The sequence below is a fragment of the Carettochelys insculpta genome, chromosome 1 (assembly GCF_033958435.1).
Source record: "Carettochelys insculpta isolate YL-2023 chromosome 1, ASM3395843v1, whole genome shotgun sequence".
Classification (NCBI taxonomy): Eukaryota; Metazoa; Chordata; order Testudines; family Carettochelyidae; genus Carettochelys; species Carettochelys insculpta.
Window position 1 is genome coordinate 37,935,944 of NC_134137.1, and position 72,089 is coordinate 38,008,032.

The window sequence follows — 72,089 nt, forward strand, 5'->3', positions numbered from 1 at the left end:
TGAGCACCCGGCAAGTACGAGGCTTTCAACGTTATGTTGTTGGCGATGCACCGATTCCACAATCGGAGCGCTTCCGCACATAGGGCACGGGATCGTGCTCCTCATCGATTGATGTAGAACATAGTGGAGGTATTGTCGGTATTGAATCCTGACTACTTTGCCATGTAGGTAATCTCGAAAATGTTTGCAGGCGTTGAACACTGCTCTGAGCTCCAGCATGGATATGTGCAGTGTCTGTTCCGCAGGGGACCATAGCCCTTGCGCTACCTTGTCGCCGATGTGCGCTCCCCATCCTACGTGGGAGGCATCGGTAGTAAGAAAAGTAGAAATTTGTGGTTGGTGAAAAGGCACCCCCACAAGCAGATTCTCGGGGTTTTCCCGCCACGCCAGGGATCTGCGCACCTCTGTTGTGGGCGACACCACCCTGTGGACAGTGCGGGATGGCGGTTTGTAAATGCTCGCCAGCCAATGCTACGGGCTTGACATGTGCAACCTGGCATTCTGTACCACAAACGTCGCTGCTGCCATATGGCCCAGCAGCTGTAGGCATGGTAAGATCGGCACCGTGGGGCTGTATGTAATGACTTGCACCAGCGAACTGATTGCGCGGAAGTGGGCGTCGGGCAGGTACACCCTTGCTGTGATAGAGTTTATGCGTGCCCCTATGAACTCTATATGTTGTGTGGGTTCGGACTTTGACTTTGCGAGGTTGATGACTAGGCCCAGCGAAGAAACGTGTCCGCTGTGACGCGTATCATGCATGAGACCTCTGCCTTCGAGGTCCGTTTTAGCAGGCAGTCGCCCAGATATGGGAGAAATAAACACCCCCTGTCTGTGCAGGTGGGCTGACACCACTGCCAGGGTTTTGGTAAAGACTCTGGGGGCCGAGGAGAGGCCAAAACGGAAGAACCCTGTGCTGGAAGCGCTCCTGGCCGACCGTGAAGTGGAGGAAGCATCTGTGTGCCGGGTGGATTGTTATATGAAAGTAAGCATCTCGTAAGTCGAGTGCTGCAACCCAGTCTCCATCGTCCAGTGCCGTGAGTATCAAGGCAACTGTGATCATCCGAAAACGTTGCTTGCGCAAGTAACGGTTGAGGCCCCACAGATCTAAGATGGGCCTCCAGTCTCCTGTTTGCTTCTCCGATCGGAAGTAGCATGAATAAAAACCTTCCCCTGGAATTATTCAGGCACTCTTTCCACCGCCCTTGTGAACATAAGGTGAGTCACCTTCCGCTTGAGCCTCACCTCGTAGTAGCGCCCCTGAGGTGAGGCCTGGTGGGAGGCTTCGTCGGTGGAAGCGACTGGGAGGGGATTGTGTAACCGTGGCTATGATCTCCAGCACCCATGTGTCTGTGGTGATCTTTTGCCATTGGGAGTGGAACGGTCTGAGGCGATGATGGAACATGAGATGAGAGTGGCATTGAGCGAGGGTATAGATAGTGCAGCCCCCGACATACCCATCAAACTTGTTGCCTTTGGCCGCATCTACACGTGCATGCTACTTCGAAATAGCGGCGCCAACTTTGAAATAGCGCCCGTCACGGCTACACGTGTTGGGCGCTACTTCGAAGTTGAAATCGACATTAGGCGGCGAGACGTCGAAGTCGCTAACCCCATGAGGGGATGGGAATAGCGCCCGACTTCAAAGTTGAACGTCGAAGTAGGCCACATGTAGACGATCCGCCTCCCGCAACATTGAAATAGCGGGGTCCGCCATGGCGGCCATCAGCTGAGAGACGCTCTCTCTCTAGCCCCTGCGGGGCTCTATGGTCACCGTGTGCAGCAGCCCTTAGCCCAGGGCTTCTGGCTGTTGCTGCTGCAGCTGGGGATCCGTGCTGCATGCACAGGGTCTGCAACCAGTTGTCGGCTCTGTGGATCTTGTGTTGTTTAGTGCAACTGTGTCTGGGAGGGGCCCTTTAAGGGAGCGGCTTGCTGTTGAGTCCGCCCTGTGACCCTGTCTGCAGCTGTTCCTGGCACCCTTATTTCGATGTGTGCTACTTTGGCGTGTAGACGTTCCCTCACAGCGCCTATTTCGATGTGGTGCTGCCCAACGTCGAAGTTGAACGTCGACGTTGCCAGCCCTGGAGGACGTGTAGACGTTATTCATCGAAATAGACTATTTCGATGTAGCGTGCACGTGCAGACGTAGCCTTTGAGGCCTGACCTCAGGGCGTACGGCTTTGTTGAGAACGTCGCCTAGGGTTCTGTACTGTTGCCACTATTGATAGCGCCCGTGGCCGTAGCCCCGTTGATATTGAGCACGCTGTGGTTGTAAACGCAGCGTCTTTGCTGAGGATAAAATTTTTCCCTCCTGTATGGGGGAGTATAAATGCCCGAGGTTCTAAGTGTAGCTCTCGAGTCCTTACTGGAGTGAGAGACCGAGTCGGTTGAGTCTGCAAAACAGCTTTCGTGTATCAAAGGGAACGTCCACGATCTTCGCCTGTCGGTCCCTCAATATACCCGACGTCTAGGGCCAGGATTCTCTATGCATGACCACTGCTGTAGCCGTTGAACGTGCCGCCGTGTCCGCCACGTCCAGGGCAATCTGGACTCCTGTCTGCGATGCTGCGTAGCCCTCTTGAACAATCGCCTTTAACACCGGCTTTTTGTCTTCCGGGAGTGAATCCATGAGGGGAGTAAGCCCGGAGTAATTGTCAAAATTATGGTTTGCTAGGTGTGCCCATAATTTGCCATTCTCAATAGAGAGGCCCATAGGAGAGGAATATACCTTTCTGCCAAACAGCTCTAGCTTCTTAGCATCTGTGTCCGATCCCCCGATTTGTACTGAGAAGCCTTTGACCTCTGATGGGACGACCCGACCACCAAAGAATTTGGTTGTGGGTGACTGAAGAGGAACTCCATGCCCTTTGCCAGGACGAAGTATTTGTTATCCGCTCTCTTGTTCGTAGACAGAACAGAGGCCGGAGTCTGCCATATAGTAGTGGCTGACTCCAGAATGGCCTCGTCCAGTGGAATAGCAATTTTGGATGAAGCCGGGGGTCTCAAATTTTTCAGGAGTTTGTGATGTTTCTCCTGCCCCTCTGCCATTTGAATGTCTTGCATGAAAGCCACCCTTTTAAACAGCTCCTGAAACTGTTTAAGGGCATCGGGGGGAGAGACATCCCCGGGGGCCATGGCCTCATCTGGGGAGGATGAGTAGGAACCACTAAGGTAAACCTCCCTCGAACCCTCGGGTTCCTGCGGTCGATGATACACTTGCTCGCTGGAGGATTGTGAAGGAAAGTCTTGGGGTTCTCAAATTAACTCCCCTTGAGACAACTGTGTTTCCGTCCCCGATCGGGAGTGCCCGCAGGGGTATTGAGCGGCCGGGGGGGACGACCTGCCCCTGGGTGTAGGCCTGTGGTTTGTCTGTGTCCAGCATGATAAGGACGACCATGGCAGCATGGGCAAAGGTCCGGGGATGGAGACCTGGACCACGCACGGGGTATGTACCCCCGATGTCTGGGAGAGCGAGACCTCCGCGATGACACAGATAGAGGTGAAACTGGCTTGTGATAGTACTCCAGGGGATCCAATCCCAGAAATGGTGAGGGTGGCCCAAGCCATGGTGACATTGGTTGGAGGAACAGAGAAGGAGGTTTTTTTTGTTTTTTTTTTTTGGATGGGCCAGTGGAGACACAGGCCTTCGGTGCGGCGTGTGAATCTTGTGGGGGAGGGCTTGGTGCTAACAGCAGCGCAGCCCTGTCCAGAGATGGACTGCGGTGCCGGGTTTTTGATGTTGCCTTGCCCCTCTGCTGCGGGGCCGGCACCGCCCCCTCCTGTGCCGGGGATCTCGGCCCCGCTGTCAGCGCCGCACTCGGCACCATCAGCTGTGGTGCCCCGTGGGTATCCCCCTCCAGTGCCTGCAGGCTCCGTGCCTGGCAGCCCTGCACCGCTGGTGCCGCGGGGGTCTGTGCCGCCGGTTCCGGCGCTTGCTTGGCTCACGGTCTAGGCGCTGCGCATGCCGGCTGTTGTTTTACCGGAGGCTCAGCCTCTGCCATGTGCGCTGCCGCTTGCCCGAGTATGCGGCTGGTGGCTGTGTGCTCACTGGTCCTGCTCGCTGCAAACGCATGGCAAGGATCGAGCCAGGGAGAGTTTCCTCCGTTTGTGCCCTGAGGGGGTCAGAGAGCATTTTATGCCTCATCGCTCTGTCCTTCCTGGCCCTGGCTGTGAGCCTAGCACAGTGAGAACACTTCTGGGTAAGCTGTAATTCCCCCAGGCGTTGGATGCCTTCACTATGCCCCACGGAGGCCAGCATAGCTTCACAGCATGACTCACGCTTTTTAAAACCTGAAGAGGCCATTGCGATGAGTCCTTAATTGTTAATAGGGTACTTAGCACTTAATCCGTGCCTTTCCACCCCAAATAGTGATCACCGGCCTGCGGCAGTGGGCGCCCTAAATAGCCTTCACGTCCGCTCTTCTCTTCTCCGCTCCTCTCTTTTTCCCTTTTTTTTTTTTTTTTTGGCTGATATTCTCTTTGTCTTCTCTCTCTTTTTTTTTTTAAAATAACCAAAAACAACAAATTGCACGTGGAACAAAACCACTAAGTAATCTGACTCTGGCCTTAGCCTGAGTGGATTCCGTCTGCAGCCGATGGCAGTTGAGAAGGAACTGGCGGGGACCGGATCGTGCACGCAGCTGGGGGTGAGCGCCGGCACATGCGCGATCCAGGAGAAACTGCTGGAAGATTTCCGATCTGCGGCGCTGGGCGAGCCCGACACCTATTGTGGAGCACCCCCGGGGACCACTCGAAGAAGAAAGGAAATTGTAAAAGGTTTCTTAAAAATACCAAACCCACATAATTCAAGTGGGAAGGGACAGAATTTTGTTTTGAGGAAAGATACACACTGAAATCTGCATAATGTATTTCATCTGAGCTCCTATTCTCCTGCTTGGTATGGAAGATGGGAATGCTGTGCACATAGGGGACAGCAGAATTTTCAGGCCGTCATTTGCCCACTGGCTCTCACAAACAAACAATGAACGTAGTCTAAGCGAATCGCAAACACTTTACAAAAGAAAAAAAAATGCAAAAATACCAGGGTATTTTTTTTTAAAAAACCTGAACAACTCAGGTGCTCCAGCCCTGCCTGCTGTTGTTGCTGGATTTGTAAATTCTGTAAACTCAGAACATCCATAGCTACTCATAATGATCAGATTCCTTTTGTGGTCCAGTTTTGCACTTTTGGTTTCAATCCAAATTTTTCTTTTTTAAAATAGAAGTTTGAGCAAAACCAGATTGCTCTTTTATCAGTTCCCAGGGTAGGAAAACCCCCAAGTTTTGTGTTTTCACATACATTTTAATTAGAAGCTTTGCATACAGGTAACTTGAATACTTGCTGATGGTAGACCAAATGCTCATTTTTACAATCAATCACATCAGGACTGAAGAAAGTCATTTGAATTATTATGAGAATTTAAAATCTCAACTCATGCCTGCACTGTAGTTCTCTTAAAAAAAAAAAGAGCAACAAAACAAAACCCCATACGCTGGATATGGGTGCTAGGTAGCATTTAATTTTCAAGGCAAACTTGTTCCAAGGAACCACAGTGTACAAGTATTATATAACAGATTCCAAAAAGCAAGATTATCTGATGAGAGATAGCTCAGTAGTGTGAGCATTGGTCCTGTAAACCCTTCAATGTGAGCTCAATCTTTGAGGCGGCCCTTTAGTGAATGGGGCAAATATATTTAAAAAAAAAAAAAAAAAATCTGTCAGGGATGGTGCTTGGTTCTAGCAAAAGGGCAGGGGACTGGACTTGACCTCTCGAGGTCCCGTCCAGATCTAGGAGGTATGCATAACTCCATAAAAGAAATTTTACAACTTACTCATTTTTCAGGGAAAGGAAGTGCCAAAATAGTTGTACAGTTGAGATTGAGCCACTTTGTTCTTGTTTTATTAGCTACTGATTGAATAATGCATGTGAAGATGCATGCAAGTACCACTAACGTTAATGAACGTGAAGCATGTGCTTAAGTGTTTTGTTGGATCGAAGCTTTAACATTTTGTATTTCATTATAAGGCAATCAACGTTATAAAAGTCTAAACACTGCCTACATATTCTCTGTAGTATTTCTGGAGTGGATACACAGATTTTTGGAACTCTCTACTGTATGTTCGCTCAATGCATCTGTTCTGGACATGTTATAGCTGAGTTCAAACAGCTTTACAACTAGGCAACACAGCCTCAAATGGGCTGAGACCCTGTATGCAATCCCCATTTGGTCACAGATCAGATGTTCACAGGTTAAGCAGAGAGGGTTGGCAATGTTCAGGCAATCAAGTTAAGATAAACAGCTGTGCATTTTAAGGGCCCAATTCTTCAAGCTACTTCATACGGGCAGATTTTTGTAGCTACATGGAGTCTCAGTGAACTCAAGTTCACCTGCACCTGTGTACAGGTGACCATAAAAGACCTGAGTACTTTAAGTTGCTCCAGGTATGTGTCTTTGCACACATTATGGTACAGCAAAGAATTCTGTCATTTTTAAGTGGTATTTTAATAGTCAACTGTCCATAAGACTGAAATCCATCTCCCTTTCATTAGAATGTAAATTCTGAACCTTATATGTGAGTAGTACTTCGTAATTTTCACTTCTTACAGTGTACAGGTTTAACTTTCTTTGCATCACATACTGCTACCTACATCTTAACTGCAGACATGAATACTATTTTCCACACACCAACTCCAAATAATGAATTAAAATGTACTTTAAACTGCAGAAGTTCTGGCAAAAAATTAAGCTCTTTTGTGTTCTACCATCTAAAAAAGATTATTCAACACCTGCATAGTGACATTTTCATCCAAATTTTTTCAGAATGATGCTGAAGGAATTACACCACCATTTAATAAAATAAACATACTGGACCTGGTATTCTGCTAGTAAAGGCAAAAATTTCATTTTATTAGTCATCTGTACAACAGAAGTAAGAGGATCTCAGTAACTCTGAGTAACACTTAATACAGCAAAACTCTGTGAAACTAAAGAAAAAAAGTTGTAATTCTGCAGAACAACAATTTGCAAACTGGTAAAAGTGTAGCACTCTCTTCCTCTCTCTCTCTGTAAGAAAAATACAAGTTTTTTTCCCCAAACTGAAATTAACAATACCTTAGAATACTTTTAATTAAAAAAAAAAGTTTTAATGACATAGCTCTTCCTCAGGGAATATTTAAACAAGTAACTATTGATTGCAAAGTGAATGAAAGAGTAAGGACTGCTCACAAAAGTAAGGGTTTGCAGTCTTGGGTTTTGTCTTACATACAGAAAGAATTATATCTTTAAGATAATTTTTTTTCAAATAAAACCTATGAAAGTGCAAGACTTGAAAGAGCAAAATATTTCTAAATTAAACAGTAACGGATACAAGACTTGCTTTCACCAAACTGCTGGATCACACATTACTGGCCATCTTGCATCATTTGTCGCAGCCACCAAAGCAGCTGGCCATTAGAGGCACTCTTCCACACACGGCCAATGCAAAGAGAAACTGACATTAGCTCACTGCTGCAGTAACCTGAAAGAACTCCAATCGTGCACTCTTAAGCCTCCCATGGGTGGTCTTATATTAATAAAAATCAGGACTACACCCATTGAGGTTGATACAGTGACCAGTGTAAATGGGAAGGGAATGAGAAATCAGTGTCAGCATATGACTCCCAATGAAATGAGGATCTGATTCAAATTCCATTAGTATCACCCATTGGGAGTCTTTTCACTGATGTCTCTGGACTTTGGACTAGTCCCTAATGCATAAGCACAACTGCATCAGGTCCTGCAAACAGTTTTAGAACTGCAGGACAGTGGTGAGCAACCTGTGGCCCATCAGGGTTCTATGCGTTACCCATGAGATGTTTTGTTTACCGTTGCTTACACACAGGTTTGCCAGATTCTGCTGCTTTCTGTCTGCTGTTTTTCCCTCTATGGTATTGCTGAAGTGAGACATGTAAAGCAATAGCATGTGAAGTGAGGTGTGTGCTGACTACACAAAACACTAACTGTGCTCCCTTCTTCATCCAATCAAAATGCTGCTATGGTGCAAGTGGCACGCCGTGCAAATTCTAGGTATGCAACAGTTAGCCAACCTACCCTATCCCAGGAGACTGTCTTGGTTCCGACAATGTTGCAGCCCACTGTGATGCAGGAGGGCCGCTCATGCAGCTCGCTCCCTTGTTTAGGTTGCTCTTTACTGCAGTAGGTGTACATAGACATTTAAACGCTATCCTTTATATTATATTTTTACCTCTGGCATTTGGAGTTACTTCCAACTCTTCCTAAAATCCTAGTAGGAACTCCATATAAAGCTTCCTCATAAAACAAAACAGAGCTAGAACAATTCAAGCTAGAATAATTTTCAGGGGTGATCTTCATACTCACAGTGGGAGACAAGCCTTATTTTTTTTAAAAAATAAAATTTTTTCTCAATTGTAACATTGTGACTCGCTGCATATCAACTGCTAATTCAATGCAAAATAAAACCTGTATATTACAATGACTGTGTAAGCCCATTTGAACTTTTACATCACTTCATAAGAGAGAAGTCCTCTCATGAACTGTCTGTCCTCCTCATCCCAATTCCCCACAGCTTGAGTCTCACTATATTCCATTCTGTAGATCCAGAGGCAATAGGTCGGAAGGGCAAAAAGGGTCACCTGCCACAACAGATTTCATCCAGGGTTTATATGCCCTGCACTGAACTCCACTGCATGCCACCAGAACGTTTAACCCCCGCCTCCCCCCGATTATCAATGGTTATGTGTCATCTATTGGCAGACCCATCAAGGAAGGTGTCATCTGTAGACCACCTTTTAACTACATGTTTTCTATCATCCTGTTCTGTACAGTTTACAACATTATAAATTATATTTTGATGAACTGGAATAATAGATCACATTTCCATGCTAGCATCAACACCAAACTGAAATATTTTTGTTAAAAACAAAGTTTGAGATTCCCAAATCATTAACAGAAGTTCATTTCAAGTTCTAAGTTACAAATAAATACATTACAAAATAGTAGCAAAGTCATTTCCTCTTGAATTTTACCTGCCAACCCTACTGGATGTTTTTTTAAATGTGACTATTTGTTCAGCCCACTGTACTCAACACAGAACTGTCTGCATTTATGGAGCATGTAGGCAATAATCAAATGTATACACCATTTTCATGTCACATGGCACATTATGATAATGATTTGGCATCTCAAAGTTTGTACGCATTTATTTTAAAAAGCATTTCAATTCATCTTTATGTAATGAACTTCGAAGAATTTTTAAATTGTGTCAATAACGGGATGTTTCGGCAAAGTGCTAATTTTCTCCATCTCCCACAGAAATAAATGAAAGCTCAGGGTGCTTGGGAGGATCTTGACAATGTGCAGGATCACGTCTACGGATGCAACAGAGAATGGGACCATATTTATGAAAGGAAAAACCATTTTGAAATGTGTTTGGAAAGCAGTGATAGGGTGGGTTTTCACCACTGCCTTCTCTGAAGGATCTTTAAATGATGGCATCGTGTTCATCACTGTAACAGAAACACAGTAATTAATATTTTGCAAAAGCATTAATGATCTACAACACAACATCACAAGTTTCAGAATGTCATGACCCTCTTTTTTGTTAGGAAGGATTATTTGCTAATTAAAAGCACACATCCTGGTAAGTGCTGAGCATCCACAAAGGGATTTTCTGGTACTCCGTGCTTCTTGGTACCAGCCCTGATGTTAACAAATGTATCTTTCACAACATGCCTTAAGATTTGCCCAACTTATCAGACAATGCAGTGTTTTCTTATTTCTTTTATCTCTAACAAACTATCATTATGCACTATCAAAAGTTCATAATGGGAAGTTTTTAAATCGGTCTTCCCTTGCCTATATTAGTGATTGAAGCTGTTCACCCTATTTCTCTCTCATCCATTTTACTCTCAAAAATGAAATCTGGCACGCATCCCTCATGAATTAATTGCACTGGGATTGTATTTTTTTACATAAGGGTTTCTTAAAACTCCAATCAAATATAGATACACTTTTTAGGACATGTAAAAATTTTGAAACAAATGGCTAACAGCATGCTAGTTGGAAAAACAAAACACTTAGGCTATGGCCACATGCAGCCACGCTGCTGGCAGTGAGATGCAAAGGAGGGATCTTGAAAATGCGAATGGCCACTCAAAAAATCAGGGATATGGGGCTGCCAACAAAGTTGGCTTTCACCGACAGAACCATGTCTACATGGCATGTTTTCTGACAACAGCAGCCTCTGCCGGCAGAGTGATCCTGCAGGCGTATGCAAATTAGCAATGTAACTATGCAAATGAGCAGCCATTTGCATTTTCAAGAGCCCTCCTTTGCATCACACTGCTGGCAGCATGGCTCTGTGTAGACATAGCCTTATATTCTGTGTGTCTTGTTCACCCAACATACCTGTAGATTTATTTTGCTATTACACACTAAATGTTTTCCTTGGTCTTTTATTTACTATCCATAGACATAACTCAGCAGCTGCACAAACTAAGAAAAACAACAACTATGTCACCAGAACACAAAGAGAACATCTTTTCTTGCTGCACACAGGCCCAAGCTGACACTATTTGGATATATTTATGTTTCCTTTTAAAGTACATTGGGTTTAGAAAAAGAATAGCCCAATTGATCCATAGCTTGTAACTCTTCAGGGCAGGGATCATCTCTTTGTCACTTTCGCGTTGTGCCTAGAACAACTGGGATGGGACTTACTGATCTTATCACAATATAAATAATAAATACCAGGATTTTAATATAGTGAATTCTGGTAACACATTCCTTGATGTGTAATGATTGCCTCGTTAGTTCTTTTGCTCATGATGGAGAACTTGCAATCAAAATAAGATACCTGATGTGTAATAATGCTTGAAAGCAATGAGAATTTTGGTGGCAGATCATTTCCTCGATCAATAACTACTTCTCTTTAACCAATACTTTTGAAATTTTATTCAAAAACAAATAAGTCTGTTTAATCTGATTTGTCTCTGTAAAGCAATCCTGCTTGCAGCTGTGTTATTCTTTTCAGCCTTGACTTTCAGAAGTGCTGAGCACCTGAAATGCCAACTGAAGTCCAGCAAGAAGCTACTCACGCTCCGTTGCTCTGCAAATAAGGTTCTTGATCTCTATTCTTCATATCTTCTCCAATTTCTTCTAGATTTTCTTTGCATTTGTACTTAAAAGATGCCAAATGGCAAATGCCAGGACATTACTTCGGAGAAACACTTTTTTTCCCCTCCCACTTATCTAGTACTTCACTGGTTATCCACACCTCTTTTAAAATAGGTTTTACTCATTTGATAGTTTCGTTAACTAGCCCTTAATTTCCAGTGTGCATTTCACTCAGATTCACTAACTGGTGTATGCGAGTTCCAATCTATCAAGTACCTCATTTCACTCACTTTTTATCAACAGCTATGAGATTAAAAAAAAGAACACAGAGGCAAGTGATCCTAATTAGTGACTATATCAAGGAAGCTAGCCCAAGATGTGACAGGAGCAGCTAACAGGGATGATCGTAAATGTTGGCTATAGACCATTAGAATGGTTATGTGATGAGTGGTGCCTGATTTAGACAGTCTCTGCTTAAACAGATGGGGAACTAAATCCCTGCTGCATTCAAAACTGGCTTGTTAGGCAGGCTGTAAATTATGGAAGACTATAAGCAGGGAAGAGGGATTGTCATTTAATTCCAAGTGTCTGGAACGTGCCTCCAACACTGCCAGGATAAAGTGGAGTTGTTCTACTACAGAAAATGAAGAATTAGAACAAATACCATCAAGAGAGACTAGATGCAGATGGATGGGAATGAGAAAGCAGGAAGAAATAGAAGTGTTGACAAATGATTATTTATTGGCAATAGAACTGGTGGGAATGTCAGTACAGATGGGTACAATAAATACAGAAGGGATAGAGAAAGGGATAGAGAACAGTAGCTATATGCAGAACTCCAAGAAATAACAGGACTGGTGTTGCGTGTATGTACAAAATAGAGGTATGGGTGTGGATGAGAGAATATTCTTCAGGCATCAGAGTTTGTGAAAGAAATATTTACTACCGTTTCTTCACTGCTAAATATTAACATGCAAAAATTCTGGAAGAGTGCTGGAGGTTTCTAAAAGGCAGCAGAATTACAGCACAACAGTATTCTCTGTATTATTGTAGTACCTAGCATAATGGTCCATTGTGCTAGGCACCGTATAAACCTGGCGCTTAAGATCTAAGTAAGAAAACTGCCCATAAAAGTAGGCCCCATGAATAAAGAGGGATCAGTTGAGGAGGTGAAACTGATGAATGCTCTACATGACTAAAACACTGATCATCTTTTTAAAAATATCTGCATACAGAGCATTTTCTTCCCTTTCTTTCCACAGAGGAAGCAAACAAACAAACTTGGGAATACTTACATGGTTCTGTACTGAACACCTCTTCTTGAGTGATATGTTTTACACCCAATGTAGAGAAAGGCTAGCAGTCCAAGTGTCAGCACAATGCCACCAACAAAACTGCCCACATCAAATCTGGAAGTTTTGGCTAGCACACCTTCAGATTTTGGTGTGGCTAAGAAGAAAACAAAAAGATGGGTTTTGTCATGTTTGTAAATTTTGCTGTAAGGTACCATTCAAATGGTTCCACCTAGATTCTTGTATACCCTCTTTCAATCATACTATCATCTGAGGACCTAAGGTGATGACTTTCTTCAGTGCTGCTGGTAAAATATCAACCTGGAGTACGCTCTTAAGTGCCAAATGCTGGCTCGCTCCAGCACATATGATGAATAAGGAGGATGGCAGTAGGAGCAGCTCTGTTCCCTTACACACTTGCACAGAGGCTGACAAGTGTCCAGTTTGCTGGCAACTCCCTCTGCCCCAACACCTCTTTCTGCCTCAGTCAGTGGAGCTGGCTAAGCATGGAGTGGAGCACATGACAGACTCTCTTTATCAAGTGTTACCAACTCACTGGTGCATTCTGTCCCTCTCCACTGGTGCCTGGCCATATAAAGAAGTTCATGAGTGGGCTACAGTCTTGGCTTAACGGAGCTGTGTCTTAACTAGAAAGCAGAGGCTTGTGTGTTTAGATCTAGCAGTCTCGAATTCAATCCCTGCAACCAATGAGCCATCCAAGAACCTGGTATTAAATAAGCTCCTTAAAGCCTATACCTCTTAAATGGAGCAGGAGGTATACTATGGTAAAACAAATTATTTAGAACAGTAGTTGCCTAGAGAGGTGATGGAATCTCCATCCCTTGAGGTTTTTAAATCCTGGCTTGACCAGGTCCTGGCTGGGATGAATTAGTTGGGGTTAATCCTGCTGAATGCAGAGGGCTGGACTCGATAACCTCGAGGTCCCTTCTAGCCTATGATTCTATGATTCAATGAACTGTAAGTTCAGATTTGGTGCTTGTAATGAAATTCTCTCCCTGACTCAATTATTGCCTTCAGAGAAAACACAACTGAAGGAATGACAGAAACACCAAAGCTACAAAATTTCTGATATCATCTACAAGAAGCTGTTACCCAACATGGCTCTCTTTCAGGAAAGAAAACGGCTGATCTTTTTACAAACAAGTAGTATCTTTCCTGGCTTCACTGCCAGCACATTAACTGTTGACAGATAATAAGATAGTGTTGTTGCTACAATTTTCTTCTTCTATTGCTGGCACAGATAACTCTTGCAAATTCTTCTCCAGCATCTGAAGGCAGTAAGTCATCAGCTAACTGAACTCAGCAAGTATTACTAGAAACTGTACGGAAGAGAGATGTATAAGGTTATCTAATGCAGGGGTGGGCAAATACTGGCCCACGGTCTGGAACCGTTTCCCCAAAGTTAGTCTCTGGTGGGCCGCCACCACTGTATTTACTTGTGCCGCCACAGGTATAGGCGATTGCAGCTCCCACTGACCACGGATCGCTATTTCTGGCCAATGGGAGCTGTGGGAAGCAGTGGGGACCAGGACGCTGCTTCCTGCAACTCCCAGTGGCTGGGAATGATGATCCACAGCCAATAAGAATGATAATCGTTCATACCCATGGAGGCACAGGTAAATATAGTAGCAACCGCCTGTCAGGGGTTAATGCTGGCAAACCACAGCCATTTGATTCCCCACCCTTGATCTAATGCGTGTCACCTTTCCACTGCACAGTTGTTACTTATTGTGTTTGTTCTGATGTTTTTGTTGATTTCTGTTTCAATGTTCACTGTGGTAGGGAGAAGGCAGATTTTGGTCCTATGGAGGTATGATGAAAAATTGCTAAAAAAGTACCTTTCTGATAGGTCAGTATGAACAATCTAATCCAGTGCCTGTGGGTGGTACTGTGGCTAGAATCTCAGCCAAAGGAAGTGGCAGAGGGTGGTGTCCACAGAGAGCACTTCTCTGCAGCATACACAGCTGCACAAAGACAGACCCCAATCCCCTGTCCCTTCCTGCTCTGACCTTGCATCCCCACCCTGCTCGTGCACCTTACCTTCTGCTCAAACCCTGCACCCTCACCCCCAGCATGTTCTTACACCCCATCTCTCACCCACAGCCCACATGCCCACCCACAGCCTACTCCTGCATCCTACCTCCCGCCCAGACTCTGCAACTCTGCCCTCAATGTGCTCTCCAGCAGCCCCCTCCCACATACTGAACCCCTTATTTTTGGCCCCACCCCAAAGTGTGGAGGACCCCCACAACACCTACTCACCTCAGGGCTTATCCTCAGGTCTCCAGAAGAATTAAATTTGGCCCTATGGGTAAGCCCTGAGCCTTGGTGCCCTCTACACCACCAAGGGGCTGGAATTTGAGGGGAGTGAGGCGAGTGTATTTTCTTCCCCCTTCTTCTCAGTTGGGGGACACATCTGTGAGGTGTTTTTTCTTTTTGCTTCTCACCAGTGTGTGTGTCTCATATCGGATCAGTGTTCTTGTAAAACACAAGTGTCTCTGAACTCAAAATACCGGGTCACCACTCTCAGCATATGAGACAGAATTCTATCTCCCAATATCTCCACAAAACACACTCAAATCTTACACTAATTTTTACGTACATTGTCCTCATATTAGCTAGGTGAAGGACTGGATCTTCAAAAGGTCTTAAAGAAGCAGGAAACCCTTTTCAAAGTCCCACGGAACATTTTTCAAAACTGACTTGAGGTTCTAGTTTCTTATATTGTCTTAACAAAACTTCCTTATGTAAATGTTGACAGGTCAGAATCTGACCTCAATCATACCTAAGGAAATCTTTGTGTGGAGTCATTTAAGATTTACACTACAGGTTGAACGTCTTTAGTGTAGGACCCTTGGATCTGACCAGTGCCAAACGAGAGAATTTGCTGGACCACGGGATGGCAATATTGTCTAGCAGCATCACCAACACATCCACTGCTTACCAGACTCTTAGAAGGTATTTAGTAGTAAGTTACTGCTAAAGAGCAGCACAGAACACTGGAGAGCACGGAATGGTGGCTGTAAATCAACTTTAAGGGCCCACGGTAAACTTGGCCACACCCATGATAAGTGGTCATCCGTCTAACTAAAATCATACCAAATTACAGATGTTGCCGGACAAGAGCATGCCAGACGAGAGAGGTTCAACCTGTAATAACTCAGTAGTCTGCTTTCCTGTAAGGAAATTCTGACTGCTACTTCATAAACAATGGACAAATGTCTAAAATGACCAATCAGGTAAAACTACAATTAACTAAGTCTGACACGTTCACTTCCTCAATGTGAATTTACCAATATATGCCATTTAAAAAATCTCAAATGTACATTGGGTCAAATGGCCTGTTTCTAACGTTCAAGTAACTGGAGATACTTAGAACTAGCGTTCATCATAGCCTGCTGAGAAACACGCACAACAGACACATATTATGTTAGCACACTGTGGGTAAAGGCAGCAGTCTATTGTACATACCTGCTGCAGAGGTGGAAGGAGACGTGGTCTTGGAAATGGTCACTGTGACACTGGCTGTAGATTGTGTGTTTGTTGTGGGCTCTGAGGTGGTGACTGATGTCGTTTGGTTGGTGGTCGTGGTGGCAGCAGTAGTAGTCTGGGTAGTGGTGGCGGGTGTTTTGGTAGAACCTATAAACACAGCATATAATAATGATCTCAAAGGGCAAATTATATTTAAAAGGATGATGCTAACTAAAATCAAATTGCAGTTTTTGATTAACACAATTTGGAAAGATTCCATGTCAAAAAATATCTACTTTTGATCTTTTGCAAAATGCCAAACGATCCCTTCAGACAGAAAGGATTATGTTAATCACTTTGGGTGTTCTGCTCCTGCAAGCCTCAATGCTACCAACACACTGAATACTGTTTTCGGGTCTCAGAGACCATCTGCCCTCATGCACTTCCTAACTTCTTGTCCCCAGTGCTCAACTCCAGAAGTGGGTGACAGGACCCTCTGCTGGGTAAGTAATTTGCTCTGTCCTATGCCAAGCTATAGTCCATACTTCAGAGTTTATTATGCTTGATGTATTTCTTCATCCTGCCTCCCCCCCTTTTTTTTTTAAACTTGGGCTCAGAGCCATAAGAGTTGTTTGGAGGTACACTGAAATCTCTATTTTCTGGCACTCCCCTGAGAACTGGGGGTACTGGATAATCAAAATGTGCTGGATGGTGGAATGGGACTGTAGGCCCCACTCCACTGGCCCTGGTTGGTCAGCCAGACGCAGCATAATAACCAGCTCCGTGGCCACTGGCCAGTTAACACAATGTGCCAGTTATCCGGGTGCCAGATAACAGAGCATTAATTACAGTAGGAACACAACTGGGTTTGACTTCTGCAAATTGTTATCAAAAGTTGTTCAGTTTCATGTGTCCCTTTAACATCTGAATTCCAATGCACCTGTGAATGCAATTCTGCTTAAGTCCATTAAGTGAAAATATTGTAAATAGAGATACTATGGTTGTAAACAGAAAGAAAAAAAAGCACACAAGGAAAAATTCTGTTCAGTTTCACAAGTGTTGAAGTCTTTAGTGATTCTGGTGAATTCAACAGAATTAATTTGGATTTACACTGATCTAAATGTGATAGGAATCCAGCCTTGAAAAATAATTTTACTTCAAAATACCAATATTTGTACATTGCTCCAATTAAAGTCTATGGAAAATCTCTAACACGCTTCAGTGGTTATTCTTAAATTCATAATTTACTCTTGAAGATGATATTAATGCCTTATACATTGCATGTGCATAAAAGCTGTGTATATTAAAAGAGATTTCTGTGCTCAATCCTGCTCCTAATTCTGAGCTCAATTTGGGAAAACAACCCCATTCAGGAAAACACTTAAGCACATGATTTATTGTGGCAGTTACACAGGTGCTTACATGGCCTTCCTGAGTCAGGGGTTTGCACGAGTGACTGCAGGACTAAGATCTTACAGTTTTGAAAACGACAAACCTTTATTAAACAAAGCACTGGAAGGGCCCCTGGGAAGTCATCCACTCCAGCCCCTGCACTCATGGCAGGACTAAGTATTATCTATCGCAGTTGGTTTCACCCTATTTACCACTGTGGGCCCCGTATGCAGTGGTATGTGTGTTACAAAAGCCACATCCACACAACACATGTACTACCTGCTCAGCTACCCACCTCCCCATCAAAATACAGGTTTAGTATTTGTTATAATGATAGCAGTTATGATTCAAATCAATATAGCATCTTGCATTTCAACACTGGCAAATGTTCACCAAGAGCGTTTTAAAATAGCAAAATAAGTCAAAACATTAATCTTTAAAAACTAATTTACTGTAAGGGTGGCATTGCATGGTATAGTACCACCTTCCCTGCCGAGGGGCTGCTGGCAGCACAGCAGGGCTGAGGCCCAGAGAACACAGCTGCAGAGCCTGCTTGTAAAGATATGGAACCCTGCCCAGTGCCCTCCAGCCACAGACTGTCCTCACTGTACTGAGCCCCACCACCCTGGGGCTACCCCCCACCCAGCATCCAGACCACCACCACCTTAACACCTGGCAGGCACACCTAGCTGCCCTGCTTAGCCAGGGTGCCTCAGCCAGGGCCTTGGAGTGGCAGAGAGCTGTGCCAGGCAAGTGCTTCCCTATCCAGTTTTCCAGCCAGTTATGCACCCAGTTTATAGCAGCGGCATCCCTCTAATTTATGAAAAGACTGTGCAATACAGTATCTTACTAAAATCAAGAGATACCATATCTATCACTTCCCCATATCCATGAGGCTTTTTTGTATCAGTTCAGAATACACAGCACAAAAGAATACCTATTAGATTTATAAGGTCTTTCCTGTTATGATAAAAATTAAAGTAATAGGCCGTGTCTACACTAGCCAAAAACTTCAAAATGGCCATGCAAATGGCCATTTCGAAGTTTCCTAATGAAGTGCTGAAATACGTATTCAGCGCCTCATTAGCATGCGGGTGGCTGCGGCACTTTGAAATTGATGCGGCTCGCCGCCACGCGGATCGTCCAGATGGGGCTCCTTTTCGAAAGGACCCCGCCTACTTCGAAGTCCCCTTATTCCCATCTGCTCATAGGAATAAGGGGACTTCGAAGTGGGCAGGGTCCTTTCGAAAAGGAGCCCCGTCTGGACGAGCCGCGTCAATTTCGAAGTGCCGTGGCCGCCCGCATGCTAATGAGGCACTGAATATGTATTTCAGCGCTTCATTAGTAAACTTCAAAATGGCCATTTTGAAGTTTTTGGCTAGTGTAGACGTAGCCATACTGAATAAGGAACAGCTATTTATTTATATGGTCTCTTTAGAGAGCGACAATCTTGCCAAACTTCAAACATAGAATGGAATGGTGTTTCACAAGTTCTGACTGATGTAATTTTTTTTTCAACTTTGATTCCACTTTTATCAAACACTCTCACTCCTAAGAGAGGGACAATTAAATACCAGAGGGAGAGGATACTAAAAAGGAGGAGATTAATACGCTATGTCTGATGTAATGAAATCCCGAATACAGAAGTAAGAGTGAAAAAAATCTGTACAAAGGGTAATTCCTAAGAGAAAGTACCAACAAAAAACATAACTAAAATTTCCCCAAACAGACAATATAGGTCAAAAGATTTCTACCTTTTTCTCTAAAATTACTACATGGAAAGCTCTACTCATAGCTGGCTACTTTTGTATTATTTATACAACTACGTAGTATCTAAGGTTCATCCAGATAAGATGAAGTATCTGTATTTATCTGGATTCATATTTTTGATCATTCAAATTTATACTAGTACTTCTACTTTCTTGGATGGACTAAAAATAAAAACTAACTAGGAAAAAATGATCTAATTTTAGTTACACAACTTCTTCTCTTTCTTGTTTAGCACCACAGAGCCTCTTGCTTTTCAGAATGAGATTCTCCCAGAGATTGAGTAGCACTGCTTCAAATACAGTGGAGAAGAAAAAGAAACAAGAGGCTGCAGTACCAATTCCCCACACTGAAATGAATTTTATAAGGGAATTGGTAGAAAACTTACCCCTTGAGACAATGAAACTTGGATTGGTCAAATATTAGAAAACAGATTGTAGAGAGCACTACACCATCTCCATAATACATCATATTTATCACTTTCCTTTTATACTATGGGATGGCACATAATATCCTTCATGTGCAGTTCAAAGGCAACATTCATTCAAATTAAATATGTGGTGCTGTTTCATTCATATGCTTACCTTGTAGCAATTAGGAAATTCAGCTCCTCTCTGAAGCATGTGTAAAATACATTAAGTAAAATACAGAACACATTTTAAAAACGGTATGCAAACCCTCCAAATTGCATAATCATCTGTAAGTATCAAAAGAGCCCTTAGTATAGGGCATGAACCGGTGGGGGGGATGAGAGTTGACAAAAAGTAATGATGAGCTACCAGAAGGGCTGCTGAGCACAGAGCTTTGTTCCCTATAGTCCAGTACTGTGAAGTAAATTGGGATGAGACTCATATTGGTAGGTGGCTTGTCAGGATCACTGTTGCTAGTGTATGTTATATGAGACAGACATCTCTGAGAGCCTGAGACTTTTTGGTCACCAGTTGGCTCTGCTGATATTGTCTTTAAAGAGAAAGTCAAACACATCCACAGCTACTGGGTGGTAGCATGATTAATACAACTGGTGACAACACATGCGTATGCATTAATTGGACTGTACCATCACTTGTGCCCTGTACATACCCTTATTCCTTGCCATTCTAACCCAGGGCTCTGACAAGTGAGTTTGGTGCCTTCTATTTGGCACGTCTATCTAAACAACAGCCGACTCTTATAAAGTGCTTGAGATTTGATGGGGCTGCTCTAGAGGGACTCTGTAAAAGTATATAAAAGTTCTGTATCATTATCCCCTTTTTCAGATGTGGAACTGAGGCACATAGAGGAGAAGTGACTTGCTTGAGGTTACCCAGCCAGACAGTGGCAGAGCCACGAACAGACCCAGGTCTCCAGAATCCTAGACCAGTGCTTTCTCCACTTCATAACACCACCTCCAGGTGCTTACATGGCCCCATCACCACAGTATCTGGATGATACTGTGAATTTATTCTTGTAATGCACCTATATGGTACAGAAGTTGCACTGTCCCAGTGTTACACATGCAAAACCAAGACACTGGCTGGAAGCTGGCTTGCTTGTGGCAACACAGACCATCTGCCACAAACCCAGGGATTTATCACAGATTGTGTCAAAATCCAGAGACAAATAAAAGCCCTTCTTCACCAGCAACAGACAGACAATCTGCAGAACATATTATCCCCTTGTACCAACTACACCTCCCTTCATACCATCAGTCTAAACAATGCATAGATGCCCCTGAGGTTGGGAACTCTGGGCATGAGCCTGTTGTGCTTACAACACAACAGCCTGCATTAAATGAAGTCAGGCACTGATGTCACTGAAGAGAGATATGAGGTAATGGCCTTCAATAATTTTCAATATCGCCACCTAAATTTTGTTTAAGTTTCCCTAGAAGGTATAAATGGCTACATGACCTAGAGTTCTCAAGCAGCAATATATAGTGATTATGTCTCACTTCAGAGGTGTCTGAATTTCAGTGATAGGTGAAGTGATTCTTGTGTTTGAAAAGTGTTTTGAAGTCATTTAGAATAAAAAAACCGCAACAATATGAAGGGCTGATTTCTTGTACTAATGCACGTCAATCAATGAAAAACAAGAAGTAGTCCTGTGGCACCTTACTGACTCTCAGCTGTTTTGGAGCATAAGCTTTCATGGGCAAAGACTCGTTTCGTCAGATGCATCTGACGAAGAAGTGGTCTGAAGAAGTGCGTCTGTCCCACTAAAGCTCACCACCTAATAAATTATTCTGTTAGTCGTTAAAGTGCTACTGGACTGCTTTTTTGTTTTGATAGTATATAGACTAGCATGGCTATCTCTCTCTTATGTCTCTGATACTTGTCAGCCAATGAAGTTCACTGCACTTTTCACCACAGAGGAAACAGAAAACTAATGACACAGGTTGAACCTTTCTAATCCAGCATGATTTTACAGCAAACTCTGTAATTCAGCATGATTTTAGTGAGCTGGACAATCACTTATCATGGGTGTGGCCAAGTTTTGAGCAGTGCCATAAAGTTTGTTTACAGCCACCAATCCTGGCTGTTAGTGTTCTGTGCTGTTATTTGGCTGTAATTTACCCCTAAATGTCTTCTAAGGGCCCAGTAAACAGTGGAAATGTAGGTAATGTGCTAGAAAATATTGACCTCCTGGTGTCCAGCAAATTCGCTTGTCTGGCACTGGTCAGGTCCTGACGGTCCTGGATGAGACAGGTTCAACCTGTAGATATTCAGTCATTGCGGGGGGACGGCAGCGGGGGGACAAACCCAGCATCCTATGCAACCATCTTGGGTTTGCGATACACCAATCCGACTGTTAAATCAAAACACTCAAATATCATGAAATGCAATGGTAATGTTGAAACTTAAACCTGAACTCTGTTCCCTTATGCGTATATCCATATTCCTTAAAATACTGTCTCTCTTTACATTATTATTTATCTGTCAAATACTTCCTTGTATATAAACTAGAATGCTGCATTCAGATTAGAATAAAGCGAATTTGAATGCATTCAGCAAATGCTATTAAAATGCATGAAATCTCTAGTTTTGAATTTCAAAACTATTCAATCATTTTCTTGAAACTTGGGTCATTCCTTAGATTTCAGTGAGATATAAAAGAGAGCAATCCTGAACTCTGTATCTCTAATAATTTAAATAATCACTATACATAACATTTAAGCAAAACATAAATGTGCAGGGGAAGTATGTAAGGTTTTTCCCTATGGCGAGGGATCCCTCCCCAACCCCCCCACCAGTCTTTGCTGTCAGCAGCCCTCTCCCTTCAGGGGTCATGGTAGATGCTATTTTCTGGGGCAGGAGCCCAGTTATCACTTCCCTCAGGTATCCCCCACTCACAGTGGCTAGTGCTGTTCATGTTGGTATCTCTGCCTCTCCTCTCACCGCGCCCAGCCACCCTTTAACTGGGGCAGCTTTTAACAGTCCTGTGAGTGGAGCCAGCGGGTTCTCATCTACCTGGGTCAGTTCCCTGCCAGCTGCTCTTGACTGTCCTGCAGCAAATCCACCTCTCCTTAACAAGGGAGTTGGCCCTTCTCTCCCCTTTTGGGCTGCTTTCCCCCTACTGCAGCAGCCCCCTGGCCTGACCCTCTTATGCCTCCATTAAAAATTCAAAACCAGCTCACCCACCCACAAGAAATTTGAGGAAATCATGAGCAACTGATGGAGGCACATATAGACACTGGAGACCAAATCTAGACCATGGCATGTTCAACTTCCAGCCATTTTAGTACTACCATATGTTCTTTCACCCCCAAGAGAATGAATCCAGTCACGGAACCAGGGTCATATGCAATACACTGTATTTCAGAAACTAATCCAACACAGGAAGTGATTAAAAGCCAAATGTTCTAGAAACACCAGAATCATAGCACTATTTAGATGTAACTTAAAGGGTACAATATATGACCACAAAGCAGACTGCACCATTTAAAAAAGCTCAAAGAATAATTAAAATGCATTAGCACACAAATTAAGTTTTACTCACCCAATGCAGTTGTGATAGTGCCATTACTATCTAAAAGGAAGAAGAAGAAAATCAATAGATCCAAGTATATGAATGCTAAGACATAAGAATCAAGTATTTCTGGCATTACAATGCATTACAAAACCACAGCCACCTATTGCTTATATCTTGTTTTGACTTGCAGATGGCAGAGTGCCCGGCTGTAGCTCCTTCTGCCACAAATTAATTTATGGTGAGACACTGATTTATAATTTGCACTGGATATATTTGTGCAAGTTCCACTGGCAGAAACTGGAACTATGGGCGTGTCCTAACGTCCCATTCCAACGCTCACAGGCAGGACTCCCACTGACTTTGATGGGCTCTAGAGCAGTTTCTAAAAGAAGCAAATTCCTCACAGAATCTGATTTTCCTTCAATACCCACAAATAAACCTCTTCCCAACATGTGCCACCTCAATAAGTCCACTCTGGCTATCCCTCCTAAATGATATGCAGGCTGCCCTCTTGAAGCCCAACTCTGGGAACAGCAAACACAATGCTGGCTGGCAATGCAAAGTGGCTTTCTGTGAAGGAGCCACTCAGCCCCTTTTCAAAAGAATGACATCTTCCTTGCTGATTTCTGGGGCTGAAGCAAAGCAGTGTCTCCTAAGTGACCCCTTGCTACATCAAAGTTTCAGCAATCCTCCTAGAAAGATCTTCAGTCATGTAAAGTTATATTGTACATCATTGCTACCTGCTATTGTATGCAAAAAGAACAAAACAGGAATCTATTCAAAAGCAAGCAACACAATGAAAAGGGTTTCAGTGTCAAAGGGTTTTATTTTTTAAATTCCTAACCTCCAAACATGCCAAACCCACTGTGTAGTATTCTATAGACCTAAGTGGTTCAGAGGGTGTATGTCTCTCTTGCTATATATAACTAAAATTACAGAGATATGGTTCCTAGGCCATGAGCAGACACCCTGAACCACGATACACAAATCTTGAGTCAGCACAAAAAAAAAAAAAAAACATCTGTGCTTATTTAAAGGGATTTTGGCAACATTCCTCAGCATGTGCGCACTCTCAATCCCATTACTGAACTACCTTGATCATCTTGTTGTACCAAGGCTATTGTGCTGAGTGATGCAGGGGTGCATAAAGAAGTTTATTTTCTGTAAATGGGCCTCTCGCAGTTTATCTAATTTCAATAATTTCCAAACATGAAGGATGAGCTTTTCACAGTCAGAAAGAGGCATTAGAGAAAGTCAGTGTGAGCTGGACAACCAGCTTCTCTTCAGAGTCTTTGAACAAAGTCTTACCCTTAATATTTTACCAGCCAATCAAAGAAAGAACATCTGATACAAACAGATGCTGTCTTGCAAGTTTGCTTGTTAATTTTCTCCTGAAAGACCAGCTGTACTCTGATATGCATAATGCTAAATGTGAAAGAATTTACTGTAATGCAATCTAGGTACATCTTGCAATGCCAGCATAGGCAGGTTGCTAGATATTCAAATATTCTGCATAAAAGAGTGGTATACCTAGCAATGCATAATACCTAATCTTGTTTTTCTTTAGTGTTAAGAAACAAACAAAAATGTATGCAGAGTACTTTACCAACAGCAGCAGTATTGTGCACTGTAATCTTACTGTATTTGTTGTATTTATTTGTATTTACTTTCAGTATACTATACTTTTGGAAAACATAACTAAAATTTACTTATGGTTAAAATGCCAGTTATTTGAGCATTCCAGATGACAGACTGCTGGGTAAGAGAGTTTACTGTAGGTCATATTTATTTCTTAAAAAGGGAAAACAACTAATGATGCAATCAAATATTGTGTTCTTTTTGCTTTTAAAAGATTAATCTGTTTTCATACAGGCATGAGCAGGATAAGTTACTTGTGTTTAAAGATAAACTGGAAACTTTCAATCAAATATTCAGGGTGTATAAAGAAGACAATCAGTTTCAAATACTAATGTTAAGCGCATATTCCAACTTACCACAAATGCAAAAAGACCTAGTGACACATCCAAATACATTTACAATTTTTAAGCATCATAGTATGACATGTTCAGTAGCTATCATTGTAATTTTCTCTTAAAAGAAAACCTATTTTCTCTGAAGGAAACGGGATTCTTCTACTCATGTTAACAAGGAGAGGAATTTTTCACCAACACTGTAAAGACCTTATTCTACTGAAAAACTAAATGACAATATTTGGAGCTGAATCGCCAAGTCAGGGAAGTTCTGTGGCCTATGTGATGAAGGAGGTCAGCCTAGAAGGTTACAGTGGTCCCCTGTGACCTTAAAATCTACTGGTTTGTTTTCAGTTTGGGGGAGGAAACAGTTTACATCAATTGTATGCTGTTTAGGTTAAAAAAAAGTCTTTTTGCTAGGTTTGTACAGTGCCTAGCACAATGGGGCTTTGACCTTTACTTGATACCAATAATAAAGCTAGTACCTCTACAGGATACCCAGATTTAAGGACCATTTTCGATCCCAGCTACAAATATATTTGACAAGGATTCCAAATGTGATGTCAGCATCTATTGCAGACAGGGTAACTGTAAAATGCTAATCTCTCTGTTCCCGTTTTTATTCATGCCTGTGTTTGCATGCCTGAGCAGAATTTCTACAATGAAATTACCATATGCAACATTTCCACGGTTACCCAAGACTACCAAGCTTTGGTAAGATTTTATTCTGTTCTTTTTTTAACTTCCCAAATCAAAATGCCAATGGCTGTGGAAAATGCAGATGGAATCTGTATGAATCACCTCATTCTGCAGCATAGTACTCAAGATCCAACAAGAACTTCTAGGACTGAGTCAAGTGAGAATGTCACAGATTACTGTTCACTTCCCTCATCGTGGCAAGTCTCAGGGCTAGTTGGTAACCACCACGACCCACAGAAATAGGAGTACTGGGGACTTAGTAACTGATGTAGAAGCAGCTCTTAGGAAAAATATAACCCCTTAATTTACAGAGCTTTGAGGCCCAGGCTGCTTTTTTGTTCCATATTTGTACAGAATCCAACTTGCAAAGGGGTTCCAGTCCATGACTAGAACCCAACATGTGACCACAATGCAAAGAAATAAATATTCTACTTGTGATATTAAAGCAAATAAGTGACAAAAATAGACATACAAAGAAGAAATATGACTTCTTCTTTCCCCTTCCCGCTTTCAAATGGGAAATTTCAGATGAACACAACAACAGATTATTTTCTAATGCTTGTTCAACACACAGTGGAAAGCAGTATGATGTACTAGCTCTCATTCAACCCTTCACTGATATGTGAAACATGCCTGTGCCAAGCTCCCACAGAAAATTGCCTTGGGGTTTCTCAATTCCACTGCCTTGATTTGTTCTCTTTTAATGTTGTCATGTTGCAACAACTCCAGGCTGGAATGTTGCAAATGAAATGAGATGGACAGTTTGTTCTAGCAGCAGATTAAAAATTGCACAGAAGATTCTTAACTTCAGTCCCACTCAGGATGGTGCAGATGTCTAAAGTAGAAGGGTATAGTTTTACAGAGTTCTTCATTTAAACCTCCCCCACTTAATTACATACACTGGCTACGTCTAGAGGGTTTTGTCAACAAAATAGATGGAGCATCTAAAAATGCATTCTGCCGACAACTCAGCACTTTTGCTGACAGCTTTCTACCTCTCCCCCATGACGCAGAAGCCCTGTGGATGCTCCAGGGGCCCCCTCTGTTGACAGGGTTCTGGGTTACTGGGCAGCCCTGTCTGCTGTGCTTCCAGTTGGTTGTTCTGTCGAGAAAAGGCTGGGCAGTCTAGCTGCTCTCTGTCTACAGAGTGGACCGTTTTTTCAATCCACTTGTGTGCGTGGACGCACTCTGTTGACAGAAGTTTTGTCAGAAGATCTCTTCCAGCAGTGACTTCTGTTGACAGACTGCTGTTGTGTAGACATAGCCATTGACTTATTTTACCATAAGACACCTGGCAACATAAACTCTCTTGCTACTTCTAATTACAAGCTGTTCAGTCTTCAGTACTCTGTACTATAAATAAGGAACTGGAGACCTACCCACACTAAGGCTCTTTCCCCACCTTTGCTAGAGTGACCCGCTCTTACAGCCAACATGTTGCTTAAACTGCAGTGTTTTGTGATACAGGCTCCAGGGAGACAAACCGTTCTTCCATGACACAGTTACTTAGGAGCCGCATCCAAACAGAAATTTATTTTTCTTTCCCTCCCCCATGACATGTAGATTCTCACCCGTTGGTTACATTCTCAGGCTACTGTAGAGTAGGAAAATTCAAACAAATATACAATGCTCACACAGCAGCCTATTCACTGTTCTGCTGCACTAAAATGCAATGGGTTTGCTGAAGTTCAGAAAGACTAACAAGAAAATTAATCAAGGAGCTTTAGATTTTGCTTTCTTGACTCTTTTCTTCCAAATACACTGGGATGCTCATGGCCAGCAAGCTATCTGGAATAATGTCACCTTTATTTTTGCCAATAAAATAAAAATCTACCTTGGGGGATCTCTTAATGGGGCCATCTCACAGCAGAAAAATGGAAATACCCCAACAAAATGAACTGCTTCAATCATGGTCTATGGTGCGATCACCGGTTTTACTGAGTGGTTATTTTTGGTGCTTGCCTATATCGCCTTAGCAGGGAAAAGGTTATCAGACTTACCATGTGCTGAAATATGTGAAGCAGTTTGTGTGACTGCAGTTGGACTGGATGTATTTGTGGACCCTTCAAGGAAAACAGAAAATAATGAAAGAATTAACAATCTTAATTAAAATCAAAGACATATTTGCTCAACCGTAATGTACTGCAATTAAAGGAGCAATTCCCAAGGGCATGCACACCTTTTCTTCAGAACATCCAACTGCAGGCCATGACTGGGGTACAACGCACGGTCACACAAAGGGTGGGTCTTGTTCTACTGCAGGAAATGACAATTTTGCCACCGATTTCCCTTTCATCAGAACAGGGCTGCATTCCTTAAGTTCAATGACCCCTGTCCTTCCAGGGTTGGAGCCCTGCTCATCTGCCTTTCTACTCCAGTAGGGTCTCAATATTTGCGAGGGTTCTGTGTTGGGAACCCTTGCAAATGTTGAATTTTGTGAATATGGCAGCACCCGGCTACCGGTGCTCCTGCCCGGGGCCCCGGGAGAAGCGGCGGCTGTCAGCTCTCCATGACTTGGAGCCCCGGGGAAGTGGCTGTATTGAAACTCTATTGTAATTGCCCTCCTCCTTCACTTCATGCTGCTTTGTCACAGCTGCTGCATTTGGCCATGCTCTGACTACCTGCATCTGGACTTGTGCATTTTGGATTCCCCACCTCCTAGTTTTACTTTTCTTTTCCTTTATTCCCCAATCGCATTCTCTCCTTCCCTGCTCCTGTATTTGTTTTAGGCAACGTCTATAGTAAAAATAGTTAGGCCACTTAGAGGTGTGTTTTTCAATTAAGTTTTCAGACTGACAAAAGCCTTCATGTAAACAGTTTTACATGAGTAAAAGTAAGAGTATTTGGGTGGATACATTTAAATTAAAAACAGATTTAAAAAATGAATTTAAAATTAATTTTCAAGTTAGCTTATTATAACCTACAGTAAATTCTGCCTCAACCGGCATTCTATCATCCAGAACTCTCAGATACCTGGCACTTTAACCACAAATAAATTTTAGTTACATTTTCTATAAGTACAGTATAATGAAAGTAAATAAAAATAAATACAGCAAATACAGCATATGTTTAGAGTGTACAATACTGCTGTTGGTAAATAAAGTACTCTGCGTGCATTTTTCTTTGTTTCTGAGTACCTCATCTTGTTTTTCTTTAGTGTTATGCACCGGTAGGTATACCTCTCTACTATCCAGAATATCTGAATACCTGGCAAATTCACAGTCCTGGGGCTGACAGATATGAAACAGTTTACTGTATATACATGATTTAAATTACATTAAAAAAAAGCAAACAATTTTATTTTCAGTTTAAAAATCAAATTGAAATTGTGAACTAGTTCTTTTCATTTATACCTTCATTAAGAGAAGCTGCCTTCCTTGGTCAGCCAATATGAATGGCCTTGTCAACTGAATGTTTGCATCTTCATTTTAACTGTGCCCTAGGGGAAGTGTGTAGATACAGTCACCTCACTTTAAATCAGATGTTTTCATACTCCTCTTCTCATTTGTTGTCCCTACTGTATATTTCAGTACTCTGCATGCTGCTGCTCCAGGGTTCATGAAAGAAGAAGTGGGGTTAGTTGCATTATACTATTTAAGGAGTACATCTGGAATCTCCCTAACTTTCTTTGCTTGTCTTGAGAATTTCTTGTAAAATTGACAGAACCTTTTCCCCGCCCCCAATCAGACTAAAGTGTAAAAGGCAGGCTTACCTGGAATTGGAGGTTTCAGAGTGGATGAGGAGGATACGACTGTTGTGGTGTTATCTTTGGGGAAAAAAAAATAAATGTTTTGTTTTAGCTATTTTGCTCCAATTTTCATAATAGATAATATTAGTAAAGACCCCATTTCATGCTCTCAGCATCATTATGAAAATCCAGTTAAACTGCTATGGTAATGAGTATCAGAAAGAGCCTCTAATAAAACAGAACTATAATCATCTGTTGTACTCTAAAAATGACATACTGATCTGCAGACATACTAAAAAAAAGGGCATATGATCTGCTTCTTAGAAGTTAAAAATATATCGACCAAAAATCCTCCAGTCCCTGATGTTAGCATTCAAGCCTCTGCCTTCCCCTGGAAAAAGAAAAGTTGCTATTCTTTCTCAAATTCCACAGTTGTGGTGCCTGAAATGCATACCTTTGTGCCTTGCCGATGTTTGTATCCACCCTCAGTAACATCAAGGCATCATCCATGTCAGCTGCATGATGGCGGGAGGGGAGGAAGAGAAGTCCACTATTCTCAGGTAAAGCTTCCAAATTTTTTCCCCCTATGCCCACGCACGTATTCAGGAAAGTTACGGACAAATTAACTAATACTGTGAAACTAATAAGTATACATTAAAAACTAAAAATTAATCTACAGAAAACTGGAACCGGTTCTGAACGAGAGCACCCACATGAGGGTTCAGTCCACTTTAACTTCACAACCTTCCTTGATTTGTTTTAATGTTTTTGAGTTTCCTTTCTGCACCAGAGTCAGCCTGGTGCTAGCACATGGTCTACACATGTATAACTGGCACAAGATGAGAGGAAATAGACACACATACAATACAAACTGCTAAATTTGCACAAGAGACTGGAGACTTGTGACAAGACTCACAGACGTAGCCATGTTAGCCTCTGTCTGCAAAAACAGTAAGCAGTCCAGGGGTATATCTTCAGGTTTTGATAAGGGGGACTGTGGGGCTGACTGACACACCAGTCCACAGGGCAAGGTGGCAGGATGCCTGGCTCCACAGCCCCGGAAGGAGAGGGGGATGGAGGGCAGAAGTGGCAGGACTGAGGGCAGCCAGCCCTCACGCCTCCTCCCAAGCTGGTGGAGTGGCAGAAAGGGACAATGCTGCTCCAGCCCCTCAGAAGTGCTCCATACAGCAGATCAAAAGGGCCAGGAGATCCCAGCTGCCCTTGAAAGGCTGGCCCAGGGACAATTTCCCCTCTTGATGTCCACTGATGTCTCCATGTTGTTTGTGTGTGTGTGTGGGGGGGTGGGCTGGGCTCCCCTCTTTCCTCTGGGATGCTTGTTGGGGCCTGGGCTTCCCCCACTCCCCTGGGGTGCGTGTGTGCGCACATACACCTGCTTTAAAAACATCTCCATTAGTAACAGACGGGTGTAGTGTCATGGTGGTGCACATGTGAACAAGCACACGACCTCAGTATTGGTTCACAAGACAACACTCGCTCCATTCATAGATGAAAAATATTAGAGGGAACAGTGCGTCACACCCCAGCCCCCTGAAACCCTCTCAACCTCATCCATCTGCCCTGAATGCCCCCACTCCATCCAACACTTCAACTTCTTCCAGGCGCTGTTTTATCACAGCACCCCACCCCTCAAGGGAGGAGGGGAGAGAGGCTGTGATAATACACTACCTGGAAGAAATTTAAGCTTTTGTGGGCAAAGACCCACTTCATCAGATGCATGAGTGGGGGAGGGGCTTCAGAGGGGTATTTAAAGAGTGGGGTCCCATTAAGAGGGAGGGCCAGAGCTGACTGGGACCCCACTCTTTAAATACCCCTCTGAAACCACCCCCTCACTCATGCATGTGATGAAGCAGGTCTTTGCCCACGAAAGCTTATGCTCCAAAATATCTGTTACTCTATAAAGGTGCCACAAGACTTCTTGCTGTTCTCGAAGCTACAGATTAACATGGCTACCTCTCTGATACTTGTAAGAAATTTGTTATTTTCACCCTGGTTATGAATAAATATGGAGGCTCCAATCCTAGCATTTCTAAGGATTTGAGAGTATAAACATACCTGCATGACACTCACTGAAGGAGCTCACGTTTGAGAGACTCTGCTGCCCTCAGAAGTATTAAAAAGTAATTAGGAGCCAAGATTATTTACCAGGAGGAGCACAGTGTAGGAGACACAAAGCTATACAACGGCCGGTAGGGTTAACTGATGAAAGTGGGGGTGGCTGGGGAGTCTGTTTCTGCCTACCTGGGCTCCAGCAGCTTCCCTGCCAGGGACAGGGGCTGCTCCATCCAGGAAGGAGTGTCTCTGCCCATGGTGCAGCTGCAGGTAGGGGGTGTGATCCAGCCCAGTTGATGTAGCCCCCGTTCGTGGTGGCCTCAGGCAGACACATTCCAGCCAGGTGGAGAAGCCCCAATCCCCCCCTTGCTGCCCCCCATCCAGCCTCATTACCCTCGACCTGTGGCCACCATGGATGGGAACTGCTCTGTCAACAAAATGGTTTTTACCCGACACAGGGGTTTTTACCCATGAAAGGTTATGCCCAAATACGTCTGTTAGTTTTTAAGGTGCCACAGGACTTGTGGTGGTTACTGATTTTCATAAATTAACAAGGAAACAAGCACAATGGAAGAGATCAGTGATCCTTTATTGCAAAATGTACTGTTTATTGATCTATATATGTCAATACACCAAAAAAATACAAGTCAATGTTCTATAATCTACTGCAGGACTGCAATAGAGGCTTTAGTAATACTGGAACTGTCACTACCCCCCACGCTCGATGAAAACTGGCTTATGAATATGCATAACTTGGAGAGACTTATGCAAAACAGCTTATGTAACATACCCTTTTTGAAGTTACAGTCTTCTGAATCTGTATATCCTATTTTTGTGCATGCATAATTCTTGCATGTGAAATCAGAAATGCAAAGTGTGAATTTTTTTTAATCTGAATATGCCAATGATGACTATTAGTGATCCTTTAGGAACTTTAAGGTTCAGTACTCAAACCAACCAGCTGTAAATGGTCTTGTTTGTACTGTAAGCCTAAACAAGCATGTGACCATGCCACCTGGTACTGGAATCCATACTGAATCTAATATTTTTCCATGGGGATGTGGAGACTCAGAGGGTTCCCACCCTGGGTGTGGTGGGGGTTTGGGGAAGGTCTATGTAAGGAATGGAAAGCAATCAATCCTTTGTCTTCGACTGGCCTTTGAAATTGCCTCCTCACACTAATGGTATGTCTGTCTACACAGCAGTGTTATTACAAAATAAACTATTCTGGAATAGTTTAAAATTATGGTGCTACATACAAAATGCATTTTGAAATAGCACTTAGCTATTTTGCAACAGAGCGTCTATACACAGAGCCTATTTTGAAATAAAGCCATTGGACACACTATGGCTTATTTCAAAATAGACTCTATTCTCTGTCTAAACAGCACCTACTTAGAAATAGCTATTTCAAAATAGGTTCTATTCCTTGTGCAATGAAATTTACCTATTTCAAAATAAGCCAACCACTATTTCAAAATTGTGGTTGAATTGTGTAGATGCTAGGGAAGTTATTTCAAAATAACTTAGCTGTGCAAACATACCCTACGAGAATATAGATGAAGAGAGGTGGAAACAAAGGACTGTAGCAGAAGGGTGAAGGCAAAGCTACTGGGCCCAAGTCAGAAAAAGATTAAATCTGACCTGAAATAAGAACAAGTTAGGGTAAGAATCTGCACGTAACACCTTTTAGTATATTAAAAGTAGCTGGCATATTTTAACTTAGTAACTTATTTTGGTCTGTTTTCACTTCCAATCATTTAAACCTTACTTTTTATACTTAATAAAACCCCTTGTGTTTGTTATCAAGCACAGTGTAATAATTGTTGCCAGGATGGGGTGGGGCGGGGCAGTGAGGGGAGGGAAAAACCACTGTGAATCTCTCTCCTTCATTGGTAAAGGGGACAAACATCTTTACAAGCTACCTCAGTATAAAATGGATTACTCTGTAGTTCTGTGGGTTCATTTCCTGGGTGCCATCAGCAGCTTTATAGCTAAATCTTCTCAGAGTGGAGTTGGTTCAGTGTCTGTGTTGCTCTGAACAGGAGCATTAGGCTCAATGACCTGTTTTTACCCATGTAAATGTGTGTTCATTATCTGACCCACCAGCAATCTTATCAGTCAGTCTGCTGTTTCCTGTGTTAGCATGATCTGTGGATATATCTGAAAACATAAGGGTTTGTGGTCTGATCTGCAGAGGTGGCTCAACTGCATCAAGCTGGCCTAGTCTGAAGAAAAGCATGTTTCCTGTGAGGATTTAAAATGGCGTCTGTCACAATGACTTATTCCCATCTCCTGAAAACACTTTGTGGTCCATACCACATGTAGCCTCAAGTATCTTGATAAAAGCTAAACTGGATAGGCCAGAAACAATTCTCATACACACACGCAGTTATTTGTTCCAGATTTACATGAAAAGGGTCTTTGAGCAATTTCGAATGCTTATTTCTATAAGCGTCCTGATGAAAATTGAGCAATTTCGAATGCTTATTTCTATAAGCGTCCTGATGAAAATTTGAGCATGACACTATTTGCATACACACACGAGTGCTTTTTTGTTAAAAAAACAAACAAACAAACAAACCATGGTATGGCTCCTTGCCTCTCCCTGGCAGTTCCTGTGGCTGGGGCTACTGGACAGGTGGTGGGGGCTCCAGCTCCTGACCCCTGCTGCAGTGGAGCAAACAAGGGCTCCAGATTCCAGCCCTGCTCTGCCGTGGACATTCTGGCTCTGGCCCCATGGCAGTCTTCTGGCCCCCATGCTGCTGTGGGGGTGATGGCAGCCCCAAGGCTAGGAGCCCGCTCAGGCGCTAAGCCCTGCCGGCAGCCCCAGCCACGAGAGCCCTAGTGAGGAGGTGCCAGTATGCAGTACTGGCATGTACCGCCAGAAGAAAAGCTCTGTGTGCGCGTGGGTGGGGTGGGGAAATCTTCACATACGAAATCTTCATATGTGTTAAACCTATGCTTAACTAAAGGGCAGTGCACTTTGTTGCTGCCGTAGGCTAAGCTCACAGCGCAAAAGCAGGGATTTGCATTCTTCCATTCCCTCCACAACCTACCTGTGTGTCAACCTGCCCCATGTCAGGGACTTCCTGCAACCTCAACACCCTCCCTCACAGCAGATCTTTAGAGTTATAAACACCAGAATTTCAAACAGACCAACCACACCCCTCATCTGGAACCAGAAATACACAATTACACAGCAACAGAGACGCACCACACACAAGGAAATACAGTACAGTACTGTGTTAAACAAACCACTAAAAACTAATAGAAGTTTAATAAAAGCTGTGACAAGGTAAGAAAAGTTTCTGTGCTTGTTCATTTTAAATCGAGATGGTTTCCTTCTGCCTAATAAAGTTTCAAAGCTGCATTAAGTTCATGTGCAACCATAACCTTCTGAAAGATCAAAATGTTTGTTCAGATTTGCAAACATTTCAGAGTTATGGACAGCCTCTATTACTGAGTGTTCTGTAATTCTGAGGTCCAGGGCTCCCTGTAGACAGAGAGAAAATTGCTCTGCTGGTCCCAAACGAACTGAAACACACACAGTTCTGTCATTTGCCTAAAATAAAGAGGAGCAAACTTTACAGTGTGGGCTAGATGAACCACAGACACAACCGAGTCAGACCATTCTCACGTTTAGAAGACAGGGCTGGGGCCGAGGGGGAAGGTACGCTTCTTCCTCACTCCCATTTTGAGCTAAAGAAAAGGAAGGTGGTCATGACTGCTCTAGGGGCTTGGGTTCCAAAGCTGAGAATCCATACTTACACAAGTGATCACAGTGTCTGGTATTAGCATCTCCTGAACAATTACACCTGTCCATATGTCAAGTATAGCACTTTACACAAGGGGTATGTGGCTGAAATTGCCTATGTTGAACAGTTCTAATGTCTCAACATCCAGTTACCTTCTATCTTTGTATGTAGGGTGAATGAGCATAAAAAGAGTAAAGTTTTGTGTGATATACCTTAACTCTGCATCTCCACTTTATTTTTAAATACAACTCCATTTCTGGCATTTCACAAATTCATGAACTAATTTTTGTTTTTTAAGCCATAATTTTCAAATAAAATTTTCTCCTTAAATATTCAATGCATATGCATAAGCTTAGCAACAGATTAATAAGACACCATCAACTTGGAATCACTATTTTGTCTGAAAATTTTGCATCCACTGTAGTTACAACACCTATTTCTCTCTATTTTCTCCCAGCTCATTTACTTTGTATATTTGACAGCATTTTCAGTACAGTCTGTTTCACCTTTTTCAATGTATTGTCAGTAAGTGAATCATTTAATCCTTGCTAAAGTAGAAAAAATATCAACTTGGAAGCAGAAAAACCCTCACAACGTTTTTGAACATAATTTAATTTTCAAAAAAAGTCAGAATATTTAAGGGCAACAAGAAGTCCTGTGGCACCTTGTAGACTAGCAGATATTTTGGAGCATAAGCTTTCATGGGCAAAGACCCGCTTCATCAGATGCATCCTATGAAGGAGGTCTTTGCCCACGAAAGCTTATGCTGCAAAATATCTGTTAGTCTATAAGGTGCCACAAGACTTCTTGTTGTTCTCATCACTTCCAGCTGACAGTGTCCCTTTAATGAAGTTACTCATTTTGGAACAGAACTTGCCATTTCATCACCATATCGTATTTAATGGCCTGATCTACACTGCACTGAAGTAAGCTGAATCTTTTCACTATCTTTTGATCAGGTTCTTGTTGCTTATTTTTCTAGTTAGTTAAGCACAGCTCATATATATTGCATTTCTCAAAAATGCTACTTTACAGTGCATGGAAAATACAGATAATAGAAACACAACTGTCTTCTTAAAACATTTAACCAATATTTAGTTGCGTGCAAGAGTGTGGTATTTATTTATAGAGAAAAACCATGCTGCTGCTTACATAAAACAGAACCTCCTGCAGTGTTTCATTGGATGAAAGAGTCACAATGGATTAAATAAGACAATAGACAGGATATGGCAGAAGATTTTTTAAAAGAGAATTTTTTAAATCCAAGAGAGTTATTTTCAAGTGAAAATGAGATGTTAAAGCTGTTGCATTCCTCCACGTGCTTTTTAAATTGTATTTTCCATGGCAGCGTCACCAAATTCAATGTACAAACTGTTACTAATTGTGTATCTAAAACATGAAAAACAAGGTAGGATTGTCAGACAAACTGACATTTCACTTTAGTTTCTGATGTCAGGTTGCTTTTTCTATATTATTTTGGTTACTTAAACAAAACTGTGTTTTCTGTGGGACTCTTTGAACGCAATTTTTCTGGCATTCCATCCCGCTTTCTAGAGCCATCCGTGTGGTAGGAATGTTTTCAGAGGATTATCAGTTTGGACTGAATCTAGTGCCTTCACCAACTGAGTTAAAGAACTCCTCTAATATGAGAAAGCTACGATCTCTATTAGAGATGTAATAGTATCTACTTAGGTGACTAACTGATAAGCTTCTGCTTATTGGTTAGTGCTGCTGCTTACTTGCAGGCCCCCACATCCCACCCAAGTAAACAGCAAATGGCTGGCTCTGCCTCTGTTCCCCTGCCTGCACCAGAATCAGTCCCTTTCCTCCACTGCTTCTCTGCATTTAAAAGGCTGAGCTTGCACACAGGCTGGCTCAGCTTCTGTCCCCCCATCCCATGCAGAGTGGCAGGGGAAGGAGGGAAGTTCTCAATCCCCAAGGCAGGCCAGAAGCTGAGCCAGCCTGTGTGCCAGCTCAGACTTTTTAATGCAGAGCAGCAGGGTGTGGGATGGTTAACTGAATAACCAACAGAAATTTTGGCAGTTATATGGTTAATAGGTTGCTTACTCTCTAATATCCCTTATCTGTATACTTTAGGAATCACCTTGCTAACAATCCCACAACCACAGCAGATAACCAAAGTCCTGCCATAAGAGCATTTTCTGATTTGCAGCTGGAGATAAAACTCTATACTTTTCCACTCCCCAGTTTATAACACTATACTGAGCCACTGGCCCGCAATATTATGGTTCTCACTTCTCCTCTTTCTGACATGTTGTTCAGCTCCCTAAAACAGTTCATTTGAAGGACCTTGATCTATGCCTTGTTTCATTGTTCCTGTTGCTTCTGTCAGCTATGGTTTTGGTAGTACTTACTCCACATATATTTCTTCCTTCCCTATTTTATGTTCAGATCTATCACCATTTTTATCTATTGAAGGGAAGAATGGTGACTGAAATTCAAAGGTGAACAAGAAAAAAATACAGAGGAGTGTTTCCTGTTCTGCTTTTTCTGCACCGTACAAGATTTATGTTTTTTTAAAAGAAAGAAAGGGGGATTCTACTTAATTTTCACTGTAACGGCATGAAGAATGCCGAGTCTCATCTCCCGTTTTTGTTGAAGGTCCCCTATAGAGGAATCAAAGCTATGGACTGGGAGCTTTCAGAGATATATTGAAGAGGATAGGAGTGGATTCTTTAATAAAAGATCTCTCACTTACAAATGTTTGTCAGACATATGAATCAAATGCATCTTAACAGAGACCAAAAAGAAAATTTTAAACAGCATAATTAGAGCCTTACCAAATTCGCAGATCATTTTGGTCAATTTTACAGCCATAGGATTTTAAAAAATGTAAATTTCATGATTTTAGCTACAGAATGAAACTCTGAAATTTGGAATTCTCTGGTCTGGCAACATGCCGGACTACAGATGTTGCTGGACCAGAGCCTGGGTGGCTGGAAGTGGCAGGCCAGCTTGGACTCTAATGGCCGAGAGCTTCAACCCAGGCTGGGCAGCCACAGCCAAGCTGATGATGGGGACTAGCAGCAGCCAGGGAGGTACATCCAGGGTTGGGAAGCTGCAACCGGGAAGCCAATGGCCCAGGGCTGGGCAGTGGAGGCCAGGAAGCCAGTGGTCTGGGCTGGGGAGCCACAGGCAGCATCCAGAAAGTGGCTGGGGCTAGTGGCCAGGAGTGGGCTGATGGCCAGGAAGACAGCCTGGGAGCTGGGGCCAGAGGCCATCAGGGGAGCATTAACTTCCCCGATCCAGCAAAATTCCTGCTCTGGGAATGCTCAGGTTCCAAGTGTGCTGGACCAGGGAGGTGCAATGTTTATTAAAATCTGAAATCTGAGTGTTCTAATTACAGAGGTCTTGACCTGAAGAAGAGTAGTGGTGGGTGTTGCAAGGTAATTGTAGGTAGAGTTGCAGTATAGTCACCCTTACTTCTAGGCTGCTGCTGGTGGGACATTTGCTTCAGAGATGAACCCATGGCAAACCATTGCTCTCCAGCTGACCAGCTTTGAAGTCAGCACAAAAGTCAATACCACAACCCCCCTAAAATAACACTCAGATCCCCTGAAACTCCCTTTTGGGTCAGGACCTGGAATTTGAAAAGCGCTCATCTTCCTCACGAAAGCACAGGGTAAGAGCACACAGAAGACCAGATTTCATGGGAGGACACCAGATTTTACAATCCATGGTTGTTTTTCACGATCATGAATTTGGTAGGGCCCCAAGTACAATTAAGACAGGAACAGCAACGAAGGGTCCCGTGGCACCTTATAGACTAACAGAAAAGTTTTGAGCGTGAGCTTTCGTGAGCACAGACTCACTTCATCTGATGTCTATAAGGTGCCACAGGACCTTTCGTTGCTGTTACAGATCCAGACTAACACGGCTACCCCTCCGATACTTAAGACAGGAAAGTGATTTTTATTTGGTCTCATTTCACTTCCTCGGTATCTGTGAAATCAAAATCTCCTAGTCATCCATAGGATCCTTGTAGAAAAACTGGGAGCGTGTGACCTGAATTTCCATTGTAAAGAAAGCAGTGAACTATTGTTTTTTTTAAAAGGAACACGCACTTTGGGCCGTTTCACACATCAAAAGCAATTTTCTTTTCTTTTGTAGGATGCCTTTCAAAACAGATGTAGGTTATTTTTTCTAATATAGTAATTTTTTAGTTTTGTCTTCTGGAATTTTGCTTCTTCGCTGACCCAAAAAGCTAATCAATTTTTATTCCAATTTCAATTCCTACCCTAGACATCTTGCAGCTCAAAGAGCAAACATGCTGCATTCTAAGATTATTTGTGCAATTTCAGTGCCATGGTTGAGATTTTATTAGGAAAAAGTTTACAATGTAACCAATAGTAAACCTGATAAAGCCAAAGGTAAACTGTGTGTTTGAAAGCAAGATCATTTTGAAAGTGTACACAACAGATTCTTGGACTTTTATACTTCGGCTAATTCACACTGGGCAGACATTTGTACAAGGGTAAAGACACACCTGATTAACTCCCTTAGTTCCTACATAGGGCAGTAAAACTTAAATTGGGACATAGCTTGGTAAGCCATCACTTACAGGTTGCACAATATGTGCACAACTGGTCCCATATAATACCTTTGCTCTGTACATGCAGCTCACACACCTTTATGCACATCTTAAATAATGCACTCTTGATTGAAAAATGTGATTTGACCTGATGTAGCCACCTGTGGATAACATTAGAGGTTCTTAAACTTCATTGCACCATGCCCCCCTTCTGATAACAAAAAGTACTCCATGACCTCCGGAGGGGAGACCAAAGACAAATCCCCAGTCCTGGAGCCCTGTGTGGCAAAAGCTGATTGATACACAAGGTCTTCAGCCCCTAGTAGGGGGCCTGTAAACTGAGCTCCTCAGGCTTTGGCTTCAGCCCTGGGTGGTGCCACACCAGTATTTGATCCCCTCTTGAAAAGCTGCGGTGCAAAACACACTGACAAGATGACCGCTGATGCTGGACACGATCACCCAGATCAGCATCCGCGTGGTAGGGAACCATGGCTGTCTAACCCTGCCCGACCAGCGGCTCCCAGGACTCTCACGAAAGCGGCATTTACATCTCATTTATTCACGCAGCTACATTCAGCTCAGCTCAGCTCTGCTCCGGAATTTGAAGCGGGTCTTTCCCACGACAGCTCATTACCTAACAAATACAGCTCTTAGCCTTGAAGGTGCCACAGGGCCGTGTGCTCTGTTTTGCGAAGATACGGACGAACAGGGCTAACCCCCCTGAGCCTATTTACAGCTCACCAGGCTCTGGGGGGCACTGGCATTGAAAGACAGTTTTTAACGGGAACCTCAACACGGTGCTCCCCAACCAGCCAATGGAGCAATCGCCCGACAGGAGAAGAGTCCTGCCTGGCAAGCCAGAGAGCTGGGCTGCCCAACACCCCGTCCGTGGCCCGGCCCCTTGACCCCGCTGGGGAAGGCAGCAAGGCAGCCGCCGGTACCAGGAGGGCTGAGATCACTGAGCTGGCATCCTGGACGCCGCCGCCCGCCCCCCGGCTCGCCCTTGCCCACGTGGGCGCGACAGGGGGCCCCTCTCGGGCAGCTGCAGTCGCACAGGGCAAAGCCTCTGCTGGCCGCCCCGGTCCCTGCGGCTCCGACTTACCCTGGGCGGGGAGGCAGGCAGCCGCGAGCAGCAGCAGCAGCGCCGCGGGGTGCAAAGGGCGGGCAGCCCCGGCGGAGCGCCTCATGGTCCCGGCGGGAAGGGGAGCTCCGTCTTGTGCCAGCGCAGGAGGCAAGGGCCGAGCGCGGCTGCTCCCAGGCGCTGCCGGGCGGCGACTTCCCAACTCCAGCCCGCGCCTGTGTGCGGGGCGGGCGCGGCAAGGAGCTCACGTGGTGAGGCGCAACGGCGGTTTCCTTTGCTGCAGGAGGAAGCGACTCCCTCCCGGTGGCCACGCCGCGCCTAGGCCTAGAGCCGCCCACCACCTGCTGCGCGGCTCCCCGGCCTCTTTCCGCCCTGCTCCATCCTGCCGGAGGGAGCCCAGGCGTAGCTGGCTGGAGCCGGGGCACGGCCCCAGGCGGCTGCAGGGGTCGGGGTATTTGCAGCCCCTCTCCCTGGAAATCCCTGGGGACTCCTAAGTGAGTTCTGCTCTGCCTGGGAGGAGTCACTCAGTCCCCTATGGCACCAGCTGTGGTCCTCTGCCTTCCCTCACGTCCCTGTCCTTCCAACAGAAAACCCCTTCCCCTCCAGAGCCGAGCTCAGCTCCCACCACAGCCTGTGAACGTCCCCAGGCCCTGAGCTTTCCCATCCCCGCCTGTGGTGTGGCCTCATGCTTCCCAGCTGACAGCAGCACTTGGCCTCAGGTGGGTCAGCCTTACCCCAGTCCCTCAAAAAATCAGGTTGGGGCTCCTCAAGGAATCCATTTTGCAGCACTTAGAAGAGGGGAGAGTGCTCAAAAGCGGCCGACATGGATTCAGCAAGGGCAAGTCCTGCCTGACCAGTCTGATCAGCTTCTATGATCGAGTAACAGGCTCTGTGGATATGGAGAAATCAATGGCTGTGAAACACCTTGACTTTAGCAAAGCTTTTGATACAGTCTCCCACAACATTCTTGCCCATAAGTTAAGGAAGTATGGATTGGATCCGTGGAGTGTAAGATGGGGAGAAAGCTGGCTTGATGGGGCCCGATAGGTAGGGGTCAATAGCTCAGTGGCCGGTTGAGGGTCGGTTGCAAGTGGAGAGTCCTAAGGATTGGTGCTAGGGATGATATTGTTCAACATTTTTATTAGTGACCTGGATGAGGGGGTGGAAGCACCTTCAGCAAGTTTGCAAATGACACTAAGCTACGGGGAAAGATAGATACATTGGAGGGTTGGGGTAGTGTTCAGAGTGACCTAGACAAATAGGAGGATTTGGCGAAAAGAAGTCTGATGAGGTTCAACAAGGACTAGTGCAGACAATCCTGCACTTGTAATGGAACAATACCAAACATTGTTACAGGCTGGGTACTGACAGGCTAAGTAGCAGTACAGCAGAAAAGGACCTGGAGATTACAGTGGATGAGAGGCTTGATATGAGTCAGCAGTGTGCCCTTGTAGCCAAGAAGGCTAATGGCATATTGGTCATGTCTACACTTGGCCAAAATTTTGAAAGGGCCATGCTAATGGCCAAATTAGAGAATACTAATGAGGTGCTAGCATGCTGCCAGCCGCCGCACTTCAAAAGTTCTCAGTTTTGATCGTGCATGTCTCGTCTACACGAGGCCCTTTTTGAAAGGACCCTGCAAAAGTCAAAATCCCCTTATTCGAAAAGGGCCCAGTGTAGATGAGCTGCACGCAATTGAAACAAGTGCTATGGTCAGCGGCATGCTAATGAGGTGCTGAATATTCATTTCAGCACCTCATTAGTATTCTCTGATTTGGCCATTAGCATGGCCCTTTCAAAATTCTGGCCAAGTGTAGACACAGCCATTGGGATGCATTAGAAGGAGCATTTCCAGCAGATCTAGAGAAGTTATTATTCCATTCTATTTGGCACAGGTGAGGCCACCTCTGGAGTATTGTGTCCAGTTCTGGGCCTACAGTATAGAAAAGAGGTGAATGTATTGGAGAAGGTCTAGCAGAGGGCAATGAAATGATCAAGGGGCTGGACCACATGACCCATGAGGAGAGGCTGAGGGCTTGGGGCTTATTTAGTTTGCAGAAGAGAAGGGTGAGGGGCAATTTGATGGCAGCCTTCAACTTTCTGAAGAGGGGCTCTAAAGAAGATGGAGAGGGGTTGTTCTCACTAGTGACAGATGGCAGAACAAGGAGCAATGGTCTCAAATTACAGGAGGGGAGGTGTGGGTTGGATATTAGGAGAAACTATTTCACCAGGAGGGTGGTGAAGCACTGGAATGCGTTACCTAGAGAAGTGGTGGAATCTGGAGGTATTTAAGTTCAGGCTTGACAAAGCCCTGGCTGGGATGATTTAGTTAGGGTTCATCCTGCTTTGGGTAGGGGGCTGGACTCGATGACCTCCTGATGTCCCTTCTGGCCCTAGGATTCTATGATTCTGTGATCTCATTTAATTGGTTAACCAATGAAACGGTAGGTTTAACTGGTTCACCTATTGTAGCCCAAAGACCAGTGCATTCAGCAGCGGCCCTGGGAACTACAAGTTGTGGCATGCTGGGAGAACTTCCTAGACTGCAGGCAGAGAAGAGGAACTGTTAGAGAAGAGGAGCTGTTAAACTGTGATCCTGTTTTGGGTTTTTTTTTTTAAGTAAGACCAGAAAGGGCTTTTTTGGGCACGCAGAGAAGAGCTGAAGTGACCCAGAGGGAAGACATGGACTTGGTTGTTGTGGGGCTTAGTTACTGTGGAAGTTAGAACGCGTTTGTAAGAGAGGTTATGCTGTAGGATGTGCCATCTGCCCTCAGCAGGGTCTCAGCAGAGACTGAGCTGACACAGCATGCAGGCTGCAGGCAGAGGAGAGGGCCTGCTGAACTGTGATCCTGTTGTGTTTTTTTACAGAATAAAGCCTGTTCCTGGTGGTTTGTCTGAGTGGGTGTGGTCTGAGGTACACACACATTAATTCACAACCTAGAGCACACCAAGGAGCCTCAGGCCTCGTCTCCTCCAGTTTGGAAGAAATCACCAGGCTTCCTCTGTGCTGAATAACCTCACACTGAGCTCATGAACAGCAGGGGTTAATTAACGGGGTGGCTGGGGAGGCCACTCCAGCCCAGCTGGACTGGAGCGACCTCTCCAGGCACTCATGAACCTCCTGGGACTGGGGCTGTTTCAGATAGGCTGGATGAGGCTTGCCAGTTAACTGGTTAATCATTATCATCCCTACCAGCCAGAGAGCCTGGCTACTGTGCCTGATCCGTACTCTCCCAGGCACCTGGGAAGTCATGCGGCTGAACTGCAGCTCCAGCCATTCAGACCAGAGGTAGTTTTGAGGTGGCAATGCCTTCCCTTGCCTACCTTACCCATCACCCATGCTTCCCTCTCTCCACCATCATCCCCTCAAGCCCTCATCACACCTCAGTCCTTGATTTCCTCTGCTCCCTCTCCCCCACTCAATGAAGTCAGCCAATCCTGCAGGGCAGCTGGCCAGCGAGGATCAGCTTAGTGCTGTGTTGCTGCCTGTTACTCTGATTCTGAGGCTATGCCAACACTACATTTTGAAGGGAGCCTCCCAACTTGGATTGACAGATTTGAGCTTGCAGGGCTGGTGCTAGGTCTTTGCTGTATAAACAACACTTTTGGCTTGGGCTGGGCTCTGGCTTTGAAGTCTAAATTCCCTGGGCTCCAGCCCAAGCCACAATTTCAAAGATCCCTATACAGCTCTTTCTAGAGCACTAGCGTGAGCCCTCCTAGCCCAAGTCCATTGACTAGGCTGGGAAGTTTGCTCCCAAATGCAGTGCAGACATACTTGGTCTGCCGCATTCAGGTTCTTTTTCAATATGGGGACTTGATTCCACAGATACTCCAGTCCAGGCTGAAGACAGTATTTCTTGTGTGATAGCATGCCTTCTAATGCACTTCAAGAGGTCAGCATATAATTGCATCTGCCAGATTAGCAATGTAACCCTTCTGCCAGTAGCAGTCGGTAGCAGCCAGGGCTGGGTTCCATATCTCGGGATTCCTTTTCATCCATCTCACACAGAACTGGCTCAAGCCAGTAGCCTGGGAAATTCACATAGCCTGGGGTGCCTCAGAGAGGCAATGCTTCCCCACTCGCAAGCAGAGTCTGAGTGTAGAAAATAAACTTCTAATGAAAAGGTAGAGAAGTCACATGGAATTTGGTTGGGAAAATAGAACACCAAGAGTTCATAACCAACTCCCATGTTCCAGCTCAGATGGATTGAACAATGTCCTTTGCCTCTCAGGCTCACGACTCCAACAGTGTAAGGGTCCCATTCACATACCAAAACTTTCTCCTGTATCCCACTTCAGATCCTCCGCTCCACTCTGTCCGGTCCATGCAGACACTGACACATCACCCTGATGACTTTCCTCATTGAGCCTAAGACAATGCCACCTTTGTGCTGGTCTTGTGGTGAGCTTGCTCTTGCTGTCTTTCCACCATGCTTACAAACTTTGCTTTATTTGACTCTTTCCCCCGCTTCCTGCCACCCCTCTGCTCTTCTGATTTGCCCACCTTGATCACTATTTTTCTGATTTGTCAACCTTGATAACAATTTTTGGTTCTCTGTGCCTTAAATGTTGAGTCTGTTCTGGTATGGCTGTGCTCTGAGGAAGTGGGTATGTCCCACGAAAGCTCATCACCTAATAAATTCTTTTGTTAGTCTTTAAAGTGCTACTGGACTGCCTTTTTGTTTTGATAGAATATAGACTAACACAACTATCTTTCTGTTCCTGTGATTTCAGCTGTACAGCCAAAAAAAAAAAAGCCACTCCTAGCTACCGAATTCAACAAATATCCCTCCAGTCTTCTGCCACACAATGCTCAGATGGGGGTAGCCCTATGCAATCCACATCTTACACAATTATGACCACTCTCTCTCCCCCCTTCACCCCCCAAAAAAACCTTCAAGAATTGGTGAGACTCCACAAATCTTACATTGGATGATAGCATAAATTGTGACTTTCCAACAACATGTTGTTTAGAACAGATGAAACTCCATTGCCTCATCTGCTACCGATCAGGCTTTGTTTGCAAGGTATTATATATGCACACCTTTGCATTTTCATGCAAATGATCTCTAAAGGACATATTTTTCAGCAGTATTGCATTCTTGCTGGAATATTCCTTACAGCAATATTTCCATACCCAAGCATAAAGAAAAAAAATTGCATGCCAAGCCTCAAAAATAATTTGTTTGAGTTAAAAATAGTGAGGTTTTAAAGAAAATTATTTTTGGACTCATCTTCTGAATTTTAAGCCTTTCAGGTGAAATCCTGTAATATTTTCAAGCTTTTTTCCCAGCATCATGGGGCTTGAAACTTACTTTTTAAAGGCAAAAGCTAAGTTGCTCATAATTGTCAATCCAAGAGCTAGGTCTTTGAAGAAAAATCAACCAAAAACTGCAAAAGTTGGCCACAGTCATTGGTAATCATGTGGTACTGAGAAATTCTCAGCATCTGCAACTCCCACTGAAGTCTGTGGAATTTGACTGTCTCTTGCTCATTGCTTTGGATCTGATACGCCAGCCTTAGGAATTTATGGATGTAGACTGTAGGTGGAGGGCAACAGATTAGTAAGTGACTGGATTTATTTCAAAGTGCTAGCTGCTCCTTGCCTCCGTGTGCACCACAATGATGAGCAACGTTAGGAAATAAAACCATTTAATGTTGTATTTCCCAATGGTTATAGTCCTACAGTGTGACAGCCATGTATTTTTATGTTTTCTGTCTAGGATAGGTCCCTTCCTTTGAATTAGCTCTATGTGTGTCCAGGGCCAGCCCAACCATGTAGGTGAACTAGATGGTCACCTATGGTGCCAAGCCTTAAGGGGCACCAAATTAGATGGAAGTGGATTTTCTCTATTTAAAAAAAATGTTAATACGTATCTCTGCTAAATGAAAGAATCAAATATTGTACTTATAAAACTGTGCATCATTGTCATGTCAGAAGCCTATGACATTAGTTAAAGGAGCTAGTGCCATAATAGAGAAGATTTAGCTGCCAGTTGCATTTTCCCAGAAATGCTGATCCATTTTTGGAAAACCAGACTTTATAAAATATATGGGAAAATAGTTTCCTGGGTATATTTCTTTTCTCTAATACTACTAACAGCAGCAAAGAGATTATTTATCTTAAAAAGTTGTATGCCTTGCTCCTGCAATGAGCTACACATGGAGGCCAAGGTCTTCTTCCCAAGCTCAGTGCAGGATTGGATCATGTGGAAGTATGCTCTAGTCTAGGTTGCAGTATTGTAGAAAACTGGAGAAAACATTGGTGCCGAAGATGTGTGAGAAGGGGACAATGAGATAACAGGATAATACACAGAGAAAAACTAGGTCGTGCCAAAAAAGGAACCGGTGTTGTTGCTGTAAACATTTGAAGAGATTGCTGGAGTGGCTTGCATGTGCGTGTTCATGTGTATATGCATGCATCCATGAGAAATGAGGGCATAACTGAATGTGCTAAGAGTGAATAAAGGTTGCTGAGGAGAGAGGCAAACAAAATCTGTAAATAAGCAAATCTTATTTTGGAATCAATAACAAAATCTTTTCTCAGTCACAGTTCAATTGGATAGTAACAGGGAGATAACTCCGCCACGAAGCCACTGAGAGTTGCATACCAGTCCCAAGCCTGGATGAAGGAGGAGGGTGGTCAGATGTGTTTCAATGCGCTGATTGTCAAACAACAATATGAGTGAAATCTGATGCCAGTACAACCAAATGTTAAAAGATGCCAGCTCGCACGTCGCCCAGATAAACAAGGTCTGCGATACCAATTGAGCGATCAGGGTTGGGTCGATAAGTTGGCTGCTGAAAGAAAATTACACCTAATACGTATGCTATCCTTTGGAACATGGTGAATAGGAGAGGCAGACCCCACAGAGAATGGATAGATGATGTAGTAGATTGGTGTGGAGCTAGTCTCCAGAAACTAAGCCACTCTGCACTGGATAGGGAAAGATGGAAGGAAATAGTGAGAGAGGCATCAGACGCCAACGGGCGCTGAGCCCACAGTTATTGATGATGATAATGATGAGAGAGATATCCCTGTTAGTCTATATACTATCAAAACAAAAAAGCAGTCTGGTAGCACTTTAAAGACTAACAAAATATTGAGTCTGTTCTTGTATGGCTATGGTATGAAGAAGTGGGTCTGCCCCATGAAAGCTCATCACCTAATAAATTATTTTGTTAGTCTTTAAAGTGCTACTGGACTGCTTTATAGTTTCATTTGGGTCACTTAGGCCTCAATAATGAAACATAAGATTGTTTTCACCAATAGGACAACATGTTGATCCAGAACAATAGTAAAGTGCAAACACTCCCTTTCTTCATCCTTTAGAATATTTTGAACAAGGGTTGCAGTTATCAAACTTTGTGCATTGTGTTTAAATTGGAATCAGTTCAACAGACTATTGTTGTCTAATGTTGTTTCAGGCTGTTAAGCAATCAGAATTAAAAATGTATGATGTTAAAGGATTGTGAAATTCTCTGTTCTCAAGAGCTTTGTGCATCATTAGCTGTTATACTATATTACTGAACTGTAGTCCTTCTTCTGTATAGCTAAATATACTGTATAGCAGTAGCAGAGAAGAAATCTTTAGAAGTCCTTCCATGATTAATTTTGCAAGAGTATTTCTTTAAAGTTTTTTCATGCTACCTATAAAATTAAACATGATGTTAAATTGTGTGGTTGTGGGTGGGGAACAGAAAAGTTAGAAAAGCATGCCTAATTTTAAGGAGTGGAATGCAGTTAGGACGTTTATAAAATAAAAGGATAGAAAGCATGAAAAAGTGTCATTCCTTGCTAGCAAACTGCAACCTCAGAAATTTAAAAAAAATTCTCTTTATGTAGGTAATTTTATTTAGCTTCATCAAAGTGATAGCTGAGTGCATCACAAATATTAATGAATGTATTGTCACATCACCACTGTGGTATTATCAGTTTGGAAGATGCGAAACTGAAGCCCAGAGAGATTAAATAACTTATCCAGGGTCACACAGGCAGTTTGTGGCAGAGAAAGGAACTGAATTCAGATTCTTGAGCCCCATGCCAGTGCTTTAACCACAAACCCTTTTGTCTTCCTTTCGATCCCTTTTTTACTTTGTGACTAAGACTCAGGAGGAGCCTCCAGTAAAATTACAGTGTGAAAATTACATTTTTGCTAGGGGACAGTTAGGGTATAACTTGTATAATTTCAAAATAGTTCAGAATTTTATATTTTTGGCGTTCTGTTATTTTTCTGATCTATTCTAGTTCTTGTAAAGCTGTCATCATTGCACTAACTACCTTCCAGAAATGCATTGGTCCTGTGTTGCTCTGCTTATAGATTTCTTTGATTCTGCTTGGAAGGCAGCAAAACAAAACCCTTCTCTCTAACTGGGATGAAAAATAGTACTTGCCACTATGGTGGTTAGGCTAAAAATTAAAAACACACATGATCTCTTTGTTTCTCAGTTAAGATAAGAGGAAACTGGGCCCAGTCCCCACCAGAGAGTCATTAGTTGCCTACCAGATCAAGCTGTATGAGCTGATGAAGAACACTTGGTGCATGCAACATAGAAGTGCAGCTGAGTGGCAAGTTAGAATGGGGATGAGTTACAAGCATTAGGTCTTTCATAGATGCATATGGTAGAGGAGAGGAGGGACCTAGGCTATGGGGGGATTCCAGGGAGAATGTAAATGTGATTGGCATAACAGAAAGTTGCTGGGGTAACTGCTGTGACTGGAGCCTGTGGTGAATGGTGTGGCAGTTCCAGGGGAGGCACTGGCTATGTGCCCCTGCCCTGCCCTGCCCTGCCCTGCCCTGCCCCGCCCCCTCCCTGCCCATGCTCCACCTTTTCCTATCCATACCCCTTCCTCTCCTGCCCCTGCTCTACTCATGTCCTGCCCTCTTCCCCTGCGCCCCTTAGCCCTGCTCTGACCCTGCCTGCCTCTTCCTCTGGAAGCACTGCACCACTTCTGGTGAGTGCAGGAGCAGTTTCCATCCACCTCCTGGAGCGGTGTGGCCAAAGAGCAACATGAGCACGGAAGCCGCTGTCAGGCTGTGCTGCTCTGGGGGAGGGGTGGGACTACCCCGCGCTCCCAAGAAGAGGCACAGTGCTGATGGTGAATGTGTGGGGGAGTCATACTAGGGGGTGTGTGTGGCCCTCCTGTACTCCCCACACATTGCCCCGGACTGGAGCATGGTCACAGATGGTTATAAACCGTTCAGGAAGGACATATGCGGGAGAAAAGGTGGTGGAGTGGCACCATATGTAGGAGAGCTGTATGATTGCTCAGAGCTCCCGTATGAAACTGGAGAAAAGACTGTTGAGAATCTTTGGGCTGAGGTTAGAGTTGAGACCAACAAGAGTCGTGGTGGGGTGAGCATCTGCTATTGACCTCCAGATCAGGAGGGTGAGATAGATTAGTGTTTCTTCAGACAGTTCATCGAAGTTTCCAGACCACAGGCTCACCCTAACATCTGCTGGGAGAGCAATGCAGCAGTGCACAGACAATCCTGGAAGATTTTGGAGAGTGTTGGGGACAATTTCGTGATGATGCAAGTGCTGGAGGAAGCCACTAGAGGTAATGGTCCTCTCGACCTCCTGGTCACAAACAGGGAAGAATTGGTAGGAGAAGTGGAAGTGGGTGGCAACCTGGGCAGCAGTGACCATGAGACAATTGAGTTCAGGTTCCTGACAAAAGGAAGAAAGGAGGGCAGCAGGATATGGGTCCTGGACTCCAAAGAAGCAGACGTGGACACCCTCAGGGGACTGATGGGCAGGATCAAGAGGCTAATATGAGGTCCAGGAGAGCTGGCTGTGTTTTAAAGAAGCCTTATTGAGGACACAGGAACAAATCATCCTCGTGCAGAAAGAATAGCAAATATGGTAGACAACTAGCTTAGCTTAACAGAGAAATCATCAGTGGCTTAAACACAAAAAGGACACTTGCAAAAAGCAGAAACTTGGGCAGATGACTTAGGGAGGAGCATAGCAATATTGCATTGCAAAGTTTGTGGCAGATATCCGGGGCCCTGCTCTTGGGAGAGAGGGAACTCATGGGGCCTGGAGTGGCTAGGGTGATTACCAGGGGCCTGGCACCAGCAGTAGAGGTTGGGACTGTTCTGCACGCCCCACCAGTGGTGGGAACTGAGGGAAGTGGAGTGATTCAGCCCCACCCTGCTCCACTCCATCTCCCAGCCCAGTTGCTCCACTTTACTGGTGTGGAAGTGGAGTGACCCGGTTCCACCCACTCTGCTCCCCCAAGCAATGTGTCTGGGAGCTGGGAGAGCAGAGCAGGCTGGGGCTGGGTTTCTCCAATTCCCACTGCCACAGTGAGTGGGTGGGCTGGCAACCCCCACTGCCAGTGCCTGGTTGTGTCGCTCACTGGAGGGTGTTTGTTATCCTCTTCTTGTTATCCCCCATTGCTACACTGATATCTCCCATGGCGTACACCTACTCATCTAGATATTTGCCTAGTTTTACAATAGGCTACATAAAACACTGATAAAGTCAGTACTATCTAAAAGTTCATTCAAATAATAATTTGTTTCTACTGCTTTATGTCCCTTTTGTTGAAAGTTAAGCACAATATTTGTGTTCCAATTCATTTATTAGATAATAAGATGGTAGAAAGTCAGCAAGTTTTCATTAGCAGACTTCTGTGATAGTCTTGCATGTTTTTGTGAGTAAGTGGTTTTTAAGTGAGGTGTAACTTGGTGGTATGCAAAACAGATCTGACTCCTGAAAAGCGTACAGTAAGCTGGAAAGGTTGAGTAGCACTTGTTCCAAAACCTCAGATTACCTCAGGTTACCTTAGGACCATGTTTCTCAACCCACGGTGTGTGTATCTCTTAGGGCAGGGGTCTGCAACCGAAATTGCAAAAAGAGCCATTTTTGCAAATTCATGTACAAGATCAATCCTTCAACAGCCTCAATGCATGTGAATAGGAGACAGTCCTTAATAAATAACGTCAAACTGTGCTTTTTACACCGCTATTTTAATAACAGTGCAGGCACAGACGCAGACAAAATTATTAGTCACTACAGTCATTGAGGCTGCATCTACACTATGCTGCCCCAGGGGAATGGTTCAAGTGGCCCTCAAGCCACAGACCCTGGACCCCACCACCAAAAAAGATTTTCAGGGACCATGTTAACTGGCCATTCGAGCTCCCAAATACCAAACTGTCCCATAATGGCAATGAAATTTGGTGAGTCCAATCCCCCATCCCCTGTTGACAATGTCTATGTAGTGAAGAGGGAAACCAAAAATCTTCTTTTCCCGAGCCTTTTTTATCCTCTTTCTTCTAACTTTGGACCCCTTCATGGAGGGAAGAGTGTGTGGAGGGCCAGTTGAGACAGACTGTACACAGAAGCTGTATAATGAACTGGGAAGCCAAAAACCCTCCCTCACCAAAGCTCTTTTATCCAAACCGTTACTCTGTACTCTTTCTTCATGCATTTCACTGTTCTTGTATTATTTTCAAGGATCACATGTAATCAAGGAAGAGGGGGATTGCCAGTGGAGGGCCAGTTGGCAAGATACACACCTGCTGATTTTTATAAAATCTTTCATAATTCATTTACTGCTACAGTTTTAAAAGACAATGCAGTTATAGAAGAAAGATTTCTGTGCATTTGGTGAGCTTTCCTACAATTACATTTGGAGATACATGCATGTATGCTTTATAGAGCTGGAAGGGACCTTAGGAGGTCACTGAGTCCACTCCCCTGCCCTCTGGGCAGGACTAAGTGTATAGGAATACATACACAATGCATTCATGAAATGGGTTGAAATTTGACCAGATTCTCATCTCCTCTTAGGCCATGATTCTGCACAAGGCAAGCTGACACTCAAGCTCCTGTCCTTAGGACTTCAGTGGGACCCAAGCACATGCTGAAGTGCTTCCCTAACTAGAAGTGCTTTTTGGAAGCAGGTCCTTTAAGTCAAGTGCCCCAGGGCCTTTTCTTTTTGGCCCTGGAGCCCTAAATGGCCCCTTCAAGGGTTGAGCTCACAGCCCTGGTTTTAATTAGGCCAATGCTCAAACCACTGAGCTGTCCCTCCCCCACTCTTTGTTGGTGCACTAGTTTGCCTTCCTTTCACCTGGAAAAATGGACGTTTGCTTACCACAGGAGGGGAATGAGGGTGATGGGAAGATGATGTCAAATACCAACAAACACTTGTGGGGCATTTTTTCCCCCATGTTGCACCAGTGAAAATACCCAGAATGCTACAGGTCTGAGGGAGCTGTTGGGGAGGGTAGCTCAGTGGTTTGAGCATTGGTCCCCTCAACCTCGGGTTATGAGCTCAATCTTTGAGGAGGCTGTTTAGGGATTGGGGTAAATAGATGTCAGGCATGGTGCTTGGTCCTGCTAAGAGGGCAGGAGACTGGACTAGATGACCTCCTAAGGTCCCTTCCAGTTCTAGGAGATGTATATCTCCAAATATTCTTCTAGTTTCCCACAATGCATGGCTGCAACAGTTGATGTTTGCTGATTGAGTGTGGCAGCAATAAGTCAACTTTGTGAGGAGCACATGGGGAGATGAGGATAGTCAAATTTATAAACTCCACCATTACAAAATCAATATTAATAAATTAGAATTTATCTTGTAGTGTAGAGGTAGCCTGAGTGCGTTAAAGCTGTGGGAGGATAAAGATATCAAAGTAGAGGAACGCAGGCGAGGTATCTATGAGAGCATGTCATGCAACTGATGGGAATGTTCAGAGACTGCACCCTGGGGCACTTGACTTAAAGGACCTGCTTCCAAAAAGCACTTTGAGTTAGGAAAGCACTTCAGCATGTGCTTGGGTCCCACTGAAGTCCTCAGGACAGGAGCTTGAGTGTCAGCTTGACTTGTGCAGAATCATGGCCTAAGAGGAGATGAAAATGTTGTCAAATTTCAACCCATTTCAGGAAGGCATTGTGTATGTATTCATATACGCACACAGAATTTCAATAGGGAAATTGCTCTCTAATTCCACTGACAGTACTAGGACTGGGGAGATCTGGTGATTTCTTCATTGTTTTGTGCAATGCTTGTACTTCTACTTTCTCAGCAGTTTTAGCTTGTTTACACTTCTTGTAATGTTTTTGTTTCGTTGGCCTAACTGACTGTTTCCTATTTGCTTACCATTTCCATTTACTTCCTCCACTGCAGTTTGTATTGCTTCTTTGATTATTTCCCATCTGCTCTGTAGCAAGATTTCTTCGTTGAAGATTAATGGCATTAAATGCCTCCAAGTGCTTATTTGTGTGCCTCCATCACAGAGCTATTCTTTAACTTATCAGGCTCAAATTTGGCTCCAGTTGCGCCCATCATTTTCTTGGATTTAACTTAATTTTCCCTCTAGTTGTTCATGATTGCTATGACACTTTGCGCTCGTCTATACTAGCCTCCTCCTTCGAAGGGGGCATGTAAACTAGCTGGATCGGTGAATAGCAATGAGGTGCTGCACTGCATATGTAGCACCTCATTAGCATAATTCTCACCACGCTAACTTTGAAGTTGCTAACTTTGAAGTACCGGCAAGCAGTCTAGCCGCGGACACTTGAAAGTACATGCACTACTTTGAAGTGCCATTACTCCCAAAACTTTTTGGGCGTAAGGGCACTTCAAAGTTGTGCTAGTATTTTGAAGTGCCCATGGCTAGACTGCTTGCTGGCGCTTCTAAGTTAGCGACTTCAGAGTTCGTGCGGTGAGAGTTATGCTAATGACGTGCTGCATATGCTCCTCCCCTTCACTCTGTCTTAGGACAAAACTTCTTGCTGACCTGGGGGTACCCCATTGTTGTCTTTCATCTTAGTAGATCTCCTCCACATGGTCCGAGTTCTTCCTCTTTTGTGTTTTCCTTGCGGGTTCCATGTGAGAGCTTGATGAACTATGCTGGCTGATGGTTTTCTGAGAGTGTGACCTAACCATCCCCACTTTCTTGTCTTGATTTGAACGTCAAGTGGTTCCTGTCCTGCTGTATTCCAAAGCTACTGATTTGTGACAAAGTCTTGCCATTTGATGTGAAGCATGAACCTCAGGCATCTGTTTATGAATGTCTGTATCTTGTGATTTGAAGACTTTTTAGTGCTCCAGGTCTCTCATCCATACAAGAGCACACTCTTCACATATGTGCCGAAGAGCCGCAGTTTCGTCTTTGCATATATTTGTAATCTCTATATGGGACAAAGAGTCTTGAATGCAGCTGTTGCTTTCCCTATTCTAGCATTGATATCACACTTAGATTAAAATGTAATTAGTTGATATAGAGCCTGTCCAGATTATGGGAATTAAAAAACACCTACAAAATCCACTATGGGACCCTGAGTGGTCACACTGGTGTCAGTTTTACTTCTCACTTGAAAGAAGACAAATATAGGAGCACAGTGCCACTGACACATAGCTGGGCCCCAATTCCACACTGATCCAGACAGAATACTTCCACCTAATGCAATGGCCAATGCTATTTTCTACAGCACTCGGAGATGTCCTGTCTAAATATTGACTGAGTCTCCTATGGCCAGAGTGGGCAGTAATTTCTGTTGGGTAGGGCACTTCCAGAATTTGGTAAGTGGTCAAGGGTTGAACTCTTCCCTGCTATTCATGGAGAAGGTGCAGGGTCTGGGATGGAAGTTTGGTGCAGGAGGGAACTTGGGTGATGGGATTTGGGTACATGAGGTGGTGTGGGAGGGAGTTTGGGTGAAGGAGGGGGTTGTGATTGGGGTAAAAGTCTGGGATGTGAGTTGGGGCAGGGATGCAGGAGGGTGTGCAGATGTGACCAGGTGTAAGAGAGGGTTGTGGCCTGGTTCAAGGAGTTGGTGTGTGGGAGGGGGCAGGTGTCAGATGCAAGCTCTGGTTGGGAGGTGCTTACTGAAGGCATCTCTCAGCCAGCAGTGCAGTGGGAGGCAGGCTCCCTGTATGCTGGGCCACCATATGCCACTCAAAGTGTCTGGCTGCTGGGGCCAGCATGCCCCTTAGTGGGAGGGGGCTGCATGTGCTGTCTGCAGCTGCAGTTGTGCCCCAGGCTGCTCCCATTGTTTGGTTTTCAGCCAATGGGAACTGCTGAGATTGTGCTAAGGGTAGAAGCAGTGTGTGTAGCCTCTGCTCACACCATGGGGCACTCAGTGCACAGAGGCACAAGCCAGCCCCAGAAGCCAGCCGCTTTAAGTGGCATATAGGGGCATAGCAGACAAGGAGCTGTCTGGGGGGTCCCACTGGCATGCAGGACATTGGCAGCCCAGAGTATCTTGGTGGGCTGGATCCAGCCCGTGGGCTGTATTTTGTTTGCTGCTCTGCTATAGCGTCTGACATCTGACAGCTTCACAATATAATTGCTATTGTCCATTATTGGTTCTTTTACAAGAAGTCATTAAACTGAGACTAATGTGGTGATCCTTCTTGGCGAAATACTTGAACAGAGACGAGAATAATCTGATAGCAATGGGAATATAAAATATAAAAGTCAAAACAGCTCATTTATTATCATAGTGCTCTGAAATAACCATAGGAATAGTGTTTGCAAGATGGAAAAGTATTATTTTCATGTATTGACTCAATCATTACTGGACTTGAAGCAGTTAACTCATCTTCAAAGATACTTCACTAGAACATTTGTAACCGGATGCAATTTAGTTTGCTCGCTGCACAGGATATCCAGCCTAGCATGCTCTACGCATCAAAAGCCAGAAGTTTTTTTTGGTTAAGTCTTCTGTTAGTCAAATTTAAAAACAAGGAATTACTTTCAGTTTGGAGAAATAAACTAAGAGATGTAAATCTTCCTTCCTTTTGTTTTTGTTTCTCAACAGACTTCAGTGAATTGAATGGCTTTAGTTATTTCAAACGTGTTGCAGTCAGGCTAGGATTTTAAAAAAAGGAAGTCTATTGTTGAAGAAGGGCTTAGGAGCCTAATTTTTGTTGTTGAAGATCTTGGACTGAGAGTTCCCAAGGCCTTCATTTTTCAAAGACACTGAGCACCTGCAGCTTCCATTGACTTCAGCTGCAGGTCATAGAACTTGGCATATCTGAAAATCAGATGTTAGATGCAGGGTCGGTCCTATCTAATTGACAGCCCTGGGCAAATGGGAGCCACCAGGTGCAGGATTGGGTGCGCCCTCCCAGCAGCTGTGCCCTTCCAGCTGCTGCAGCCTCCCACTGGGCCCTGCTGCACCCCCAGCCACCTACAGCACACTCTGGCCACCAGGCTGCTCAGCTGTGGTCCCTGCCCCTTCCCTGTGCCTGTGCAGCAAGCACTCACTGGCTCTGGCCCTACACAGGCTGATCAGTTTTGGCGGCTCCTTGAAATTGGCAGCTCCAGGCAACGGCCTGGTTCGGCACCCTTAGGACTGGTTAAATGAGCCAATTGAAAAACAAGGGAGATAGCCACTTGATGCACCTGCATTGTTATATACATTCGTCTAGACCCAGAGGGCTACATATATGCTCTTTCTTTAAAAGTCAAAAGCTTTAGTATATTTGTTCTTGGAAGAAGACAGCAGAAAAGAGAATTATACATTTATTGCACTGATGTTTAAATTACAGCTGCTTTTGGACAGAAGTGTTGTGGTGTAAGATTGTGGGTTAGAACACAGAGTGAATTTCAAATAAGGGTGTTACATATAAAATCAGTAGCATTGGTCAAATGTTCTAATCAGGATTGGCAGAAACTTCCTAAAAGCGTGTGTGTTGGGGGCACTAGTGCCTCAACTGTGCTCCACCCCAGTCACTTTTCTTTCCTCTTCCATCCTTTGCATACCCTTATGGCTGGTAAAATAGTGGGTCCCCCTGTTTTGGTGCCTCTGGAGTGAATCCAGACTTACTTGGTTGTTACTGACGTGATTTGAAAGCTGAATTTTTCGCAAGGTGTCTCTACTTTGCTCTGCTGGTGTGACTTGATACCACCCTCCCAAGCCCCTGTACTATCCCCCCACTCCCCAAAACCCCAAAACCTTAGCTGTTTTCTTCACCTAATTCCCTAACACGTGCACCATACGAGTAGAAATGCACTTTCAATCATCTTTGTCAATTTCCCCTTTGGTTTCAGTGTTAGGAAATGTTTGGCCAGAGATTATTGTATTCAGAGATTTTTTTTTTAACTTCTTGTATTTGGACCCCTGTGCCAGTGATGGCTACCTTTTGTGTCTTACAACATCAATGACTCTGTGCCTTTAGTACGCACATGTGAATGGGAAGGGGAGGGACACTGGACCAGAACTAGTCCTCAATGTCTATGTCTAGACTGCGAGCACCTGTCTGCAAAAGATACCCAAATTGCTGTGCTCAATTTGCATATCTTTGGCCCACAGTTCTTCTGGGAGAGGCTTTTCTGATGTTTGGCCCGTTTACACGGGCCAAATGTCCTAAAAAGACCCGCTGTCGAGATATCCCTTCTTCCTTGTGGCATGAGGTTTACATGGATGTTGACAGAATGCTCCCGAATTGGCAGACATCTTCTGAGAGACCTGCAGTCTGGATGTGTGCTCGGTTAACAAAACATGTGGGCTGTGTCTACACTACCACCTTCCTTCGAAGGAAGGATGGTAATTAGGGTGTTGGGAGTTTACTAATGAAGGGCTGCTGTGCATAAGCAGCACTTCATTAAGCAAATTCCCTCCTGTGGCAATTCTGAAGTTTTAAACTTCGAAGTATTGGCACGCATCTAGCCGTGGCACTCCTGCCAGTACTTCGAAGTGCCAGGGTTAACTTTCCCTTACTCCTTACCCCAGCACTTCGAACTACCGGCAGGTGCGCTATGGCTAGATGCGTGCTGGTACTTCAAAGCTTAAAACTTCAGAGTTGCTGCTGCGGGGAGGGGGGGGTGGGAATTTGCTTAATGAAGGGCTGCCTATGCACAGCAGCCCTTCATTAGTAAACTCCCAACACCCTAATTACCATCCTTCCTTTGAAGGAAGGTGGTAGTGTAGACAAGCCCCTGTTGATGGAAGCCTGCAGTCTAGACATAGCCACTGAGTCCTGACTCAGTCAGGACATATTTAAACTGACCCTGATTCAGATAAACCATTGCAGAACATGCTTCTGGACCAGGTGGATAAGATGGCGTCTTTATAGGCTCTCTGAAGAGCCTGGGTAGCTCAGTTGGTAGAGCATCAGACTTTTAATCTGAGGGTCCAGGGTTCAAGTCCCTGTTCAGGCTTGTTTTCCTTTTTGGTGCTGAAAGTTGGGAGAACCTTGCCCAGGGCTGTCCCCAGTGGACAGCGGTAATCTGTTTGGGAGTGGCACAATTTTAGAGGTCCCACTGCAGCACAGACTAGGAGAGGCGAAGAAGAAATTAGTGGCAAAGACTGCGCCATATCCCTCCAACATCTACCAACATCTGCCCCTTATGAGAAAACCTACTCATTAGAGTGATCACCAAGAGAGATTGGTCCAATTTCTGATGGTGAGTGTGACATGCCTGTGATTGACATAGGTACAACTACACTGCATAAACTCATGTTTAACATTCAGCGTTAAACTCATGTTTAACAACTCTACTAGGATTAAAGAAAAAGCTGTCCTGCATACGCTTTGCTGAATAGGGGTAGCTTGCTGCATCAGGGCCTCTAGTGGTGGAGCAAATAGGGCTCTGGCAAGGAGTTCAGATGTGGCTCCCACATTTCCTTTTTAGAGGTGTAGGGGTGGCTTTTCTGGCTACCCCATCAACTAGGGCCACTAAATCTGCCCCATTTGGTGCTAGCTTTCCTTCAGCCCTTGCACTTGACAACTTAGTTCTTGGCTGTTTCAACTGTACTGGTCGGTATACAAGAGGGCAGCAGGGGTTTGTATTGCCTGTTTCCATTGCATAACCACCCAGTCAGTCATGGGGCCTAAGTCTCCGACCCTTCTGTAACTAAAGTGACCATCTGTCCTGTTTTTGGCGTAACCGTCCTGTATTTGGGATGCCAAAAAGGCATCCTTTCTTATTTTAGAAAAGGGACCAATTGTCCTGTATTTTCCACCAGCAGATGCTGGCTTGAGGGTAGTGAGCCTGCAGGTTAGCCTACTTTTCCCTTCCCCAGGGCTCGGGGAAGTGGGGGAGCATGGACGTCTGCCCCGTCCCTGCGTCTTCCTCAGGGCTCCTGGGAGCGCTGGGAGCTGCTGTGGCCAAGGGCTCAGGGAGGGTGGGTGGCTGCCGCCTCCTTCCCAGCTCCCTGGGGCTTGGAAGAGCTGCCCCTCCCCCCATATCTCCCTGTCCCATATTTGGGACAGGGAGGTATGGTTGCCCTATCTGTAACCCATTGGTAAGCCACAGACTATATGAGCTGTGATAGACCTCAGCTTCAGAGCCTTGCTACCTTAGTTTGAGCTGCAACAGCTCATGCCAGCAGCTCTGTAGGTCTCCAGCTAAGAGGATGGCTACGCAGAGGTGAAAGTAACTTAGGTTTCTTACAGGGAGAGCAGCTGGGCAAGGGATAGTATTCAGGGAGGGCAGAGGGGCTGAGCCGCCCCCCCCAAGATTTGCAACAGCCCACTGCTTGCTGTTTCCCTTCATCACTCTCAGGAAGTGAGTGAAAAGCTCACAGTGTGCGTCACTTACTCCTCTGCCCCTCTCTTGCCCTGCCAGGGGGAAGAGGAATGGACACACACAACCCCACCCCCACACACATAGAGTGTACTTTCCTTTCACTCCCTGACAGTGACAGGAAGGGGAACAGCAAGCAGCATCCTGTAAAATCGGGACGCAGGAAGTTCAGTTTTAGCCCCCATTGCCCTGCCTAAATGGGGTCCTGGGGATAACTTAGTCAGTCCCGGCCTAGTGGGAGAGTTCACACCCACCTGGCCCCTTTAACCTGCCTGCTGCTTAATGCTGTAGCCTTCAGAAAGCCATGTGAGCGTGCTGCGCCTTGTTTTGCAACTGAATGCCCCAGCCAGCTGGCTCCTGCTCTTCAGAGTAGTACACCAGGGCACACTGGTTTACTTTCACTTCAGTGGCTCTTGCACTTACATGGAATTCACTTACCACACAAGCACTCCTTGTGAAGTACAGTGGACCCCCAACTTACGTGGGGGTTGTGTTCTCGCAACCCCCACCTAAGTCCAATTTTTCACACAACTTGCAGGGGACCCAGGAAACTGAAGAAGTCACCAGCCCTGTCAATTTCCTGGCTCCAGCAAGTGAAGGGGAGCTGGGGAGAAGGTGGCAGCCTGGCTTCTAGCTGCCTGCCTCTTGCAGAGCCAGGAAACTGATGAGGGCTGGTGCCCTCATCAGTTTCCCTGCTCCTGTCAGTGGCGGCAGTCGCCTTAACCTGAGACACACATAACTCGGTTGCGCGTATCTGAGGAGTTTACTGTAAAGTATTACTTGAAGTAAGTTATAGTGGCAGAATGAGGCTCTATTAATAGATTTAGGACTGAAAATAATTTAAATGCTGTCAAACTTCAGTTCTAATCGCTCTGTTCAGAAAGACTCTGTCAGCTTCCTCTTTCCAGGAGTTTTGTACCAGACTGACTACTATTTACCTGTTTTACTGCCTTGTACTGAATCAAATACTGATCTTCAGAGCTGTTTGTGTGTACGCAATTTCCTCTGCTGGTTAAAGTGCCATTCAAAAAAGCAGCTAAACACGTTGTTAAGTTTCGTTCAGTGGTGCAGAGAGAGACAATTAAGCATAAGTCGTGCTGGTGTTTTGCTCAGTCAGGATCTTAAAAAGTAGAAACAATGAGAAGTCCTGTGGCACCTTTGTGATGTTACTGGATTTTTAAAGGGAATATGAAAGCCATTTCTGTCAGCATAGTGGCACCAAAGCTTGTGCCAGGTGAGCCAAGGAAGGTGTCTAATGAAAGTTGGTAATGCACTGAACGTATTTATGCTATTTTCATATTTGTGCCATGTTCATATATAGACTAGCACGGCTTTCTCTCTGTTACTATGTGTATGTAAAGTTATAGATATTGGCTGTAGAGTGGCATTAGAAATGTTTTAGTGATAAGATTCACAACAGGAAATGTGATCACCACCCCAGCCAGGATGAGGGACTAAACAAAGGCTCCTATGTTGAATACACATCTCAGGAATTTGGGCCTGGTCATCTGGGATGCAGCCAATGGCAACGTGCCACAGCAGCCTACCTGTTCAGGTTACTCTGCATGGCCTATAGAAGAAGAAAGGAGTTTTCCCTCGACATGGCAAGCTATAAGATGGCCCTGGCTGTGACCATCTTTGTTCTTTCAGTCCTCATGAACTAACTCTGTCTGGACTGAGGGGTCCATCCCTCAAAAGGATGTGCTCTCAGAAACTTTCAAGAAATCAGCATACAACATCGTTTGTCTTCATCAATACCTTTAATTGATGTATGTAATGTATCACTTTAACAATTTTTCTCTCTCACCCTATTCTTTCTTTCTTAATAAATCTTAAGATTTTAGGTTCTAAAGGATTGGCACAGCATGCTGTTTTGGGTAAGACCCAAGTATATATTGACCTGTGATTGTGGCTAGACCCTTTGGGGCCTGGAAGAATCTGTGTGGATTTGCTAAAATAGGTTCTAATAACTTCTCACCTGAGTAAAGGGGGTTGTTGGTGTGGGCATTAGGGAGAATTTGAGGGTTTGCTTGTGTGGCATCTGGCCGGCCAGCAGGGCTGGCAGAGGTACTTTTGTGGTTAGTTGGATTTGCTTTAGTGAGAAGGTAATCACAGCCATGGCTGTGAGTGGCCTGGTTTTAAATAAAACACCCTGGGTTGGTTCTCTCGGCTGTGCCCAGAAACCCCTTCATATTATGAGCTTGTAGACTAACAGATTTAGTGGAGCATAGAATCCGCTTCATCAGATGCATGTCTGAAAAAGCTGGCCTTTTCCCACAAAAGCTTATGCTCCACTAAATCTGTTAGTCTATAAATTGCCACAAGACTTCTTGTTTTTGTGGATACAGACTAACACCACTACGTCTCTGATATTTAAAAGTAGAGATACTCATTTGACTTACTAGTTAGAGACGTGCTCTTGGAGACAAAGGTCATGAATTATGTTCCAGAGGCTGTGCTGCTTTTTCATGTGCTCCATTGGCACATGACTCTGGTGTTTGTACTTATATGACCATAGCCATGGATTATTATCAAACCTCAAAAGCTGAGTACTAAAGACCAAAAGGATCAAATCAGTTTACAACTCATTCTATCCCTTAAAATGCTGCTCTCTTTTGAGATATATCAAATGTAGTCAGAGGGACAGATGTTTTATGGCCTTGAACCACTGGTTGAGGTGAGGGTGAGGAATAACTATTTCATGGAACATTCAATTGCTTTGGAAAGATATGGTGTGAGAGTAGCTTTACTGAGACCTGTAAACAGGCTCCGTTTGACATGTTGAATCCAAATCAGCTGGAAATGAAGTGCTGTAGAAATAGCTTCAACATCTCTTTAGCGTCGCACAATATTCTTTCTACTAAATTCAGGGAGCCGAATGGCCCATAGGTTTTTTGGCTATAAACATGATTTGTTGAGCTGATTAGAAAACAGAGGAAAATTCAAAAAGGTTGTTTAGCTTCCATCATTGTCCAATCAAAAATTATTATCTCTAATTCTCTGGCATGTGATAGGTCTGCTATAACAATTGTCTAAAAGGTTAATGTTTTCTCTAGTCATTTGCTACCCTATTTTGCCACCAAGATAAATCTGAAATAATTCTAGTGAATTGCTACAGATTGGTGTAACAGATGTTATGCATTCAGTATTCTATTTCAGGCTAGTAAGCATAAAATAATGCTGTAGGCTTTGCAGAGCTATACAGATTTATAAAAATAACATGTTTTTGTGTTATGCTGAGGGCTAGGTGAAGCCTTATTGAAGCTAATGGGCACTTTAGTTATCTTTTAATGAGAATAAGGCTACGTCTACACTGATGAAAAACTTTGAAATGGCCATGCTAATGGCCAAATTGAAGAATGCTAATAAGGCACTGACATGAATATTCAGCACCTCATTAGCATGCCACTCGCCTGTGGCTCATCTACACGGGGGTCCTTTTTGAAAGGACCCTGCAAACATCGAAATCCCCTTATTCCTAACATTGCTTTTAGTGCCTCCCTAGTGCCCAGACCAACAACCCCGTTTACTCAGCTGATAGTAATAAGGGGATTTCGATGTTTGCAGGGTCCTTTCAAAAGGACCCCCACGTAGACGAGCTGTGGGCGAGCAACACGTGGCACTTTCGAAGTGCCACGGCTGGCGGCATGCTGATGAGACACTGAATATTCATTGCAGCACCTCATTAGTATTCTTTGATTTGGCCATTAGCATGGCCATGTCAAAGTTTTTCGTCCATGTAGACACGGCCTAAGTGTAGAAACAATCAAGCTCTTTTGTGGACTAGGTGACGGAAACGCTAGAAGCCACCACCAAATAAAGATGGAATAGGGGTTGAGCTGTGCTGTCTAAGTGGGTTCTACTGTGGTCTGAATGTAAATGCAGGGAGATAAGTACTGGATGAAGGGAGGGGTGGGCAGGGGGTGGGGGGAGGCAAAAGGTGACATTGTAGAAGCCCCGAGGAGTCCCAGAGAAGTATTTGTAGTGTGACTGTCAAAATGCTGAAAGAGCATTTGAGTAGACTTCTAGACAGAAAGAGGCTTGGAACTGTGAGCAAAGAAACTGATTCCTACTGTTAGAGAGACAGAACTTTGTGTACCTTCTTTGTAAATAAACAGGATTGCATCAAAGATATACCTGGTTCCATCATCAATTTCTTCTCCAGGGGAAATAACCCCCAAGACTTCAGATGTTCACTGACTGTTCAGCTCAAAAGGACTAATATTTTGTTGGATGAGAGCTAGCCATCTGTAGATCTAAAAAATGAGTTTTGTTTGTTGCACAAAATAGTCTGAATTCAGTTGTACCAGAGAGAAAGCCGTGCTAGTCTATATACTGTCAAAACAAAAAAGCAGTCATGTAGCGCTTTAAAGACTAACAAAATAATTTATTAGGTGATAAGCTTTCATGGGACAGATCCACTTCTTCAGATTATTTTCATTCTGAATTCAGTTGTTTGCCCAAATCATTTTAACTTTCTTCTGATTAGGATTTAAACATAAGCACTTAGATATTTTGTAAAATGCGTAGGAAACTTGTGTGATTAAAATCAAAATGTATTCTGTATACATGGCTTCATCATCCATATGACCTTGCATCTACACTTCTAAGGGGACCACATTTCCTAATGCAGTTTCAAACTGCTCCAAGCTCGAACATTTTTAACCTTTAAACTACAGATGGTGTACAGTTGTGTCAATGCATTTTTAAAAAAATATGCCAATGATGCAAGATACAGACTTTAAGAACTGCGTACATCATTCATATGCTATATTGAATTGGGATGCTTTCCTAAGAGAGATAATCATGTTAGTCTGTATTCTATCAAAACAAAAAAGCAGTCATGTAGCACTTTAAAGACTAACAAAATAATTTATTAGGTGGTGACCTTTTATGGGACAGACCCACTTCTTCAGATCATAGCCTTACCAGAACAGACTCAATATATAAAGCACAGAGGTCCAAAAATTGTTATCAAGGATGACAAATCAGAAAAATTGTTGTCAAGGTTGGCAAATCAGAAGAGCAGAGGGATGGCGGGGTGTGTGTGTGGAGTGGGGAAGTTAAGAGTTAGCTAAAACATCAAAGTATGTACAAGAGTCCTTATAATGGGTCAAGTAATTGCTGTCCCTGTTCAAACCACATGTTAATGTGTCAAATTTGAATATGAATGTTAGTTCTGAGCATTCCCTCTGTAGGAGGTTGTTAAAGTCCCTTTTCAGTAGAACACAAATTCTCAGGTCTTTAACAGAATGGCCTGCTCCATTAAAGTGCTGGCTGACAGGTCTGTGTCTTTGGAGTTTTTTGATGTCAATTCTTTCCTAAGTTGTGATTCATGTTTGGAACGATCTTTAAAATTTAGACTCCATCACCTTTTCTTTCACAGTTTTAACATACCTAGTCCTCCAGGTATGTTATCTTGAACTAATTTATTTTTGTTAAACACGTTTAATCTTGAAAAGGTTTGACATCAGATTTAAAACCAGTGGAGGAAACACAATACCCTTATAAATACAAAATAGCTTAATCAGTCAAAACAAAAAGCAGTCAAGTAGCACTTTAACGACTCGCAAAATAGTTTATTAGGTGAGCTTTCGTGGGACAGACCCACTTCTTCGGACCATAGCCAGACCAGTCTCTGGTCTGGCTATGGTCCGAAGAAGTGGGTCTGTTCACCTAATAAACTATTTTGCTAGTCTTTAAAGTGGTACTTGACTGCTTTATGTTTTGATAGTGTATAGACTACCACGGCTTCCTCTCTGTTACTATTCAGCTTAATTAGTATTACACTGCAAAGCTCAAGATTCATAGTTGGGGTGAATTGGCCATGTTTACCTGAATTTATTGAAATGAAATTACTTTCATTAGCTGAGGGTTTAGCCCTGACTGATACCCAATATAAAATTATTTATAGCAGAGCAAGCAAAAGGAAAGGACATGTAATACATCTACAGTATGAGCAATGTTACTGACTTGTACCACCACCTGTTGGAATACACAGAAAACAAAAACAATTGCAATTAGTTCTCCCTTGTGGTTGGGTTTATTCTTCCTTGCACAGATTTGGGCCCTAGTGAGTGGGAGACATACTCATGTAACCAAGGAGCAGAATTTGTCCCTAATACAGGTTCAGTCTCTCAGTCAGGCCTGCTCTATCTCACTGAGATGGCACTCATTCCTATAGTAGAAGAACAGCTGTCCTGCTTAGAATCATAGAGTCATAGAATGTTAGGATTGGAAGGCACCTTGAGAGGTCATCGAGTCCAGCCCCCTGCCCTCATGGCAAGACCAAGTGCTGTCTAGACCATCCCCTAATACAAGATGCCTCAGTGTCTATAATCGTTTATTCACAACGTTTTTATCTTTGTGCTATTCCCTTTGAGAAATCAGAAAATGGTCAGACGTATTTCTATCCCAGTCTGTGTGCCATTCCTGATCTTGATTTAACAAGACAGAACTTCTTTCCTCTGGATTAAGGATTCAGTTGAGACAGCTACCCCATTCTACGCAAGAGAAGCCAAAGTCAGAGCAACAGCACTCAAAGAGAGCAGCTACACTTCACTGGCCATCCTGAGAGATGAAATAAAGGACTGGTGGTCCTCTTTAAAGGTTCTTTAAATGGGGGCTCATTCTCCAGAGGTATGATCACCACATCAGGAGAAAACAAAATCAGGAGTTGACACATTCAGCTTATGAGAGGTGATAAAGACTGACCTGTGTAGTAAGTACAGGCCCAGTATGAGGCCTTAGGCCTGAACCAAAGTAATGGTCAAAACTTTGGTAAGCAAAGTGCAGCTGTGAGCTAAAGGAATGCATTGCTCACAGAAGTTGGCAAGAAGAGGGTTGATGTTGCATAAACCTATCTACCTAGCATGTTGAAATAGGAACATGGTACCAGAACACCCGACCCTGGAACATTCCACAGATAAGAAAGAACAGGCCGACCCATCGCAATGACAGGGGCAGAAGGGTAATATGATGGATAGAGTTGTTTTGTTCGAACCAACATGTACAAGGTGAGAAGCGGCACCTAACTACGTAGAAGGGTTGTACCTCAATACGTCAGGAGTGATGTGTGAATTGTTTGTACCTGTGTATAAAAATGTAGTTCTGGGATGTGGTCTGGGTCTGGCCGAGGGGGCAGTGGAAAGTCCCGCCACTGACTGAGCCGAGTCCATTGACCGTGGGTGCATATTTGTAGTATGCCCTGGCTTAGACTGAGAAGTCTACAGGGAACTACTATTGTGTCCAATATGGCAATAAACCTGGCCGACGTGCCTTCGCACCTTACTAGACTCTGTGGTCATTGGGGGTTCTCTTCGAGTCTGCTGTGTCAGCTATCTGCAGAGCTGGGGCAGCGCACAGAGGGAACACACGCACGCAGCCGAGTGATACCAACATTGGAGAGAGCAGAGCACCACGCTGGTGGCAACTCTGACAACAACCTGGAGGTAGAAAATCAAATTTCAGGTTTGCCAGTAAGAAAGGAGCTTGAGTAGTAGTCAACTAAAGAACAGAATGAAATAGTTTGTGTTGGAAGTTACAAGAGCATTTATTAAAATAGAAAGCTACTTTTGCACTTCTGTCTGCTTTCTTCTGCCAAAGGCTGACTCAGGTCAGGCCTATTGTAAAGGGGAAGGTTGAATTAAGATGCGCAACTCCAGCGCCATTAATTATTTAGCTGGACCTGATGTACCTTAATCTGAGCTTCTGCTCCATCCTCACTGTGGGAGGTCAATAGGAGTGAAGGCTCCCATCTAGTTCCCTTACTCCTGATGAGGCGCAGGAGTACTGGTGCCAACTGGGCCACACTGTGAGTTTGATTTAGCACATCCCTACTGGGGGTGGTAGATGGAACTGAGGGAGATTAACCATGGCAACCTCAAACTTCTTCTTAGTGGAAGATGTTCCCTCAGTAATAAAGGGGGAATCTCTGGGGTTTGCAGCAACTCTGCTGGCTTGGGAAAGTATGCACTGCCTCACGCACTCCACCGTATCACCCACTCCGCCCTATCTTAGATAATCTCTGTGTCTATTTGTACATGTAACCCTTCTGTTAACGCCAGATGCCTGCCAGAAGGACCGGGTTCAACTCTTGTGGGGTTTTCCTATCAGGGATACAATCAACCGGCTCGAGCCCCCACCCAGTGGCCTGGGACAATTTCACCCCCGTGCTGGGTGCCTGTAAGGCGGTTCTCCCCACCCTCGCAAGCACAGAGTCTGAGATAGAAATGGCTTGTTTAATGACCGTAACCTACCCCAAGGTTACAGCGACAGATGCAGTATATCTCAGCACAGAAGAGACAAAACCCCTTTTACCCAGATACCATCCCCATATGCAGTAGAACCCAGTCTCTTGCTGGGGCTCTTGGCCCTTTTCCACACACACACAGTTACAGGGTGTACCCTCTGCGGTGCAGTCCCAAACTCAAAGCCCACAGATACATCACCAGGGCAATACTAGCTGTCCACTTGTCTGTAGACTCCCCTTGCTGTCACCAGCCATCTGCCAGTCGCCGTCGTCCGCCGCCACCGCTCCTACCGGCCACCCGCCAGTCGCCGCCGCCGCTCCTACCGGCCGCCCGCCGGTCGCCGTCATCTACTGCCGCCGCCACCGCTCCTACCAGCCGCCCGCTGGTCCTGCTGTTGTCCGCCAGTCCTAACCCCACTGCTTGGGATTGCCCTAAAACAGAACCCAGTGATTTCAGCTCTGTGTGGCCTCAGCTGCCACTCTGTGATTTCAGCTCTTGGTATCTCTAGTGTGGGGTTTCACAAACACCCTAGTATCCAGCTCTATCTTTTAACAGGTGGGGAGGGTTAGTCAAGCCAGGCTTATAGCTATATGGCCAAGGCATAGGCAGGGCCAAAGCACTCAGCAAGCTGGCTCAACCCATACCCTCCCCTTGCTCTCTCATAATGCTTTAAACCAGGGAGCCCTGTGTAATCAATGTCTTACACAGCTAAGGCGACTGCCCTGTCCCCCACAACAACCCAGAGCATTGGTGAGATCTCACAACTCCCACCGTAAGTGTCAGCTTAAATTGTGATTTTACAACTACATGTTTACAATAAACCAAATCTCATGGTTTACTTGCTACCCATTAGGCTTTGCCTGAAAAGGTATCACACATGCACACCTTTTGCATTCTCATGCAGATGACCTCTGGGAGACTCATTCCTCCCAGCCTTCAGCAGCACTGCATTCCTTCTGCCACATTCCCTACATACAGTTAAACCCCTTTTAAAAATATAATTCTCTATAGATGAATATAGAAATCACCCCAAACCTGGTCCTATACTTCTTATATTCATACTCAAATATTGAAATGAGGATGTTTGTACCACTGTCAGTACTGCTACCATTACTGATATACAGTTGTCTAACCTGCTATATGCAATCTTCATCAATGGAGAATTTTTTTATATCTGACTAATCAATTTATTACGGTACTTAACCACCCTGATAGGAAGTTTTCCAACATCCAACCTGAACCTCCCTTGCAGCAGTTTAAGTCCATTTGCTAACAAATGTATGCATTCTTCATGCTGCTGTGGATTTGCGCAGAAATATGAATTGTCTCATCAAATGGTGAGTAGATTCTGATATATTTAATCCTTCAGGCAAAGATATCTCCAACAGGGAGTATAAATACAGTAAACCCTCCAGTTACGCGAGGATTGTGTTTCTGCAACCGCCATAAAACTTGAATTTTTGTGCAAGTGGAGGGGAGATCGGAGCCAGGCTGCAGCCTGGTTCCCGGGTTCCCTTGGCTTGCAGGACCTGGGAACCAGGGGACAGCCTGGTTCCTGTCTCCCCGTCACTTGAGGGACCGAGGAAACTGACCAGCTGCAGAGGGGGGAACTGAACAGGGCAGCAGCCTTGGTGAGTTTCCTGGCTCTAGCCAGTGGAGGGGAGCCAGGAACCAGTGGCAACCTGGCTCCCGGCTCCCCTCCTCTCCTTGGAGCCAGGAAACTAACCAGGGCTGTTGCCCTGCTCATCTTCCCAGCTCAGCAAGTGGAGGGGAGCAGGGAGCCAGGCTGCCATCTGGTTCCCAGCTCCCCGCCACTCCGGGGACCAGGAAACTGCTCCTGTCAGGGGCAGCAGTTGTGTTAACCTGAGACATGCACAACTTGATTATGTGTGTCTCGAGGATTTACAGTAACATGTTCTGCAAAGGTACACCACTAGGTGGAAGCAGCTATTTCGAGGAGTTTGTGGAGAAACTGTTTCAAAGAGGAATAATATTGGAGTTCTACTTTAAGCCATATGGCACCCACCTCAGCAAAGTCATCTATAGAATGCTGGATCTCTAATTTTTTTCCATGTAAGAACCTGCTTAAAAGGTTGAACACAACACAATTTTTTTGGGCAAAGACCCGCTTCATCAGATGCATGGGATGAAGTGGGTCTTTGCCCACAAAAGCTTATGCTCCAAAATATCTGTTAGTCTATATGGTGCCACAAGACTTCTTGTTATTTTTGAAGATACAGACTAACATGGCTACCTCTCTGAGTCATAACACAATTTATTACTCTCCTATCTGTTTGTGCTCTGGTGGGGAAAAATATGCTAACAATGGCTTTTATTTGAATCAGAGTTACAAAACAGGTTTGTAAATTGCCCTGAAGAAGAAAATCTTTGTAGAAATGCAAATTTTTGTTAAGTCAAACTTTACAGTCCTTATGCAGATCCTCAGAAGTAGTTAGGCTCCTAGGTCCCTTTGATTCATATGGAAATTAGGAATCTAAATGGGTGGAGACCAACTTCAAGGAGTTGGGGCAAGCGTACGTGTGGGCTTGGGACACTGCAGGACACTCAGGGGCAGGACCACCCTCCTGTCCCTACTACAGAGAGCTGCAACACATCCTGGGGGACACCTCACCCCCTGGCATGCGCCTCGACACTGGGCTTGAGGCCCCCCTAGCTCAGCAGGAGCCCCTGGAGGAAGAGGAGACAACAGAGGCCCAACCCCCAGACTCCAAGGCCAACAGTCTCATCCTGGTGCTGGACCTGGTCCCCAGCAGCCAGGCCATATGGCAGGCAACCTGTGAGCTCGGAGAGGGTCCTTCCAGTGAGTACTCCATGTGTCATATGCCCCAGGGCATGGGAGATGGGTGCAGACAGGGCAGGGTGGGAGCATCACTAAAGCAGGACCTTGCTCTGTGGCCTTGGCATATGGAACTACGTGCAGTGGTAGCGTGGGCCACCTGGACACAGCAGACAGCCCGAGGGCATGGGTGGTATTCTGCTGCCAGGCTCATGGGAGTCCAGACAAGCCTCATGCCCGGCTGGGAGAGTCTCCCAGCACCTGCCATGGCTGGAAGAGTGCTACCCACAGGGGTGCTGGCCTGTCCCAGACACACTGAGGCATGTGGCACTCAGAACATGCGCATGCCTGCAGGCGAGAGGCAGCACCTGCTCTGGCAGGCAGCGCTGTGAGCCGCAGTTGCATGAATGGGCTCTGGGGAGGGCTAGGCTGCTCCCAGCTCACCTGGCACCCAAAAGGGGACCCCTCTGTGGTCAGACAACCCCCTGGCTCACTAGCTCATTGAATGGGGGGTGCAGGCGAGTGGTCAGCATGGTCCCAGAGGCACCTCAGCACTCTGGTGCAGCAGGGCCCCCTGTACAGGCCACACGTGGATTTGCTCCTGTGACTTCCCTGTCCCTTGGCCCGGGGGGGTGTTGGTCACCGCTCATGGTGGGGGGCAGGGCCTTAGGGGCTGCGTTGCATGAATGACTCACCATCTCTTCT

The 72,089-nt window shown here is 44.5% G+C and overlaps 1 protein-coding gene and 1 non-coding gene across 2 annotated transcripts; one reads left to right on the forward strand and one right to left on the reverse strand.

Annotated features, from left to right (window-relative positions):
* Positions 1 to 6,879: 6,879 nt before the first annotated feature.
* On the reverse strand, positions 6,880 to 41,076 carry TMEM123 (transmembrane protein 123). The gene is made up of 7 exons (XM_074984683.1): positions 40,867 to 41,076; positions 29,409 to 29,462; positions 27,697 to 27,759; positions 23,055 to 23,084; positions 15,921 to 16,088; positions 12,432 to 12,585; positions 6,880 to 9,527 (listed from the first exon to the last, which is right to left on the reverse strand). The coding sequence occupies exons 1-7, from the start codon at positions 40,949 to 40,951 to the stop codon at positions 9,503 to 9,505; spliced, it is 579 nt and encodes a 192-aa protein (XP_074840784.1). The 5' UTR covers positions 40,952 to 41,076; the 3' UTR covers positions 6,880 to 9,502.
* Positions 41,077 to 58,894: 17,818 nt separating this feature from the next.
* On the forward strand, positions 58,895 to 58,967 carry TRNAK-UUU (transfer RNA lysine (anticodon UUU)). Its single transcript has one exon. It is a non-coding gene; the product is annotated as a tRNA-Lys (tRNA).
* Positions 58,968 to 72,089: the final 13,122 nt, after the last annotated feature.

Coding starts and splice junctions, on each gene's coding strand:
- TMEM123 (XM_074984683.1), bottom strand. CDS start 40,951: ATGAGGCGCTCCGCCGGGGCTGCCCGCCCTTTGCACCCCGCGGCGCTG. Junction 27,760..29,408: donor TCTGAAACCTCCAATTCCAG/GTAAGCCTGCCT, acceptor TTTTCCTTGAAG/GGTCCACAAATACATCCAGT. Junction 9,528..12,431: donor GGTGTTCAGTACAGAACCAT/GTAAGTATTCCC, acceptor TTTCTGTTACAG/TGATGAACACGATGCCATCA.